The following is a 72,089-nucleotide window of genomic DNA, read 5'->3' on the forward strand; positions in this document are numbered from 1 at the left end:
GCGTAGCATGTCTCCCCCCTTCCTAATTTGTGTGCACGATAGGTGGACTATTGGGGTGTGTTTGATGCTCTTGTTTTAGCGAAGATCGCTGCAAAATATTTATTAACAAACAAGAAAAGAAAAGAAAAAAAAATAAAAAATAAAATTTGCTATTGGTGCCAAACACCGAATATAGCCGAGAGGAAAAACCCAATGGGAGAAAAGTGCCCTGGCTTGTCGATCTTATTGTGGAGTCGATGTGCTTACCCTTGCGCTGGTGGTGGATCCGTGTCCTCGTCTGCTGGAAAGATGGTATCAATTTCCTCAGGATGCAGAGACAACCCCTCACAAAAACCTGCCGCCGCCGCTGGAGAAGGTGGTAGAGGAAGGAGTGCTTCCTCACTAAAGTATGGCATAGGTTCTATGGGAAGGTTAATCAGACAGTTCCGATTTTGGAACTGTGCAATGTAGGTACTCATATTGATCCAATATTGACATGTGGAGGCTTGGGGAAGGAGGGCTTGCAAGATCGGTGGTTGCAAGTCATTTAGGCTTGTATCCCTCCATTGTTGTGCTTGAACCTCCTCAGGTAATCGTCGTTGATTTGGTCCCCTCTCTGGTATTCTCACATTAAGAAGATTATGGCGTTGGGGTGTAACTCCCACAATTTGCTTCATTAAGCCCGTGCCATATCGTCTAAAGTAAGAGCGGCATATCCAACAAATATGTGAAGCTGCTTCTAATACAAGCCGTGCACACTCTTGACAATGTGGAAATGGGTGATGCTGTTGATAGAATAATGTGACAAAGTGATGCCCACAGCAACTTTCACCTAAGGGAGCATAGAAGTACCTAGAATGTGTTTGAAATGGAGGAGCACTATAACCCCCGCGATGATCTGGTCGAGTACTATCAGGGTCAATGCATGGTGGACATGTATCTCGCCAAATATCTATCAGGAGTTATCTGGACGTAGAACAATGAAATTCAGAACACTCATATCCATCATGACAATTCCAATCAAAAAAAACAATATTATCTCAAAGAAAACACATCTTCTAAAGGCATAGGGAACTACATTATTCAAACATTGATTTACCAAAGAGCTTTAATTGTAGTGTTAATGCCTTATCATTAGTTTTTGGTATATCCTTTTTAAGAGGTGGACACTTTAGCAATTGTCTTGGAATTTGAGCAAGATAAGAGGATTTAGGCATTGAAATGCTAGAGTCTATGCTCAAATGAGACATATTTGTACTTGTCGTAGGTACACAAGTTGATGGTTGAATTGTGTAACCAAGTGAAATCGGGACAACAGGTGTTTCAATACTTGTTTTAGGAAGATCAACACAAGTAGATTTGTAGGTGCTATCACAGCCACCTTTTCTTTCTTGAATAGTTTGCGTTGATTTTTTTTGCACCCACTGATATGGACAATCAATTGTGGCTTTTGGAATCTTTCTGAAACACTCTTTTACCCCTATCAAAGCATGGCATTTTGGAAGCCAAATTGCTGTTGCACCCTCATAATAGCCTTGTGCTTTGAGAACATGTTTTGGGACCCATCGAGTAACAATCCGAGGTTTAGGCTTGGAAATGATGTGCTTCTTAAGAGGCTTAGCAACTGGACTAGATGGTACAATTTTGTACGCATCTTTGGGTAGCCACATTGATAATTCCTTTTTGCCTGGCCTTCTTTGAGCAGCAACTAGATTAGTTGGAACATGCCAGCCATGGCCCTCACTTGAGTACTCATCAATTATCCACATCATTTTTTTTGGAGCTTCAAGAGCAGATGTTGATTGTGGGTCGGGTAAGGTAGAAACATTACCCCTTTGACACGATAAAGCTCGTGGTGTAGCAGATCCCAAGATGCAATCAGAATCAATTTGCAACTTGTATTGTCTATTCTTCCAATCTAATGAGCAATTGGTAGCACTTAACCAAGATCTACCGAGAACAACCTCTACTACTGCCTTGGACTTACGTGCCACATAAAAGGACACTGACATCTGGTGATCCTGAATGGTCATCATAATGACACATTTTCCCTCTATAGGGTTATCTTCTCCTGAGAAGCTTCGTAGGTCCACAGGAATTTGCACAAGTGGTGGTTGACCCAAGGCTATCCAGGTGTCAAACGAGAGAACATTATAATCTGCACCAGAGTCAATTAAGGCAGAGACAAAGTAGGTAGTCTCATGAAGATGAAGTCCCACTTGAATATTGAATGGTTCGACATATGGTTCATCAGTAGCCAACTGTATGGCTAACATAGAAGCTTTGCGACGCTCCTTGGCTTTTGCAACTCTAGCTTTAGCCTCCTCTTGAGCCTGACGTTTAAGTAGGTCAAGTGCTTTTTTCCGTGTTTGTGCAGCATGCATCTGTTGAAGCATGGCTTCAGTTAATGGTTCATTGTATTTCTTGAGACGACTTCCATTAATGAAGTTAGGCATTTGCTCACCTTCTAGTGTCTCTAAACGCACTGCACCACTTGGGGTAAGCTCATTAATCACAAACGGTCCTAGGCCACGTTTCTTGAGCTTTCTCTTATGCTTCTTAAGTGTGTATAAGAGCACCAGGTCTCCTTTTTTGAATCGGCCAGTTGTTACATTTCTATCATACCATTGCTTTTGTCTCCTCTTCTCAGCATACATCCCCATTACCGCCAATAAGCGGGTTTCATCAAGCTTTTCCAATTCATCAACGCGTTGTGAAAGCTCATGACCAGTCCAATCCAATTGTTTAGCTACTCGTAGAGTAGGTACAAGAAATTCAATGGGAAGAATTGCATCTAGCCCAAAAGCAAGTTCAAATGGGGTTGTGCCCACAGATGTTTTATAGGTTGTCCTATATGCCCAGAGAACTGAGTGCAACTTCTGCTCCCAATCAGTCCTATGTCCCTCAACAATCTTTGTGAGTGCTGTGCAGAGAATCTTGTTAGTACTCTCGGCTTGTCCATTAGTCTGGGGATGATAGGGTGCAGAACGCTTGTGAATTACCATAAATTCTTGAAGCAAAAATTCTATGACTTCATTTACAAAGTGTACACCTTGATCACTAACGATCTCAATAGGTAAGCCAAACACGTACTCATACAAGAACTTAGCTGTGGTTCTGGCATCATTTTTTACTGTTGCCTTTGCCTCTACCCATTTAGTCAAATAGTCGGTTGCAACTATAATATATTCTGCATGCGTGTTACGAGCTGGAGGTTTAATGGGACCGACAAAATCAATACCCCATTTTGCAAAAGCACGTGTGCTTAACATAGGCCGTAATGGCATATTGTCCTTTGTGATGGGAGGTTTGGTCCTTTGACAATCGTCACAACGTTTCACATATTCTTCGGCATCCATTTGTAAGGTTGGCCACCAAAGCCCAGACCACCTAATCAACTTAGCTGTGGTATTACCAGAAAAGTGTCCACCCCCAACACCTGCATGTGCATGAGTTAAGATTTTCAGATAGTCTGCTTCACATACACACATGCGTAAGTTGCCATCTTTGCCCCTCTTGTAGAGTTGGCCCTCTATTAGCATATAGTTTGCCGCTTCAATTTTAATAGCCTACTTTCGATGTTTAGGAATTGTTTGATCCGTATGACCATGCTGAAGGTAGTCCACAATATACTTACTCCAACTTGGTGTAGTTGAAATTTGGAATAATGTGACATTATGAATTGGCTTCTGAATTTTACATGAAGCACAGTTACGAACAAATGTTTCAGCATCTGCATGCATGGTAGGCCACCATTGCCCATCTTGAGATATACGTCGCACACAAGTGGTAGAGCTGATGCATGGATTCCATCTATACCCGCATGTGCCCATTCCAAGATCTCCTCATATTGGTCGGGGTTAGGTATAAGCCTCAACACTCCATCATTACCCTGACGATATAATCTCCCTGAGATTAGCTTGAATGGTCGCCATAGGTCCACATTAGGACCCGCTAGTTGTATTTTCCCACTTGTCAAAATTTCTAAAATGGATTCAGACCATCTAGGAGCTGTCTCTACAAGGAAAAGTGTTGAATCTAACATATCATCATCCACACCCACAGGAGCTTCGCCAGAGGTGATTCGAGACAAATGATCTGCTCTTAGATGAGTTGTTCCTTTTCGAACTGCAACTTCAAAATCAAACTCAAGAAGGATGATAAACCACCTTACTATCCTTCCAGTTGCACAAGGCTTATTCACCAAATATAGCAATGCTTGATGGTCCACAAAAAATATGAATTTGTTTGCCAAAAGGTAATGGCGAAACTTTTTCACTGCATATATCATGGACAATCCTTCTCTTTCTGTTGTGGTGTAATTCCTCTCAGCATTGTTCAACTGTCGACTAGCATATGAGATTGGGAAATCCTTATTGTGTTCACCCGATTGAGCCAAAATACATCCAATTGCAAAGTTGGAAGCATCAATATGGACATGAAAGATTTGGTTCCAATCTGGTGCCCGTAAAATGGGTGCAGTCACTAATGCTTGCTTCAACTTTTCAAAGGATTCCTCACACTCATCAGTCCAATTAAACTTTACAAGAAGGGCATATAATGGTCTAGCTAGGACAGCATACATGTAGATGAATCTACGGTAATAGCCACAATGTCCCATGAAAGTTTGTACCCCTTTAGGGTTGATAGGCCGAGGTAATGAGACAATGACATCAATTTTATCCATATCTGTTGAAACCCCGTTGCGAGAAACAATATGGCCCAAAATTTTCCCTTGTCTTACCATGAATTTGCACTTGTCAGGATTCAAGCATATACGATAAAGTTGACACTTTTGAAACACAAGTCTCAGGTGTTCTATATGATCATCACGCTCTTGTGAGTGAACACATAAATCATCCATGAAAATCTCAAGAAATTGCCTAAGGTACTCCTTGAATACATGACTCATTAACCGCTGAAAGGTTGCTGGTGCATTTGTTAGACCAAATGGCATAACACGATAGGCAAAGATGCCATCTTCAGTAGCAAAGGCTGTCTTGTGTTGATCCTTTGGATCAATTGACACTTGATTGTACCCGGAGAATCCATCCAAGAAACTATATGCCTTTTTCCCTGCAACTCATTCCAGAACATGATCCGTGATTGGAAGTGGGTAATGATCACGCATAGTAGCTGCATTTACCTTCTTGAGGTTGACACATACTCGAAGTTTTCCATTTTTCTTGGGCACCACTACAATAGGGGAGACCCATTCAGTGTGTTCAATCTCATAGATAAATTCTGCCTCTAAGAGCTTGTCTATTTCTTCCTTTATCTTCCGTGCAAAGTTTTCATTGTAAGTATAAGGACGTTGCTTGGAGGGTTTTGCATCCTCTCGCAATGGAATTGTATGTTGACATATGCTTGGATCAACTCCTTTGAGGTCTTTATAACTCCAAGCAAAAACATCACGATACTCCTTTATTGTTTGTATTAATAACTTCTCCTCATCTAAGGACAAGTCTGTGGCAATCCACACATAGCGAGGCTCTTCTCCTGGCTTAGCAATATCAATCTTTTTTGCATCTTCTGGACCATCGTATGAAATCCCTGGCACGCTTGGTTTTTGACGCATGGGCTGTTGAAGAACAATCTTCCGATCTTGAAGAGTGTACTGTGTGAAATTGGGAGGAACATTTAAACCTTGTTCTTGTCCACTTGAGTCTTCACTCATTGAAGACCATGCGGTTTTGAGCTCTCCTTTGCTATCTTGCATCGGATTTTTTTGTTCAACCGTTGTCTTTGCACTTCCCACACTCTTTTTTGAATCGGTTTTAGACGTGAGTTTTGGTTTTTGTTTCTTCGTCTTTTTACGATTTTTGCTAACCGTTGTTAGCTTTTCCCCTGCTTGGAATCCATCTGATCGTTTGACTTGGTCTTTGATACTATCTTGTGCTTGGACATAGTATAGATATTCATTCTTTCCTGAGAAGTGAGGTGGTGGTCGAGAGTTTTCACTTTTAGACTCCTCCTTTTCTTTCTGCAGTCTCCCACGTTGTTCACGCTCATCTTGTCTACGGGTTCTTTTATGGCTCTTACAACATTTACGTTTAGGTCGGCTTCTAGGGATCTCTACCTGAACCTCCCTTCCTCTCAAGAGTAGGCGTGCCTTTCCTAACTCTTCCTCAGGGATTGTCACCTCATTATTAAAATCAGAGTCCCAGCCATCTTCCTTATCAGCATCATTAGCAGATTCGAGTGTCAAATCCTCTACTGAGACTTCCTCGACATGCATAGCTGTTGTGGATGTATCTCTATAGTACAAATCATCTAAAAGGGCACGTGTTTGTACCATTTGTAGAGGAATAATATCATATCCATCTGAGTCACAAAATTGAATTGGCTTCGGTAAAGCACATGTCGATAATGTTGCAAGGACATGACTCCATTCTAATGGATCAATTAAATGCTCAGGGAAGGGTTGTGGAATGTATGCCTCGTCTGATACACTTCGATTACCCTTAAGTCTCTCAGTGTTGAAATCCCTACATGAGGCTCCACACATCCATAGATCTTCTCGCCCATCTGACAATGTAACTCTTGAGCCCTCAGATGAAGCAGAATCAAACTCATCTATTGGAGACCTTGTTACATCACGATATGAGTGATTTCTTAGGCTGACCCTGGTGATGACAGAATCATGTCGGAGAGGTACAAATAATTGTATCCCCAATCTTGAATCATTTGAAATTGTCGCATGAATGGTCTACCCAATATCACTTCATAGTTTGGATGCTTTCCAAAATCCACTACTGCAAAGGTATGCTCATATTCAATCCCACATGTGGTGACCAATATGTTCTCAAGCAGCCCAAGGGGATGTTCTAAGCTTCCATCTGCTAGCTGCAAGCGCATCCTGGTACTCCTAATAGCTGGTTTGCCCCATTTTTCCCAAATGGACCTTGTCACAATGCCCACTCCTGCGCCACTATCAAGTATTGCAGTTGAAGATACTTTTCGCACTTCTAATGGGAGGGTAGCATTTCCCTGATCGTCTTCACAAAATTTTCCTACTTTGTTGATAGGAACTGGCATTACATGCTTTGTTTCAGAGTGTATAGTACACTCATGGTGACCCTTTTGTAGCAATACCTGCTCTGACAAACATGTGGCAATATCATTCCACAACTCAGGTCGACTTTTTATCAAATCAAGCAAAGGTAAGGTACAAGCCACTGGTGCTGACAAAATAGCCTGCACCATACTCATATCTTTCTCCTTTGTCAACCTTTTATGCATGGAGGGTATCCTCAAGGTTTGAGAACAGTTCTCATATTCTCCCAGATATGATGGTAAGGTTTTCATTGTATGCTTACTTCTAGGAGAAACAATTGTTTGAACTTCCTCCTGAATGCTTGGGTGTCTAAATTTGTTTTCCGTGCCTCTGGTAAAATCCACCTCAGAGAATGGAGGCGAACTAACAGAGGACATGTGCTCATTAATTTTCTCATTTACTGCGGCCCACATGTCATTTGCCATGTCCTCATTAGCATCAATAACTTCATCATTGCATGGGAAGACAAGGCTAGGTGATGGTAGAATGTCATCTTTCAATGGAGTGTCAATTGGTGCAGACCTTTCGCTCTGAGCTTGTGAAATGAGTTCACTTTTCATTTCCCGACTTGACGACACTTCTGGTATAGTTTCTAATGTTGGCTTAAGAGAGGTTGGGCCCCGAGGAATAGGTGGTGGTGGTCCCTCAAGTATTGACTGAGCTTCCCTAATGAGTTGCTGGTGTATAGCTAGATTGATCTTCTCCTCACGAGGGTTTGGGTATTCTTGAAGCTTCTTGGGTAGCTCAGATAAAGCTGCAATGCGACTTCTATGAGCATCAATGATGGCCTCTAGAGTCTCATTCACTTTATCCACAAAAACAGAACCCCCAGAACTATCCTCAGTCGTACTAGCCTCATCTTGTTTAACACTAGGCCCAGGTTGAGGTTGATGTTCCTCATGCACTTCTTGGGATGTAAAAGTTATATCCTTCATGTTTTGTTTTGAGGCTTCTTGAGAACTAGTGGATGCACTTTTAGTTTGCTTGTTTCGGTTCTTCTTCCTCCTAGTGGTCTTTTTTCTATTGGACTGTAGGGTCTTGTCCACTAGATTTGTCTTTGCAACCCTAGTTCGAGGTGTCTCATCAGTTTGTATTTCGGCATTTCGTGTCTGTGATCTAGTCATGACTCTAAGTGGCACGACATCCTCATTCTCAGATGAAGGTGGCGATGGAACTGTGCCTACAAGGTTGAGTGAAACCTTTGGTTGAGAGGTGCCTTCCTCATGTGGTTTCAGCAGACAGTCTTTTGGGAAGTGTTCTACACAACACCCTAGACAATATCTTTCAATCGGTGGAAACTGTTGTACTGTTGTATTTGACCGAGATGCTTGCCTTGAGCGATGTGGACAATCACGAGCCCAATGGGGTTCTCCGCACTCATAACAGGGGCCCATTGGTTTGGCCTCTACTTTCCTTGGCTGCCATTAACCTGAGGGGCCTGGAGTCCTAGGTTGGTAGCCGCCTAGCAACATTAAAGAGTTTTGTTCCCCTGATTGAGCGTCCAGTGCTGGGCTTGGGTATGCGGGACTTTCAAAGATATTTTCTTTGGATGAATATGATACATATTCTTCCTCCACATAGCCTGGGTTTACCAAGTCTCTACACATATTTGAATTGTCGTAGTCGACAACCCTCACAGGAGCAGTCCCTGGAGCAGGAGGTTGAGCACCAAGAACAGGTCGTGCTTGTTCTTGTGTCATCGGTGGCTTACGTTCAAAACTAGTATACTGTTGATACATTTGTGGAGCCACTCCACCCCTCGGCTGCTCACGTTCCTGTCTCATTCTCGCAATGCGAGTACAATCCTGTGTGGTGTGAGTAAAGTTCCAAGCACAGGCTTGGCACCATTTTTTTGTGGGTTGGTTTGTGACTAGAGGAGAAAAGGTATTACAGTCCTCTGTTTTATGGTCACCGCCACATGCTCCACAAAGATGAGGGCCTGTAGGAAGTACACTCCTCATTCTCTGCTGCTGTTGTTGTGGCTGCATGGGTGGACGATAGGTTTGTCCTAATCTCCTTAGCACTAGGTTGGCTATCTGGTCAGGATTTACTAGCGCGCTAGACCCTGATCTTTGGTCATCACCCCACTGATCTCTAGGTTTCACCTCAGGGCCAGAACCATCTTGGAATTTGAAGTTATCGGTGAAATCCATAGCATCATGGCAACACTCATTGAAGCTTGTATGCTTCTTCGCATAGAGATGTGTATGCAGTGTCGAATTTTTGAGGCCTTTTAAGAAGAGAGAAATTAATCGACTTTGGGCGGGCTTCTCATCTTCTGGGCAATGATTAATGTACTGCTTCATTCTATTTACACAGTCTCGAACACTCTCATTTTCGCCTTGCTTGAAAGAGTAGATGTGTGCTACCGTGTCATGTTGAATTCCCATCAAGGAAAAAGCAGCAATGAATCTCTCTTCCAAAACTCGTAAAGAAGTTTTGTCTGAAGCTTCTAATGCCTGAAACCAAGCAAGGGCTTTTCCTTCAAGAGTGAGTCCAAACCCTTCTATTTGAGTATGCTTTATCAGCAACTTGCTCAGCTCGAACTGCTTGCCTAAAAGCTGCTACATGATCGTATGGATCTCCCGACCCTTCATACTTCTTAACCAATTTCTGAAGAGTTGATGGCCTTACTTGTCGTGAATACTCATCATAGGGCCTACGGCCTCTCACTCTCTCAGTGGAAATTGTTCCTCTCTTTGGAAAGATGGTCCACATGTTTCCAAAATTGGTGTGGGTACCCTATTACCAGCCTCACCAAACCCTTCCAAAGATCTTGTCACCCTCATTTCAGGAGGTGCATTTATGGGAGGCTGAGTTAGCTCCCCTCTCCTCCGATTGTCATAATGAAAAAGATGTTGGTGTGGTGTGACCTGTGGTCGCACATTTGGTGTAGGACAATATCTTGGTGCTAGAGTTGGGCTACTAGCTGTGGTCCACTTGGATGTTGAAGGTCCCTCTCTAGTGAACTCTCGTAGGGGGGGAGCAACAGTTTCTCCAAGAAAGGCTGTCTCTCCTGGTTTGGCTGTATTTGTTGATAACACTTCCATAAATAATGGTTGTCCTTTCCACGTGAGTTCCCGAATCTCTTTCCAATCTAAGGTTCGGTATTCATTGGCCCATTTATCAACTATTCTGTTCATGTGTCCTGCAAGCTTCTCAACTACCACCACATGAGCTAGAGGAAGATCTAGCTGTGGCAATTTAGTTGTGGCATAATATCCCTCTAACGAGTCCTTATAGACCTCTTGAAGTGGGTCATCCTGTAAGACCTTTGTCACAGGAATTTGTCGTACAAACTCCCATTGGCATTCAGCCCCCTGATCCAGTTTGCTCTTGCCTTTCCTATCCCTTTCCAAATTTAGATCTACAAGAAGTAAATCATCTATGGTGGATGGCATTGAGGACTGGGCATTGGATGGTCCAGGCATGTCCGGCTCGATGAGCCAGTCATCTCTAGACTCCCTTGCTCTGGAAAGTTCTGATAAGTCTAAGAACTCGGTTTTAGAGAGCTCCCCTAATTTGTCTACCTTTTCTGGATGGTAGGTGACTTCGTAGCGAACACCATCTCCACCCATATACATGTTACCCTGGTCATTGACTAGAGGTGCTCTATCAAGTTCTGAGAAAAAGTCGGCGATCTTAACAAGATACCATTGTTGTGGGTCCCTAAAGATCGCAGCTCCTTGAGCATTTGTGTAGACATATTGGAGTCTCACATTAAGTGTTAACCCCATGGTGTCGGCTTCAAATGGATTAAAGGATCTTGAGGGTGTCCTATTTGGGGCTACGGGATGACTATTTGTCGGCACTAGATTGTCCATGGACAATGAACTAGTTGTTTTGGAGGAAAGGGTATCGGATTGGGATTCAGAAAGGGTTTCAGCAATATCTGCCAAATTGCCTACCGATTGGGTCCCACTTTCTTGCGTAGGTACCCTAGAAGGTGCCCTAGGTCCTATGGCAGAATCTACACGACGTCCCGACCGCAAGTGCATAAGGTCAAAATTTTGTTTTGGTTTTTTTTATGTATTTTTGTTTTGTTTTGTTTTTGTTTGTTTTGGTTTTTGTGTTTTGTTTTTTTTTTTTAGAAATATATATATATATATATATATATATATATATGTATATATATATATATATATATATATTTCACCCTACCTAACCACTAAAGGCAACTAAAAAGAATATGTGTAGTGTACTATCTACCTTTTTTTTTTAATTATTTGTTTTTTAAATGTTTTTTTTAATGATTTTATGATTTTATGATTTTTACTTTTTTTTTTAAAAAAAATAATATATTATGAATCACACTAAAAAATACTAATTATGCACAAAGTTACAAAAATTAAAAAATGAAGAATTATAAATTATGCAAAAAAGTAGACTCCTAAAAAACACTCAATTTTATCTTTCTTTTTTTTTAATTTTCTTTAGTTTTCTTTTGTTTTTTTCTCCTTTTGTTTTGTTTTGTTTTTTTTTCCTTATGTACAAAAAGTTAAAACAATGCAAATCACTCTAATTGTTTTCTTTCTTTTTTTTTAAATTTAATGTTTTTTTTAAAATTTAATATTTTATAGTTTTTTTTTTTATTTATTATTTTAAAAAAATAAAAGCCAAATAATAAATTAAATAATAAATAATAAAAAAATAATAAAAAAAATACTAACCTGCGTTATCTCCTCCAGATTCGTCGCTGCCGCACCCGCACCCGCACCGCTTGCGTTCAATGCGCCCACGCCTTCCCCTGCTTCTCTTCCTTTTCTGCCACGCCAACTACTGTCGCCTTCGCTTGCGTTCAATGCGCCCACGCCTTCCCCTGCTTCTCTTCCTTTTCTGCCACGCCAACTGCTGTCGCCTTCTGGTTCATCAACACCACCTACAGTCTCTTTACACCGCTAGCACGGCCTTTGCCTTCGTCGGCCAGTACTTCGCTTGCAGCCACCTACTCTCCTTCTCACGCTTTCTTGCCGCCGCAGTCACCTTCAACACTTTCTCTGTGTGGCTTCGTCGGCCACTTCGCAACCGCCGCTTCCCTCTTGCTACAGCCACCGCCAGCACAGCTGACTTCACATCCCCTTAGCCACCAACTTATCCTTCGCCACCACCGCCAGCCACTTGAGACCCGTGCCCATCTCTCTCCACGCTTCCTTCTTCGACAGCTGCAGCCGGCCACGTCAGATTCACACCGGTCTTCGCCTCACGTCAGCCAACTGAGATCCTTCCCTCCTCTTAGCTGCCTCCTTCGTGCCCGCCAACAACCGCCTTCTCGCTTCCTTCACCGCCAGCTTGCGCTCTTCGCTAGCCACAGCAGCCGACGGCCACCACCTGCTTGCAGACGAAGCTACCGCCTTCGGCCACCTCCACTGCCGGCCTCCAAAGCCTTAGCGAAACTATATATATATATATTTATATATATATATATATAGTTTTCTTTGCTACGCAGCTACCTCGCTTATGCCAACGCCGCCGGCCGCTTGCACCACTCGTTAAAAAAAACGATTATATATATATATAATTGTTTTTGTTTTTAAAATGCCGTCTGCCTGCACTGCAGGTTTTTTTTTTTTTAAGCCTCCTTGTCCTCTAACGTTTGATGCAGCCCGCAAATATATATATATATATATATAGATAGATTTATAAGCTTTTTCTCTTAAGGCCACCCTCAACGCTTTAAGCTGCCGCCTTTTCCAGCGTTTCTAATGATGGAGTTGTCTCCCAACAAAACAACACAACCATAAAGGAAAAGTCACCGTCAACACTTCCAACCTACCTCTCTTCCTTTCACCCTTCTCTTTCTCTCTCTCCTCTCATCCTTAAGCGGACTTCTTGCTTGGGAGTCTATGGGTCTTGCATAAGCTATGGAAGAGCTTAGCAACGCACCTCTTTTCTTTTTATTTATTTATACTAATTACATGTTAACGAAAAGCATGAACGAATGAAATGACAAAAAACAATGAATGTAAGCATAATGACGGTACTTGAAAAAGCATAAAAGCAATAAAACATAAAAAACAATGCGGGAGAAACCTCAACCGCTCAATGGTTTTTTTTTCTTATCCTAACCTTATCCTCTCACACCGAGATCGCACACCCGAACTTAACCTAATCACTCAATGGTTTTGCAACCAAAAGAGGAAATAGTGGTGGTTTCCACACACTCTCAACCGGATTTGAGTCTTTTCCCCGGCAGCGGCGCCAATGGAGAGACGAAAAACTCTCTCACTTGTAGCAAGAGTAGTATGATCCACACTTAGCTCAATCCAATGGGATTTGCATCCCTTTCGGAGCTAGGGATTCAACCCGTACCGGTGCACAAAAGCTTATCCATTTGATGGAGAGAATGCTAAGAAAACTACTACTATTGACATAGATTCAATACACACTCAAGCTCAATCTTGCTATTGCTCACTCAACTCCACATTCTACTCATCCGTACATCCAAACAAGAAGAAAGCCTAGCTATTGCTTACACATGATCAAAGCATTCTTCATTCTCAATACTCATTTCCCTAGCATGCACACAATCCTTTAAGCTATCAATAAGAAACATGCATACTAGAGAATTGACAAGAGAAGAGAGACAAATATCAACTCATTGCATTGAATTAACAAAAGAATAGAACTTACAACAATGTAGATGGGGAGTGAGAAGAGCTTGCACCTCTATGGAAGAAGAGGGAGAGCTAGTCTCAAGAGAGCTCAAACATGAGTTTGCCCAATGTGTCCATGCTCTCAAATGAGCCACCTTTTATACAAAAATTCTAGAACTCTCAAAAGTTCCCATGTGGGATTATTGTGAAGCCCTCTCCCACATTCATCTACAAAGTGGAACTCTTTACAAGAGCCCTAAGTATCTTTTTTGTTGCATCCTTGTATTGATCTTCATTTGCATGCAACAGTGGTGGCATCTAAGATTTTGTCATGGATGGGTAAACGATTCTCCACCCTCGCACGTTGAGCGTGTGCATGGTAAATCTTAAACCCTAGCCCATGTGTACAGATGTAAGGTACCCCCCCCTCAAGTGTACAGTCACTACCTTCACCAAGAACGATTTAAAAAATACAAAATCCCAAAAACATAACCAAAAACATAAAAAAAACAACTAAAAACATGCACGCACACCCACACACATATTCATACGTTTGCACGTGCACACACCTCACATGTGTACGCATATGACGCATAGCTCTCATGTTCTGGACTCTCTGAGTCCATTGGCAATGTCACCAAGTACTGTTGTACTAGTGTGTTTCTAGGAGGAACCGGTTGGGATGGTAATACTAGAGGTGGGTATGGCATTAGTGGTGGTCTACACATACCTCTCCGTATAGAGTTTTGATAAATGGGCATTGGTTATATGTGTTGGTTGAGAAGTATTTAGTATGGACGGTAGGGCTAGGAGTTACTTTGGCACCGAGAGAATAGGTTGTGGTGCCAAGTTTCCCTAGTACTAACATTGAGTTAAATCATGGTTCCCATGATACTAGCAATGAGCACAATACTATTGTTTTCTAGGCCTCAGCATCAGACACTCCATGCTTCTATAATTTAAGCGGTGGCAGATTGCAGAGCACCAAACCATATCCCTTCATGGGAATAGATGTGAGTATCTTGATTAAGCTATTGGATGGGGTTGGCCTTGACGTTGTCCTTGGGGTTGTCCCTACCACTCCTAACCTAAATGGTTGGCAAATTATTTTGTGCTAACTCGTCCATGCTCATTGCCTTGACTAGGACTCTTGTTGGTGCAGGGCACCCTTGGCGAGACGATGACAATGAGGCCTTGGATAATGTGCCCCCTATCTCTTGGTTTGGGTGGACGACTTCTACATCCTCATCTTGTAGTTGTACTACCAATCTATTGCCTCGCGAGAGCGGTGGTGGTAGCACTCATCGAAGATACAGTGCCTAGACGTATAGAGATGTTGGTCATGAAATCTTTTTCTCTTAAGATTAATCATAAATCGATCTTGAGCGATAAGTCATCTAGTCTCTCACGGGTACATCTCATATGGAGATACTTAGTAATGTAGTCTCGTATCATTTTGCCCTCCTCTTACTTGAGGTTATATATGTGTCCCATGGCCTCACAAATTTGATCGAACCTCTCTAGGTATTGAATAGGATCTCTAGCTCCATCGAATTTGGTCATCATCCTTGAGATGTGGATTGGCTTTCGCCCAACTGTGAGCTTCAAGTTGAAACCCCCTTTCCCATTTCAAATGCCATCCTTCAAGTTGAAACCCCCTTTCCCATTTCAAATGCCATCCTTACCATGTCTTCAGTATACTCATGTGGTGGCAATAGAACGTAAGGAGGTGGTTGTATGAAACCCTCTATTTCAAGGTACGAGATCTCTTGGCCTATGGAGTTGGGTTGTGTGGTTTTTCTACTAGCACTAGTCCTCCATAGGCCTAGCTTTGAGGCTACAAACTCACTACTACGAACAGCTCCAGACACGTTTTGTTAGTACCTTTATCAATCTATTTATGATGAGGTCATCCTAAACATTGACTCTTTACCCTTCACTAGGTTCCATGTTCCTCGTCCAAATGGATAAGTAAGAGAGCTTGGTTCCATGGTAAAGACACTTCTATAACGGGACTCTTGCTTACACTGTGTGCTTGCTCTTGGGTGTATTGTGGAACATTGTCCCTTGTGGTACAAAGAAGAGACCCATTTGCCATAACTCTGGTTGTTGTTGGGCTCTTTGTTGGCCATAGTCGGCTTGGGATATCCCCATCTCAGGATCGACACCAAATGTTTGAAACATTGAGGGTCTGATGTGGTTGACCACTTCATGTGGGAGCAAACCTTGAGGTTCATGGTCCTATTGGCGCTCTTTCACTAGAGTTGCATCCAAAAATAGGACAATTGAATGTCTTCTTCGTGAAATTTAAGGCAATGTTTATAAAGCATGTTTGTAAACATGCTTTGGAGTTGCACCCAATAGGTTCATTAGGTTCATGGTCCTATTGGCGCTCTTTCCCTGGAGTTGCAACCAAAAATAGGATGGTTCAATGTCTTGTTCATGAAATTTAAGGCAATGTTTACAAAGCATGTTTGTGAATCCAGAGTTTGGAGGACTGTGGCGGCTCCTTTTTCCAGGTGTTCCAATGTTCCTCCACTCACGTTTACGTTTCATTGGCTCATTTCGTCCCAAAGCTCCTCGCTTGAGGTGGATCTGAAAGAGTCAAGCCTTCTTAACTGGGGGAGGACTGTTAAGTGCTAATCATTTGCTGGAATTGAAGGTGTGGATATCAGGAGGTTTGGTTTGATGCATTGCAATAACTATATAGTTGTTCCCAAAAATTAATTGTATTGTCTAGATCGGGTTCGCATCAAAGGTCCCCTATGTTTCTGGATCAAGTCTGAGAATGGTTTCAGACAATTTTTTTTATAGTTGATTTTTGTTTTTTTTTTTACTAGGCTCACGTGTCTACGTTCATGCCTCTAGACTCACATCTCCAGGCTCACGTTGTAGGAGGTTCACATATCTAGGCCCACATCTACAGGTTCACGTCTCTAGGCTCACTTGTCAAGTTCATGTTCTCTTGGCTCACGTATATGCAGGTTCACGTATCCATGTTCACGTATGTAGGCTCGTGCCTTTTTTATATGAACTCAGCTCACGAACTTTCCTTATGTGAAAGACCTACTTGGCACACGAAAATCTAGGGACTGGACCTATGACAGGATTGGTATTATGCAATTATTGGGTATGTACTTAATTTTCCAATAATTTTGAAGAACAAGAACTTTCCTTGGAATTTGCAGCTTATACAGATTGCATAACAAGAATATCTTCCAAAGACATGGATAGGTGTGTTTGTATGAGTCTTTATGGTTATAATAATTAGTCCATACTATATTAGGTGACCTACCTCTATGCTCACGTTTGCAAGCGCTCATGTCTATATGCTCACCTGTCCAAAGTCACGTGTGTTGGATTGTAAGCTTACATCACCTACCTAAGAGCTAGTTTGAGCTAGTTATTGATCGTTTTTTGTGATTTTTTGGACTTGATGAGGTGTGGTTAATGTTCTTAATGATATAATGCAACTAATTATTTTTAATGGCTTCTACTCTACTAATTCCACAATGCATGAATAAATTATTAAAAAAATATAAAATACATGAACAAAAATTGACAATTTCACTTTAATTCAACCTAATGGTGCTCATGTTTTCGAAGTGGATTCCACTCCTAATCGTAAGTGCTAAGCTAATTCTTAGATCAAAGCAATTAAATCTAAGCCTCTTGGACTCCAATTTCATACAAATCATCAAAAAACCTGGATTTCACCTTACCAATAGATGATCATTAAATGCACAAACAAACACATCCAATGCTCCAAAACCGTAAGTTTTTTTGGAGTGTGATCTCCTAATCAACACTGACCAATATTAAACAATTCCAATAGCTTGAAATGGATGAAAAAACGAAGCTAATTCCTAAGCTAGTTCCGAACGACGACACCAAATATGTTCAAGTCTTAGCCTTGCTGACGCATGTTATCCTTCAAGCTACAACTTCCCATTGTGGATGCACTAAGTCGTCTATTGCATCCTCACTCTATTGTCACACCGGAATGCTCCTTGCCAAAAGGATGAGGGAGAGTTCTCAATGCCTAGATAGAAACAAGAAGAGATGGTCCTTCATATGGTTCTCTCTCATAAAGACAAGGGAAGAAGAAGAAGATATTGCAAGATAAAAACCTACAATCAAACCTATCTAGCATGCATCCATCAAGCAAGCAAGATTTAAACGCATGTAAGCAAGCAAGAAGAGAGAAGAGAGCTCCCAAGTAAACTATTGCAAGGGAATGATTGTTCATTACTTATTTTCAAAAATGACATATATACAAAAGACTAGTTTTCATAATAAGTCGTTCAAACTAGTTTATGTGCTCCAACGCTCTCTTATAACAAATAAGCGTCCATTTGTGCGCGAGTAAGATGGTAAAGCGCCTTATGGTAGAACGAGCGGATGAAACCACGTTAACAAACTAAGTGGTTAACAAAAGGTTAAGAACTCTAGTAATTTTTAAATAGAGATGTTTTGTTTAACAACGGTCAAAGTATTCTAAGAAACATTGGTTGAAAATCGTAAAGCTAAGAAGTCAATTCATGTAGAGGTGAAACGAAGGAGTTTTTGATTAGCAAGTACGAAGATTTTACCTTGCCCTCTACAACACTTTTCAAAGGTCTCAAAAGAGCAAAGGCCACATATCCAAACAAAACACAATGCAATATAGCAATCAAACCATGCTTTTATGAGTTTTATCATGCACAAATTATGCACTTGAATAGGATGCTATATAATATATTCATTAAGAAGATGGAATCTTGTTAATATTTCAAGGAAAAGAACACAATTGGTGTCAAGTAGTTGTATGATGCATCAAATATAGAATCAATTGTTGGTGGCTAAAGGCTATGCACAAAAGTATGGCATAGATTATGACAGGACTTTTGTTCATTACAACCAAGATGACAAATTTAGAATATTGATCTTCATGGCTATTGGAACATGGGAGGATGCTTTCTTGAATGGCTTTTCGTATATGAAGAAATTCACGTGACACAACCCATTGAATTTACTAATCATGACAAAGAAAACATGGTGAGTCGTCCTCAACAAAGAAGCCTTTATGGCCTTAAGCAAGCTTGTTATCGTGATTGACAGTCCATGAACATAGGCTTCAAGAAAATGGAATCTGATCACTATACGCATGATAGTGAAGATGTCAATGTTAGCTGACTGAGCCACTTTACCCAAGGACCTAAATAGAGCCACTAGAATAAAACTTAAAGAGCCTTCCACACTCCATCACATTAGAATAAGACTAAAAGAGCCTGCCGAACTCCACATCCAATATTGGGGTTGTGGATGATAAGACCTCTCTACTTGTGTAAGAAAAGCTTACAGATCAACAATTGGAAAAGTAGACAACTCATCCTACCCCCCCCCCCCCCCCCCCCCCCCCCCCCACATCTACCTGAAACTTTTCTTTTGGTTCACAAAATACTTGAAACTTGTTTTATTGGCTGCTCCTTGTCATTGGACCGTGTGAGCTCTGAAATAAGCAGGGGCAGGATGTAAGGTGACTCAGAAAATTGGCAGCCACAAGTCGCCTAAGCGGTGGTTTGAAAAACAGATGTGAAAACCCAGGCAGGTCATACAAGCCATAGCTAGCAATGCACAAGCTGGTGGTATGAGCCACGTGGAACTTGTTGCTGGTGAGGTGTTGCTTCAAGACATGCCTTTGGCACACTTGAATTGTTGTTTGGGAAACTACTGTACTCTCCTATTCACACTTTTCGGATGCTTTACTTCACCTTTATCTCTTCTCTGAGCTCCTTAATGACTGAAGCAAACTTTCCCAAGATAGGAGACAGCAACACACATCCTTACTATATGTAGGCTGACCCAACACATCCTAATCCCAACCCTTATATTCATTTAGTGAAACTCGATTTTAATCATCAAAATGAATCTGTTGCTATATACATAAAGAGATCAAGTCAAAGAAGTATCTCAAAATGTGAACCCTTCACAAGTTGAGTACTTTAGACAGATGACTCCTAGAATTTTGATTATCCAGTCCCATCTGCACAAGTTCACTCAAATACAGGAATCCCCAATATGTAAGTGAACAAGATTCTGTATTGAATAGCATATATCCCCCCCCCCCCCCCTCTTCCTTTTTCCTGTGCGAACATCCTCAAAACCTTGAATTTCCTCTTCTAAATCTTTGATCTAGAAAAGCCATGCGACAATTCGCATAATCAAAAACAATGGTGAAATGTTTTAGCATTTCCGCACATACGACACCTGCACAGTATCCCGAAAGGCCCATTTGCTGGCCAGTTTTGCTGGGGACGAGAGCTGTAAGGTCCGTAAACGAGCAACCTGCTATTTCAAAATTCTGAATGTTTCCATAGTCTGCCTGCAAAATGATCCAGCAAATTTATATTTTAGACAAGATATTCCATACAACATTTACATTTCAAATATAATGATAATAGATACAAGCAGCATAACAAGAGCAAATAATAAGCATAACAAAAAAAAAAAATTGGATATCGTATATTAAATATGTGCAAGGGTGCGAACACGAGTGTGCATGCCTGCATGCATGACCGTGCATGTATGTGTGTGTGGTGTATGTAAATAAAATATATCTATTTTATTGGGTCAATTATCTCTATATCTGCTGTGTCTAAATGTGCTACATGCACCTCCAGAGATGAGGAACCAAACCACTACCTGAGAAACATAGAGTGTCCTTCCTCTCCCTAACGTTGCCGGCATGTCAGCTGCCGGCTGGTCGTCAAACCCTTTTACGGCACTACTGGGAAACATCAACCCCGGGCCCGCAGCGCCTGTATCCAGCATCAGCAGCACTTCTTGCCCATTTATTTTTGCAAGCATATGTGGAACCCTGTCGTACAAGTACATCCTCTGTACCAAAAGTGTTCAGTATTTTAGAAAATTACTGTTAAAAGGATACTAAAAATTTGTACAACTGCCCATTTTGGGGGCTTGGACAAGGGAGATTTTCTGTCCACCACGAATGGCCGGCCATGACCTTCCCCTTTCAGGAAGAGGAGGTGGTACATAAAGTCCCTTTTCATAGAGCTGTCCTAGTACTAGTTTAAAAATCACAGCTCAGACCTGCCACTGTATTCCACGAGCTCGGGGTGACGCTTCATAATCCACTGGATCGTACAATGACAAAGTGCGGTCCCTATGCGACATCTCTACAATAGAGCCATAGAAGATATCGAACCCACAAAGCCCTTCAGCATCTTTCAACAATTTGTCTATACCAATCTGCATGGTTGTGATCAAACAACCAATCATTACCATAAAAAACAACTCACAGTAGCATGAGCCAAAATATCACAGCAAAGCTTCATTCACAAGTAGTAATGTAAGGCAACCCGTCAGGGGTTGGTGGGGGTGGGAATAGTAGTAGGAGTGGAGGTGAGTTGGGGTGCGAGTGTTGATCTAGCCACAAGAATAAAACTCACCTGCACAAAAACTGGGTCTTTGATCTTTAGAGGTCCAAGCTGAAAGCTTGATCCTCGGGAAAATCGTGTTGACAGCTGCAACAAACTTGCCAAACTAAGTGCAATCTCTCCCATGATTGTGTATGTACACGCACCAGTCAAGCTAACATATAACAACGCTAAAGAGAGAAACCCTGCTTTGCAAAGCAGACATACATCTTTTGTATAATGTAGTATCACAACAAACTACTTCCCTTACCGTATGGCCACCAGAAATGCTGGTTGCATGCACCTCTCCAAAAGTGGACAAACCAAGTTGTCTTGCCTGTGACCAAAACCAAAAACTCCACGACTCAAAAAAAAACATGCAATAGGACATGAGTTCATTGAATGGTCAACAAAATCATGGAAAACCCAGCATTGACAAAATCTACTATTCTCATGCATGCACAGAAATCCTCTTGCAATGGTTTGTACCATTCTTTGAGTGATGGCCAGTGTGCCTGTTCCTGTATCAACTATGAAATTCCCGGCTTCCCTCCCATTGATGAGGGGTCGAACAACGTAGTGGCCTGTCCTCGACTTGTTCATCTGCAAGCCAGTTATGATCAGAAATAATTAGACAAGCAACATAATTTCACTGATAATCCTTCACCCACAGGAAGGAACTTGGATGGGGAAGACCCGCGAATTCAACATGCGAAAACCCACAAGCTTAACTGGCACCCGAGATTGCCATACGTGAAAGGTGGAGCGGTGGTCTGTGTATAGCCTCTTACAGGAGGCAAAAATTACTTAAAACATCACAAAGTTGTCATGACAATCCAGACACTACTTACCTGCATAAAAGGGGAGCAGGATCTATCGAACTCGGAGCTTGGATATAGTGCATTGTGGCGTGGAAGCAGCAAAGAATCTGGAAAAGAATACACAAATTCGTTTTCCACTGTGTCCAATGCAGCCTTCACAATCCCAAAATTTTCTCTTGTACAAGAAGAGCGGCGAATGGACAGCATAGGCAATCTGAAGCTACGGTTTGGCTGCAACAAGTTCAGAAGTTAGCAAGACATGGGCGAAATCCACTTGCCAAATTGCAATAACCAGCTCCTCAATTATAAGAAAAGGGACCGTCCTGTACCAAAACTTTTTGCCAATTTAGGAAATCCCAGCCCCGACCTTGGTGGCATTGACCGAAAGACATTCCCACAGGCAGCCATGTGTTTCTGTTGACCAAAATATGAGCCACCACCTACAGAGAGCAGTTACCATCCAAGTTGGTAGACACCAGGATCATTTGCAGATTGGGCAACTGGGAAAAGACATTACACCATACCACCAGTACTTTATGTAGCTTTCTCTTAAAACAGGGCTTACTTAGATAAGAAATATTAAAAAAATATCATCGCGGTCTAGCACATACAAACGAATCAAATGTTAAGAGCTCTTAACCTTGTCACAATCCCAAGCCCCTATCCCTTCCTAAAACCATGGCACACTTAGCTGCTAGCTGCTTGGTTTCCAAAGGTTGGCATAGAACTCAACAAAGGAAGTCGGGACACGGAAACAATAGGGTCCACAGTACGAGGACTAACGTCTCTTAGTAAACAAAACAATACTTACGTCCTCAAGCATATGTTGCTCACACTCGTGAGTTTTTCCTCTCAATTAACTAAAAGTTTACAGAAGTTAACATTTGAGCATCTTGTGCCTTCGGAATTTTTGTTCTTTCATGATCTTTTGCTATTTCTACTTGAACTTACAATGTGGCATTCTTTTTGCTATTCCCTAGATTTCAGCCATTCAGCACTTCCAAGGGTTGGTCATTCATGTTTCAAATCCTATTTCATGTGCATGACTCTTAAGGGAGGGGTAGACAGCTCCTCCATAGACAAAAGAGTAAGAGTAAATGTGTGCTGCTCACTGGAAGAAAAACCTTTCGATGTAGATTGTTATGTCCTTGACAGTCCTTCATGTACTTTGTGCGAGGAAGGGCATGGTGTATCACGCCACGCTTGGAGACTACCTTGCACATCGAGAGGGCCCTGATCCCATCAAGCAAAGTTGGAGGACATTCACTTGTGAGTGATATAGAAGAAAGAAAGAAAGATATATTAACATACACACTGTGCACATGACATACTCCCCTTCCTCTAAGAGCTCACTCCTAAGCTCACTAAAAGCCAAGGTAATCTCTCTGAAGAGCAGTCAATGTCTCCCATGTAGCGTCCTCCTCAACACGATCCTTCCACTTGATCTGGTATTCCGTGATGAGCGTATTACGCAATCTTCTTTCACGAAATCCAAGAATCTTTTCAGGTCCGTGTGGAACAAATGTCATGTCTTCGACATCTATGATTTCTTGACGAGTAACTAACTGGTCTCCACCCAGTACTTCCTAAGTCTACTGACATGAAATACAGGATGAATTTTCACATGAGAAGGCAAATCCAATTCATATGCAACAGAACCAATCCGTCGTGTAATACGAAATGATCCACAGTATCTAGGGGATAATTTCAAAGATCGACCTGTCCGTAAAGTCTCGGAATCTTTCAGAACTCGCAAATATACCATCGTGCCTTCAGAGTACTCTCTGGATGAACGATGTCTATTAGAATAAAATCTGTCTCGGTCTTGAGCACTTCTAATAGATTCCTTCGCAACTTGTAACATTTCTTGCATATCTTGCAAAAAATTACGTGCTGCATCATGCTGAAGTCCTGAGAAACCCACTGTAAGAGGTGATCTAGGTTGAAAACCATACATAAGCATGAAAGGACTAAAACATGTACTCGTATGCTTAGTACTATTATATGCAAATTCTAACATAGGAAGATAATCCTCCCATGAACTCTGTCTTTTAGATACATATGCTCGAAGCATATCCTCCAAAATTTGATTCACTCTTTCAGTCTGGCCATCAAATTGAGGAAGATATGAGGAACTCAAATTCAAAGTTGTTTCCAATTTCTCAAAAACAAGTTTCCAAAAATCACTCGTAAACTTAGTCCCTATCACTGACTATGTCCTGCGGTAACCCGTACAGTCTAAACAATTGCTCGATAAACTGCCTTGCTAATTACGTAGCTGTAATAGTCTTCCGGGTCGGTAAAAATCTAGCCATTTTTGTCAAGCGATCTACCACAACCCAAATAGAATTGTGGCCTGAGGAACTCAAATTCAAAGTTGTTTCCAATTTCTCAAAAACAAGTTTCCAAAAATCACTCGTAAACTTAGTCCCTATCACTGACTATGTCCTGCGGTAACCCGTACAGTCTAAACAATTGCTCAATAAACTGCCTTGCTAATTACGTAGCTGTAATAGTCTTCCGGGTCGGTAAAAATCTAGCCATTTTTGTCAAGCGATCTACCACAACCCAAATAGAATTGTGGCCTGAGGAACTCAAATTCAAAGTTGTTTCCAATTTCTCAAAAACAAGTTTCCAAAAATCACTCGTAAACTTAGTCTCTATCACTGACTATGTCCTGCGGTAACCCGTACAGTCTAAACAATTGCTCGATAAACTGCCTTGCTAATTACGTAGCTGTAATAGTCTTCCAGGTCGGTAAAAATCTAGCCACTTTTGTCAAGCGATCTACCACAACCCAAATAGAATTGTGGCCTTGATGTGTTCTTGGCAATCCGGTAATAAAATCCATGAAAATACTTTCCCATTTATTACCTGGGATTTGCAAAGGATGCAACAACCCAGCCTGTCTAAAGTGTTCAGCTTTATTAGCTTGACAAACTTGACACTTGAGAACATTATCTTTTACATACCCTTTCATCTTTAGCCAATAAAAAGTGTGTTTCACTAACGATAGTGTCTTATGTACCCCAGGATGTCTAGCAGAAGGGACGTCGTGACACTCCTTAAGAATCTTGGACCTAACGTCCGGGATCTATGGTACACAAATTTTGTCATTACGGAATAGTAAACCATTCCGAATCATCCACTGGCCTCCTGCAGCCTGAATGGTAGACTGCTCAGTCATCAAGTCTTGGTCAATCAATGAGCTTTCGTCCTGGATCTTCTGCCAAAATGGATCAAAATAACTATCAGTCTTGCAAAGCCCTCTCAATGACTGAAATAAGTCAGTAGAAATCTCGATGAACGACAAAGTATTCACCTCTCTAATTCGACTAAGCGCATCTGCAACACTATTCATGGACCCTTTTCGATAACGAATCTCAAAATCAAAATCTTGCATTAACTCAGCCCAACGAGCTTTCCTTCCTCTCAAATCATCCGCATCACACACATACTTTGATTGACTGATGATCAATCAATACCACAAACTTGGAGCCATATAAATAATGTCTCCAAACCTTGAGAGCGTGAATCACAGCATAAAGCTCCTTCTCAAGGGTTGGCCACCAATGAGATTGAGTGTCGTCTAGCTTTTTACTTTCAAAAGCAACAAGTCTACCATCTTGAAATAGAGCAGCCCCGATGGCATAGTCACTGGCATCAGTTTCAAGAACATAAGGCCGACTAGGATCGGGTAATGCTAAGATAGGTGCTTCCTTGACTTTATCTTTCAAAAGTCTGAATGTCACGTACATCCCGTACTTGGATGTCACGTAGACATTTCTGTACACAGTACAAAAGGTGCAGGACCTGGGATGGTGAACTGGTCCCATGTGAGCCCAGTCCGAGACGAGTCAGCCAGGGATCCATCTCAGTTGTCCGAGGTCAGGTGTGCATTGTCCTGCACAGGAGTCTAAGGTCAAGTGTGCACTGTCCTGCACATGAAACAGTGCCAGTCCGCGCTGTGAGTCTCCCTCTAGAATGATGTCAGTGATTCTGTGTATCTGGTATGGTACCGGATGCCAGATCACTGAGTAGTTAGTTAGGGTTTGCGTTTAGAACAAGGGGCCAGCCCATAGGGCTACCCCGGCTTTGTGTGGGCATGGGGATAGTGTGGAACCACCCCCATGAGGGCCAGGAAGGCCCTGGCTGAACCCACCAGCCATGGAGGGGCTGTAGGACAGCCCTAGGGGCAGGCCAGGGGTAGCCGACTGATTATCCAGCCATGGGAGGGGTGTAGGGCAAGTATGGGGCAGCCCATACAGGCTGCCCAGTCCCGAAACAGCCTAGAAAAGGTGCCCAAACTTGACTTAAAGCAGGCGCCTAATGTCCAGCCAGCCAAGAAGAGATGAGCAGACTTTATGGGATTTTTTTCAGCATTAAATGGGATTTTTCCAGCATTTAATGCTAGATTTACAGTCGTGGGACAGAATATTTCTGGCCATTTGGATTTACAGCTGGCCGACTGCTCATGATTGAGTAGTATAAATAGTGGAGGCCACAATCCCATTCATTCATCTCATTCTCCACCAAGAGCTCAAGCATAAGAGGCTAGACAAAGCCAAGAGGGTGCTAAGCAAAGGGGTGAAGGATTCAGGTCAAGGGCAAGGTATTCCCAGCCAAGAAAAGGTCCAAGATTGCTGTATTTTCTTTCAGATTTCTGATCATTCTAATAAAGCAAATACACCATCCGTGGTGGGGGCCCTACAGAGGGTAATTGGGACCCAATACTGTTTTTCTGCACATCTCCTTTTGTCACCAATTGGCCGACCATTTGGTCCATCTCCAGATTTGTGTCTCGTTCACTTCAGGCCAGGCCGGTGTCTCATGTGAAGAGGCCAGTTTTCTAGCTTGACATGGACGGGAGCCAGACTGGTGCCACCCGTGTGTTAGCAAGAAGGTGTCGTATGGACGGGAGTCAGACTGGTGCTACCCATGTATCACCTGGATTGTGTTCTATCCATGGGAATGTCACGCGTGACGCCATGGAAGAGCAAGTATTCGTGCTGTGTCTTGCCTGTGGGACTTTCACTCCATAGGGAGGCTCGTGCCTGGAACTGTGTCTTACCTATGGGACTGTCACTCCATAGGAAGACCAGGATTTATGTTTTACATCGTGCCATTTTTGTGCCCGACAGATATTTTGTACTTGTTCCATGAACGGGAGATATGTCCATGATACTATTTACACATGCACTCATGTTCTGCATGTTTGAAACTGTTTTCGCATGACTTGTATTTTTGTGTTTGCCTGTTTGTCGTGTTACTTACTGAGCGGGGACGCCTGCCAATGAGTCGTGAAGTTTGCTCTGTCTTCTGACGAGTTTTGGTGCATGTGAACAGGTGGTAAGTGTATTGCACATGTTGGTTTAATGGTTTATTTTCTAACCTTTCATTTTATAAGGTTATATGTTCACACTCACTTAAAAGTGGGCACCCACTTAGGGGCCAAGGTGGGGAGCCTCACTTATCTTGTGTGTGTGTGGGGGTGGGTGCATGGTCACCTACCCACACCACCTTGGAGCTGGCCGCCCACATGCAAACATGGGGAGCCAGCCAACTCAAATTGTTAACTCCCCCTCCAACCTTTACAAAAAGGGAGCCACCACTTCTATCGAAGCATCCCGGCGTTCATCTCCTTGGTTTTTCAGGCTGCGCCAACCTCATCCCCACAGCTGACGGCGGCGCCCTTTGTCCAGCGGGCTGACGGCTGCCTGTGCACTTCATCTATAGCAACTGTGTGACCAACTTCGCAGGGCTGTCTTCTCTGCTCTACAGGCGACCATACAGGCTGCGCCTGTCCACTGCAGGCATCCCCTCTTCTTTCAGCAGCCAGGCGGCTGTGGCTGTGCGCCTCCAGACATGCAGCCAAACAGGCTGCGCTGCCTACCTCAGCAGGCGGCTGTGAGCCTGTTCCCCAGCCAGCAGCGCTCTGCCCTCAGGCGGCTGCACTACAGATAGCTTCGCAGCCTACCACAGCAGCCGACTGTGTGTCCATCACCAGCACGCTGTGTGTGTTCTTCTCCAACAAGCTGTGCTCTGCAGCCAGGCAGTTGTCCACCACCAGCAGGCTGCGCTTCAGCTCCAGCACGTGGCTGTTGACTGTGCGCTTCATCCCCTTTTTTTTTTTTTTTTTTTTTTCCGAGAAAAGATCCTTTCATTAGTTATGTAAAAAACCGCCCGGAGGGCTACAAAAGAGATCTCTCCTGCTCCTACCAGAGAGAAGAGCAGTGAATACATCATGGCAGCCCGGGAGACTCTCCCTAGGTGCTGCAAAATACAAGCATCAGTCTAAAGGACTGAGCGGCTAAATCATACAATGGGGGGGGGGAAAAGCCAAACAGGTGGCCTGTAGTGCCAACGGGGGGATCCCGTGTGTAGGGAATAGAACGGGCCGCAGCGCCAAGTGGTATGAAAGGCCTGGCGCCGTAAGATCGCCTCATCCGAGTCTCCCCGGATGCGGTCGTACTGTCCTCGCAGGGTGTGGATCAACTCCTGCCAAATCCCCCGAACAGTCTCTGCTGGTGGCTCCAATCTCCCCTCAAAGGCCGTAAAGCACCGGGCCCTCCAGGTGAACCAGATGGTGAGGCTGCTGAGGAGCTCCCATCGTAAATCCCTCTCCTGTGTCCAGCTGGCGGACGAGAAATCCGGTGCCGGAACCAGGCGAGGCTGGCCCCTAATAAATCTGATGGCCTGACTGCCCTGCTCCATCTCATAGCCCATAGCAGGCCCTGACGAAGTCGACCAAGCAGCGGCACCCCACGTAAACATACCCTCTGGAGAGAGGGGGGCCAGAATACGCAGCATCCGCAGCCAAATCTGCTGTGCCTGAGGGCAGTCCCACAGGCAATGTCTCTGTGTCTCCATAGGGTGGCCGCATCGGACGCAGGCCGCCGGAAGACCGCTGTAAACAAGCCAAGTGCCAACTGCTGAGCCCCTGTGGGCGACCAGCCACTGAAAAGCCGAGATCCTGCGGGCCTGTCGACTAGCCCAGAGCCGAGCCCAGAAATCCTCCAGGAACTCCTGTGATAGTCCCTGCAATCGCCAATGCCCCGCTGCCGCTGGAGAAACCGTCCTCCTCGCCGACAAGATATGCCGTCCCAGCCTAACAGTATACTGGAAAAATGTGATCTCTGTGGCCTCAAGGGATGCATAAGGATCATGCCACTCGTACTCTCCGGGGTCCCACTGCAGCCGGGCCAAGGGGCGCGCTGCATATGCCCAGATGCGCCAATCCGGGAGCACGTCCGCAGGGTCGGGGTCAATATGCCACTTCCGAGAAGCGGCAGCCACTACCCGAATCCTCTGAAAGGTGCACTCTGCAACCAAAGGCGACTCCACCTCCACTCTCTGAAGTCTGCCCTCATCCTGAATCTCATAATAGAGGCATCTGCCATCCTCAGTGCTAGCTCTGACAGCAATCAGGATCTCCAACTGTGTAAAGGCTCCCATCCATCGTGGGGCCGCTGGCTCGAGAGGTGTGAACCACTCCTCTGAAAGTGCCTCCTGAATATCATCCCTCATAATCAATCCCCCTCTGAAGTGACTCAGCCTCTCCACCTGGGTCTCCTCTGGTAGACTGCAGAAAGCCTGCCAGTCTCCAAAACTACGAGCCGGGCCTGCCGCTAAAGGTCCCCAGGCTAGACGAGGCCGAGAACCCAGCATATGGCCATGCTCTGTACGAACCGCTGGGCTCCAGATGAGCGGCTGCCTGGCCCGCTCCTCAACACAAGAAGGAGGCCGCTGAGAGAGCCCCGGTCTCACCAGCTCCCAAGCTCTCAGGATACTCAGAGCAAATCTGTCCTCCCATCCTCTACTGAGGCCTGTCCTCCTCATCTCTATGAAGATCCATCGAATCTCTGGTGCCCAAGTACCCCCTGCAGGAGGCGCCCGGGCCTGCAGTCGCTGCAAGAGGAGCTCTTTCCAAGGCTCAGCGCCTGGAAGCAACCCCCGAACAATAAGCTTCCCCAATAAGGCTCTACTCTGATCGACTGGATCTATAATGCCCAAACCGCCCTGAGCCAGCGGAAGTGTAATAACTGCCCATGCAACCTTTGCCCGAGCTGGCTGACCGTCCCGCCCAGACCACAGAAAGTTCCTGATCAGCCTCTGTACCTGGCTGATGCAAGAGCTCGAGAAAATCCAGCAAGACGTAATGTACCACATAGTCGCTAACAGCACCTGATTTGCCACCACCACCCTACCAGCCAAGGATAGTCGAGCTGTACTCCAATACAATAGCTTCTTCCGAATGCTCAGAAGAAGCGGGGCAATCTGCTGCTCAGGTGACAAATCGAGGCCGATCTGGCATCCCAAATACCGCACTGCTGTGCCGGGAGGAATCCATCTAAAACCGGGGTCCGGACTCCATGCCGGAGTGGGAGCACTACTGATCCAAAAGGCGACTGTCTTGCGCCAATTGATCAATGCTCCCGAAGCTGCACTAAAAACCTGGAGCGACTGCTCTGCCCGAATAAGATTGGCCTCTTGGCCATGCAAAAATAAGCCCGTGTCGTCTGCAAACTCAGCATCAAGCAAATCCTCCCCCCGGACTGGGAGCTGAAGTCCTCTCAAACCAACCTCCTCTGCCGACAAATACATACTCATAGCCTCCGCAAAGAAGAGAAAAAGGAAAGGAGCGAGAGGACACCCCTGACGGACTGATCTGGTCAGCTCAAAAATCGGCCCCCGACCTCCTGCAATCAGCACCTGGCTGCGAGCTGTGGAATACAAAGCTGCCACCCCTCTGATCCATCCTGGCTCAAAGCCCAGGCGTAGCATAGTGCCCTCTAAGAATCCCCAATCGACTCTATCGTATGCCTTCTCAAAATCGAGAAGCATCACGACCAAGTCCTCACCAAGAAACCTGGCTCGGGCCGTCGCCTCCCAGAAAGTAAAGATGTTGTCAAGGATACTGCGCTCCTTGACAAATCCTGTCTGAGTAGCATGAATCAACTCCCCCAGGAAGGGCTGGATCCTCAAACTCAAGGCCTTTGCCAAGACCTTGTAGACAGTATTGAGGATCGTAATAGGCCTCCAATGCCGAATATCATCTGATACTCCCTCCCCCTTGGGGATAAGATAGATCAAGCCCTCTGAAAAGCTCTGCGGCATCACCCCAGTGTCCAAAACATGCTGAAAGCCCCTGCGGAGGCCTGACCCCAAAAGGTCCCAGTAGCGCATAAAGAAGGCCGGCGTCAGTCCGTCCTCCCCTGGGCAACTATGTCGCGGTAGGACCCTCAAGGCCTCGGCAAGCTCAGTCTCTGACAGAGGCGCACCTAAAACTGTGCGCATATGATCTGTGACCCTCCTCTGCACATGGGCCCACACAGTCTGTCTGCATACATCCCGAGCCTCAGTGGCTGGCTCCGCTGAGAGCAAATCACTATAAAAAGCTGTGGCAATGTCTCTGATCTCCCCGAGCTCAGTAGCTATCGATCCATCCGGTCTACCAAGCTGGCGAACCCCTGCTCGCGCATGACGGGGTCCAGTGATCTCAAAAAACTCCCCAGTCACTCTATCACCAAGCTGCGTCCACTGAGAGGCCTGACGACGATAGTAAAACTCATGTCTCTGCTCCTCTGCCTCTCTAACCTCCTGGCGGGCCTGGCTCAGCTGGGACGCCACCCACTCACATGCTGGCTGCTGCTCCTGAAGGCGCTGTAGCGAAGCAAGGCTACGTCTCAGCCGTTGCTCCCGCTCGCGAATCTCTCCCAGTCGTGTCAAAGCTGCAGCATGCAGAAAAGAGCTAAGATCAATGAGTCCCTGGGCACACTGGCCCGCTGCATCCTGGTCAGAGCACTGACTATCCTGCCAGATCCTCTCAATGTCCTCAGCAAGACTGGGGTCTGCAAGTACCCGCTCTGGGATCCTCAACTGCAAGCTGGGCTCCCGAGTCCCCTCCTCCAATGTCAATATAACTGGCGCATGATCTGAAAATGAGGTGCCAGCAAGAATGCCGACGGAGCCCCCTCGCTCCCCCAACCAATCGCCCACATAAAAGCGATCAATCCGAGATAGATTAGTCCCTCCCTGTCGGCGATCCGACCGAGAGAAACTAAGACTGTCCTGAGACCGGGAGAAAGCCCCATGCTGCCATGCATCAGTGATCCTCAGTGACATGCAAAACCGGTCCCAAGCTGCAAGCTCCGTGCCGTGCACTGTAACATGACTGCCTCCCACCCTATCTGCCGGGTCCTCAAGCATGTTGAAGTCTCCCCCAACACACCAATGTGCAACCTCTGGCAATGCATCTGTAACCTGAGTCCAAAACTCTGCTCTGGCACTAGCATGATTGGGCGCATAGATGTTGAGCACACCCAATAGCTCATCATGCATCCTCAGAATGACATACTGTGCTCTGCCAGGCACAATGATCCCTCGATCCACAATGGCCTGCCGCCATGCATCTGCAATAACCATGCATACTCCTCCCTGTCCACCCAAAGGACCAAACCCTGCAGACCAGAAAGTGTCCCATCTACCAGGCATCACCGAACCATATCTCCGGATCCTGCTCTCACCCAAGTGGTGCTCCTGCATCATCAGAATGTCTATGCTGCCACCAACCAGGCATCTCTGTAGCTCCTGCCTCAAGCAGCCTCGATAACGTATAAAGTGTGCTCCGCCGAGGCCCTGAACATTCCATGAGATGATCCTCATGGATGTCCTACTGAGGTGGATGCTGTCTCAGCCGTGCGGCGAGCCTTCGCAAGCGGCTTGGATGGAGAGTAGTCCCCATCCGAACGGCTGCGAGTCTGCCCACCCGGTGTACTGCAAGAATCCCGGATCAGGCGCCAGTGGCTGTGACCCATGGCGACTGCCTCCTGCTCTGACATAGTAACCTCGTGTACACTCACATATCCTGGGTCGCGTGCCAAGTCTGCAACTATGCGCACGACCAAATGCCGAATCCCGGATGTATCCACACTCCCGGGATCCAAGAAAAAATGAGCCAACTCCCAAAGTCGGCCTATCACATCTGTAACCTCCAGATCGCTCATGTGATGAGAAAACTCAACTGCCTGAGTCTTCAACGTGCTGAGAGCGAGCTCTAGAGTCCACTCCCGGTCACAAGGTCCACAAAGAGGGAATGAGAAGGCCACCGCTGAGTCTAGTGCCTCCTCCCCGCGGGCCGGAGGTATCACTACATGCACTCGGATGGGAGCTGGCTCATGGGGGCCCTCGGCTCCAAAAAGCCGTGTAAAGGTATAATCAAACGCCTCCGAGCGCTGACGAATGCCGAGGCGACTCAGCCGACTGCGGATAGATGAAATCCGTGAGGCCCTAATCGGCATAGGTCTCCTCTGAGATGCTCGAGCGAGGTCAGTGCTCAGCGCCCTCCGGACTGCAGGTGAGCGCCAGGGAACTGCCAGGACCTCCCGGGAAGGCGAGGCGGGCGGAGGGGGAGGAGGGGGAGGCGAGGGGGGAGGAGAGGGAGCCGCTGCCGAGACCGGAGCGGGGGCGGGAGGAGGCGATGGTGGACGCGAGGCGGTGGGAGGGGGTGGGTGTGGGGGAGGTGAAGGAGGGGGAGCTGGCATCTCCTGGTCCTCGGTCACTGCAGGGGTCTCCTCCTGAAGGGGAGCAAATCTGTTCCTCACGGGAACCCAGTGAGGCTGAGCCTGTGGCTGCTGCTGCAGCGGTACCTGGGCGCGCTGCTGAGGCTGTCTCCCTCGACGGCGCCCCTGTCCTGGCTGCCACTCCGAGGTCTCTGTGGCCTGAGCAGGTGTCCCTGAGGCAGCCTGCCGGGCCGAATCTGCGGGCGGGCCGTCCGTGGCCTGCTGCTGTGGTGAGGGCCGAGGTCTCCTGCGAGGGCAGGCCTTGGCCAAATGGCCGACCTGCCTACAAATGAAGCACTGGTTCGGGAGCCCCGAGAACTCCACTCTCTGATCTATCCACCCCCCCCCTATCCTAGGTAGCTGAATGACCTTAGGAAGGGAGGAGATGTCAGATACCAACACTCTGACCGAAGGTAACCCAGCTGCTCTGGCCACCACTGAAGCTGCTGAGGGGCCCGTCTCAAGAACCGAGCCCACCAAAGCTCCGAGCCTGGGGAGGAGCGGAAGATACTCCCGGCGGAGACCAGGGAAACAAACTGTAATATGGAAGAGGCGCTCTCCCTGCTCCGCCGCTGCTGGGTCAAATCCATGCTGCCAAGGCCTGAAGAAAGCCCGAGCACCCCTGATATCCAGAGGACTCATGGCAAGGACCTTGGCAACGCTCTGGGCGGCCTCGAACTCGATCTGATAATGTCCCCGGCCCAAGAGCTGTACATCCAGGATCTTGCCCACATCTGCAAGAAGGCGGGCCTGAAGAAGATCCCTGATCTCCCCTCTGCTGGGGCGAGTGCCGACTATACGGCAGATGGTGGAGTGAGCCTGAAGGCGCTCCACCTCTGCGGTGAGGCTCGCTTCCTCTTCCGGCGAAAGAGAAAGCCTGATGGGGATGACCTCGGGGGCGGGCGAGGGGGCTGCAGAAGAGTCCCTCTGAGGCGAGGCGGGAGGAGTCTCCATCAGAGTCTGAAGCTCAAGCGAAGGCGAGGCGAAAGCGGAAAACCCTGCAAGAAGCGGGCTGCACACCAAGAGGCGGAAGGACGGGTGACGATAAGGAAGAAAAACAAAAAAAACCCCCTAAGGGAAATAGCAGCACGACAGAGGAGGGAAGGGGGGGCGGAAAATGGAGGAGAGGCCCAGAGGGGGGAAGGCGGCGACAATGCGAGAGGGAAAAAGGGGGGGGGGCGCTGCTGAATGGCGGCGAGAATGAAGAAGCGAAGAGGCGGGGGGGGGGGGGGGGGCGGAATGGCGGCAGCGGGGAGGGAGGGGAAAGGCGGCAGCGGGGAGGGGAGAGGCGGCAGCGGGGAGGGGGGCGACCTGGCGAAGAGGGGGGGGTGGAGGCGCAGAAGCGCTGATGGAGGGGGGGGCGGCGCAGCAGCGAGGAAGGGGGGGGGGCGCAGAGGCGAGCAGAGGGGAAAAACGGGGGGCAGAGGAGAGAGGGGGCGCGAGGAGGGGGGGGGATCGAGGTGCGCAGAGCAGGGGGGGGGGGCGGGAGCTTCAGCGAGCGAGCAGGTTGTCTCCGAGCAAAAGCAATCTTTGTTTTTGCCCGCGCTTCATCCCCTTTTGCTGGCGGCTTCTCTTCAAAGTGGCAGCTACTACTCTTCTTCCTTCTCCACAAGAAGGTGGCTGTGACCTGCACAGCGGGTGGTAGTTTCTCCATTACAGGCGGGTGTGCCTCCTTTTCATAGGCGGCATCTCCTTTCCTCAAGAGGTTATACTTTTTCCCAAAACAACTACTCCACTCGACTTGCTGCTGTGTCTCGGTGTCCCTCTCAAGTAGCTGCACACAGACACCATGGGTATTGGTCTTCCATCTGCCATCCACAAGTAAGTGAATTTTCATATTTAAGTAAAGTACTTTGTGATAAATCTGATAAGGGATTCTCTCCACTGCAACACCCGTTCGGTGCCAGGTAGTTCAAGCTCTTGGAGAACCACGGTCCAAAGGTGTTGAGATCGGGAGAGCGAGGCGTTAGTACGGGAGCGCCTGTTTGTGCGTGGTCCTGGAACACCAGTGGGGCGCTCTCCGCCGCAGAGTCCAGTGAAGGCACAGGACTGTAGAGACTCGACCACTCCGGTGGTCACTCTACTTCGAACGTCGACTTCGAGCCTTTTGTTTGGTACTGTATTCATTTGTACATGGACATCATCTGGTTCTTGGAACCCATGGAGCATTGTATTTGTTAAATACTCCCAATAATATATTATATATTGAGGGGGGGGGTCGGCCCGTTCCGGCCCCAGTGCTGGTGTCCATCTATCTCATTTCATTTCATTTCAATTTCAAGTTGTTATTAAGTTGTCCATTTCAAATTGTGATATTAAGTTGTGCTATTACGCGTGTGGGTGTCCAACGGAGTCTATTCCCACTTGACGGGATCGGTTTCATTGGTATCAGAGCACGGTTGTTTCCCCCTTCCTAGTGGGGAAATGAACCTGTGTATTGGACCCCCCGCTTTTAGCACACTTGACACAATGGACAGCCAAGGCAACCCTTTGGAAGTGCCTAATTCGAGGGGTCCATCTAGTGCCTCTCGTGGTTCTGATACTCTGCAAGGAAGGCACAAGCCCCTTGAAAGGGTTAATGATAGTGAATCAAAGGGACAACTGTCTCGAGGAAAGATAGTCATGCTAGAAGAAGAGCCTGATGCAATGAGGGCTGAAATGGAACATATGAGAAAGCTTTTGCAGGCACGAGCAAGAGTTGAAATTTTTGCATGAAGATCCCCATGTGCAAAGTGCCATTGAAGCTAGGAAAGCTGATGCAATGGTAGATGTAACTTTTGAGTCCATGGCACGGGAAGTGGGCAAGAAGCCAAGGGAGTTGGCACTTGCCTACCTCCTCCGCAAAGGTGACATCAAAGAGGGGGACGACGGAGAGCTGAAATTCAGAAATCCACCTCGCTTGAAGCATGGAGATCCCGCATCTCAAAGGTTGAGGTCTTTTATGCAAAAGGAAGAGGTGACAGTCACCTCTCGACATGCATCTTCTCCACAAGGCACAAAGCCTGACAGGTATATGTATGCCAGTGCTCATGGAGGCCATGAAAGTCACATACATTCAAGACATGTATCCCATGGTAGGGGTGACAGGTCTGCAACTAGAAGAGCTTTGCCCACTGAATTGTCTCATGGAGAGACATTGCCTTATGCAGGAAAGTCACATGCATCTGATTCTCAGGTTCGTGGAGCACATGCCACCGTGCTTCATGAAACTTCTATGATGGCCCATGGAGCCCATGCAGATAGGGCTGCCCCGTTGGATAAGGGGAAAAGCAAAAGAGAAGACCATGAGCCTCATGCCAGAAAGCTCAAGGAATTTAAAGCAGGTGACAAATCTGTCAAGTTTGATGTTTTTCATGGAGAGCATGATGCTTCTAAAGTGTTAGCATTTGTGGCACAGTTTGACATTGCCTTTAGCGATGAGGACTTCACTAAGAAGTCAAAAGTACGCCATGCTAGCATGTTTTTGAAAGGAACCGCTGCTCATTGGTGGATCACTGAAAAGATCACCAAGGACCCCATTTGCACCTGGAAGGAATTTAAGGACAGATTCTATGCTCAGTTTTTGCCACCAAATGCGGAGCAAACTCTCACCCAAAAGTGGGACAGACTTGAGCAAAGAGATAATGAAAGTGTGCAACAGTATGTCAACAAGTTTTGGAAAGTGTTGCTGGAAGTAACTCCCTTTATGCAAATCACTGAGGATGAAAGAAAGAGGAAGTTTCGCTCCGGACTGCAACCAGCATATCGTTCGGGCATTGAATTACACCCGAAACATACTTTGCAACAGCTCACAGCTTCTGCTCTTGCTACGGAGCAATTGGTGCTCAAAATTAAGCAGGATCAAGGCAGTTCAAAGGGGAAAGACAAGGCTGTCCCAAATCTGCAAAAAGGTGGACAGCCACCTAAAAATAACTTCCGGGAGACCCACAAGGGTGGTAAAGCTGAAAATACCACATCTAAATGTTGGGTTTTATGCTGTGTATGCACCCAGAGGAGTGCTAGTGATCATCAATAGATTACTGGGACACTTTTTACTTCAGTTAGTGGAGGTTTTTTCCCCCAGTTTAGCTTAGTTACACTTATAAACAGTTTATAAGTGTTTTGGTCCACCCGGCACATTTTATGGCCGGACATGTGAACACATCTTTTAGGTCACTTTATTATGTGGCTAACCTCCAAACCCTAACCCTAACAGCTGAAAGCCTTCATTTGGTATCAGAGCTTCCAGGTTGGCCTGCCCTTGCCCTGCCCGTACAATTCAACACCACTATCCGTACTGCCCGTACAGCTTCATTAGCTTCGCCTGCAACAGTCCGTACACTGTAGCTGCTCGTACAACTTCGCCGACAGCTACTGTCCTGCTCCGTACACTTGTGCAGTACCCGTTCTGTTCCATATCTACGCAGACCACACCTGCGCAGACAGCAGTATTGTCCTGCGCAGACAGCCGTACAGCTGTCAGTACACGCGACTTGCATCATTCACTGCTGCGTACCTGTTCAGTACCAGTCAACTGTACCTGCTGTGCATTCGACTGCAGCTTCCGTTGCTTCTGTACCAGTCGACTGTACCTGCTGTGCATTCGACTGCAGCTTTCGTACTGCTTCCGTACTGTACCTGCACGCCCTGCTTCAATACCTACTTCCGTACAGTACCACGACTGTACCTGCTGTACAGTACAGTAGTGGTAAGCATTACAAGTTTTGAATTTTGGGCATTTTTATTTTCTCTGTGAAAATCTTTTGGCAGATACAGGCAGACTTTCTTGCAAAGAAAACTCTACAGGTTTCTTGCAAGGTTTTGGGTGCAGTAACTTTGGGCAATTTTTGGGCATTTTGGCACTGTGTAAGCCATTTTTGCTGCTCTACTCAGTCAGTGGTGCATTGTGTTGCACATTCAGAGGATTGAGAGTGCAGGCATATTTGGGTTAACTGTATTCAGTGGAGTACAGTTGCTTTCAGGGTTCTTGCTATTGGGTTTTTTGATACACAGGTACAACATTGTGCATTGGCATAATGGCAAATCAACAGCAGAGTGATGTATTCACGTATTTGTCTAAGGAAGACAAATTGGACAGCACGAACTACTCCTTGTGGAGTTTTATGCTGAAAAATGTGCTTGTGGCAAAAGGTCTTTGGGATTTTGTTAGTGGTGATGAACCACGTCCAGGTCCATTGGCTCCAGAGACTCCTCCCCAAGGGGGTGCTCGTGGACGAGGACAACAGGTACAGGCTCCAGGTCAGCCATTGCCTGTTCAAAGAACAAATGCTCAGAAGACATGGGATGCCAGAGATGCACAAGCCTTGTCACTCATTGCATTGTCAGTACAGAGGTCTATTATACCTCATATTCGTTCAGCTGGCTCTTCACAGAATGCATGGGTGACTTTGGAGCAGATGTATGCTGCTCGTAATGAGGCTCGAATCTCGTTTTTGAAAAGAGAGCTGGAAAATCAGAAAATGCATGAAGGAGATGATATGTCTAGCCACTTAAACAAGCTGCAGGATTTGAGAGAGCAACTCATCAATGTGGATGAGATTATTCCTGAGACACAGCTTGTGTCCATCATCTTGCACTCTTTGCCAAGATCTTACTTGGCTTTTCATACCTCTTTGAACCTCAGCATGAGGAATGCTGTTGAACCCCTCAAGTATCAGGAACTTGTTGCTCTCTTGCTACAAGAAGAGCAAATGAAGAATATGAATATGAACACAAGTGCTGAACAAGCATTTACTACAGGTCAAAAGGGGAAAGGCAAATCTCAGCCAAAGAGTTCAAATCAGAATTCAGGTGATGGTGGTTCATCTCAGGATACCAAGAAAAGTGATGGACAGCCCAAGAAGAAGGGCAAATGTCATTACTGTAAGAAGCCAGGTCACTACATCACAGAGTGTAGAAAGAGGATTGCCAAAGAGAAGGCAAAGGAATCTGGGATGTCTGTAAATGATGCCTCTAAAGCTCCTCCAGAGACTGCTTCTTTTGTTGAGGACAGGGATTACTGTTTCTATACATGCAGCTATGATGCCTCTTGGTCTTCACAGGCACTTAGTATGACAGAGCATGCATGTACTTGGTATTTTTATAGTGGTGCTTCAAAGCATATCACATCTCGCAGGGATTTGTTTTGTCATGTAGGCCCTGCCCCTGTTGGCAAAACTGTTCAGTGTGCCAACAATGCTTCATATCCAGTTCGTGGCATTGGGGAGATTCAGCTCACAGCCATTGATGGCTCTATTCTTCGCCTTACAGATGCCTTATATGTACCAGGAATAAAGAAGAATTTGTTGTCCATTTCTTCTTTAGCACATTGTGGTATGCAAGTCCACTTTGATGATGATAAATGCATGGTCAGAGACAAAGCTAATGCTTTGACCTTGATGCTTACTGGTACATTATGTCATGGACTTTATCAGTTGGATGCATTTCAGCCAGTGGATCAGTCTGCTTATAATGCATTCACTCTTACTCCAGCTATGGTTGATGCGGAGTTATGGCATGCTCGCATGGGGCATGTAAATTTTGGTAGTCTTATGCTTATGCAGCGACATAACATGTTTACAGACCTACCTCTCATGGAGAAGCCTCCAAATCACATTTGTGAAGGATGTATTTTGGGAAAAATGCATCGGTTTTCCTTCCCACGTGATCAGGCTCTACGAGCAACTACAAAGTTGCAGCTTATACACAGTGATCTTTGTGGTCCCATGCAGACGAAGTCATTAGGAGGTTGCTTCTATTTTGCTACATTTATTGATGACTTCTCTCGTATATGCTGGGTCGATCCTTTGACACAGAAATCACAGGTATATGATGCATTTTTGGCCTTTGTAGCACTTGCTAAAACAGAGTCAGGATGCAAGGTTAAGACTCTCCGTTCTGACCGAGGAGGGGAATATATGTCACACATGTTGAATTCCTTTCTTGAGAGTAGAGGTATAAAACATTAGTTTACCACTCCTTATACTCCACAGCAGAATGGGGTTGCAGAAAGGAAGAATCGGTCACTCATGGAGATGGCCAGATGTATGCTAAAAGCAAAGAGGCTACCACATATCTTTTGGGTGGAAGCTGTCATGTGTGCTTGTCATATTTTGAATCGATGTCCTACAAAGGCATTGGTTTCCATTACTCCTTTTGAGGCTTGGCATGGCAGCAAGCCTTCGGTATCACATTTTCGTATTTTTGGGTGTCTTGCATATGCACACATACCCAAAGAGTTGAGGAGGAAGTTGGATGATAAAGCCACAAAATGCATTTTTGTTGGGTATAGCCGTGAGAGCAAGGGCTACCGGTTATATGACCCTGTAACTTGGTTGAACACAATGCTAATCAATACACTTAAATACACTAAGATTTGAAGGACACTTGCTCAAATACAAGAAGTAAATTGCTGAATTTGACAAGAGGCACACAATGAGCCGGAACGGCCGACCCCTCCCTTGAGTAAATTGTATTACTATTGGAGAAATTCAATACATAGTTTCACGGGCATCCATTGCCAAATCCTCCATGCCAATGCATATGAAATTCAGCATTTAGAAAACAATGGTATGTCGATGTAGATCACCAAGGAGCTGCCTTGATGCCCGGCCCGACTTCAGTGCCCATATTCTCTACCATTGGCTCTATGTTCTACCAAGCAAGGTAGCAACATCTTCAAGAGCACATAGGACAAGAGAAATACTACACAGGGCGGCTAAACAAGGAGTCCTGCCCTTCTACTGAGTAAGTAATGACAATACATTGTCCAATTACCTTACCAGTCTTCATAGAAGTTGTTGCAAGCGGAAGCCTTCACGTTGGAAGCTTTAGAAGTGTTGATATCTTCGATTTGCCGCAATCCTTCGCGACAAAAGTCTTCAAGAGGATGAAGGGAACCTTGGGAAAGCTTCCCCTATGGTTCAACTTGAGAAAGGAAGGCTGAAATTAGGGTTTTCAGCAAAAAGACCAGAAATTACAGCAAAAATGAGAGCTGTTTTGCTGAATTTCAGTCATTGGGAGTGAGTAGGAGAGTGATTAGCACTTGGAAACACCCTTGGAAGCTTGGAAAACACCCTAGCAAGTTGGGTATGGCTATGGAGAGCTTGGAAATGGAGAGAAATGGTGGAAAACAGAGTTTTCAGCCTCCAAAAATCCTCATGAAGAGAAAACACGAATTTCTCTTAATAAGTAAGTGAATTGGGGTCCAATCAGGTGAAGGGACATGGGGAGATGCCCATTTATGAGTAAAAAGGGAGGATCAGGTCCTGGACATTGAGTCTTGTCCGCCTCGGGACTTCAGTGAGTGTGAACTTGGAAGCGGTCATAATTTATAAGTGACTTTTGGCCGCCCAAACTTTAATGAAGTGGGAACGCACTCACTTATAAATATTAGCTAAGTCCTAAGGGCTATTTGAGCCTAGATTGGGTAATACTTACCACCTGTTCACATGCCACACAACCATGTCAGCAGACAGTTTCACACGCACGGTTCACGGGCGGGCGTCCCCTAGCCCGGAACTACACATAGGTCATGCAGGCATGAAAACAGCATGCAATTTCATTTGCAGGCAAGCACATAAAGATGCTATGCAATGCAGCATTGGCATGAGCAATTTCCGTTCATGAAACCATATAAGACCAGGCGTTTCCAGGCAAGTATATGCGATACCAGACCCAGTGGAAAGCCAATCCTCCAGGCGTTTCCGGGCATGTACACAAAGGCACAAGTCCCAGCGGAAAGCCAAGTCCTCCAGATATTCCGGGCATGATAACATCAAGTCCCAGCGGAATATCATATCCAACTATACAGCATGACGTGTGTCAATCACCTGCATAGGCATATTCCATAAGCCATGGACACCAATCCAATATGTACATAGTGTGAAAGCAAGAGTGAACCATTTGGGTGGCCAAATGGTGACAGACCCCCCCGCTTCTAAACAGTTGTCCGCAACTGAAATGCATCCAAATATGTCTCAAGCACATGCGGGCAATCCTTGAAGAACTCTTCATCTACCCATTTAGCATCAATGGGAAGATAGTTCTTAAACTTCACAAGGTAACGCCTCACAACTTTGCCTGCAGCAAGCTTGCGTTCCTTGTGATACACAATCTGCTCTGGCTGCAAGATCTCCTCAAGCTCATCCACTTCTGGTGGATCCTCAATGACCATTTCACTGGGCTTCGGCCCTACATACTTGCGAAGGAGACTCACATGAAAAGCATTGTGTATGTGCCAATGACTAGGTAATGCCAATCTGAAAGCCACTTCATTGATCTTCTCGATCACTTGAAAAGGTCCATAGTACCTAGTTGCAAGCTTAGGATATGCACCCTGTTTGCCAGGCCTCTTTGCAAGTCTTGCTTTCTCAAATTTCAGCAATACCCAATCATTCTCTTTAACATCCAATTGCCTTCTATGCTTGTCGGCAGCCTTTTTATGCTTGTCTTGTGACCTTGCAATGGCTGTCCGCACCTGAGCAAAAGCAATATCCAAGTCTCTTACATACTCATCAGCTGCAAATATCTCATCCTTTGTGCGAAGGATGGGTGGCAAAACCACCTTACCATAAACAATCTCAAACGGGGCCTTTCCCGTAGATGCATGCACCGTGTTGTTGTATGCAAATTCCACAAGCGGTAAGTACTTCTCCCAAGAAGACTTCTGATCCGCCACATAACATTTCAAGAGATCCAACACGGCTGAATTTGCAGCCTCACTTTGCCCATCCGTTTGAGGGTGATAAGCTGATGAGAAGTCCAATTTGGTACCCATATTATCAAATAAGGCCCGCCAAAAGAGACTTGTAGTCCTGGGATCTCTATCCCCCACAATGGACTTCGGCATTCCATGATGTTTGAACACTTGTGCAAGATATATTTTAACCATATGCTCAGCTTTGATGGTCTTTTTGACCGGCAAGAAATGAGCTTGCTTGCTAAACCTGTCCACAATTGTCCAAATTGCATCATTACCCTATTGGGTACGTGGCAAGTCCATAATGAAATCCATTGTAATACTTTCCCATGGCTGCGTGGGAATAGGCAATGGGTGAAGCAAACCTAGTGCCTTTTGCCTATCAAATTTGACCTTTTGACAGGTGATACATGCATGTACATGTGCCTCTATGTCCTTCCGCATACCTGGCCAAAAGAAATACCGCTCAATCATGTGCGTAGTAGGCATTATGCCTCTATGACCAGCATATGGAGGAGCATGGCACTCATCCAAAACCTTTTGCCTCATGTCAGACACCACACATAGGCAATTATCTTTCATGAGATAACCCTCTTTGATCACATATGAGGCATGTGCATGACCAGCCATCAAATCAGCCCAAATAGTGGCAAAATCAGCATCCGTATGATACAAATCACGCATGGTAGACAAGTCCCCATGAGAGGCAACCGAGATAGCTGCTACATACGGCTTTCGTGACAATGCATCGGCCACTACATTCTTCTTTCCCGGGGTGTGCAAGATCTGAAAATGAAACATAGAGAGGAAATTGGCCATCCTCATATGCTTCTCTGACAATTTAGTTTGAGTAAGAAAATATCTCAAACTCTGGTGATCTGTCTTCACAGTGAAATCAGCCCCAAGAAGGTAATGTTTCCATATAGTAAGTGCATGAATTACAGCCAAGAGCTCTTTCTCATAAATGCCAAGAGATAGCTCTGCATCATGCAATCTACGACTCTCATAAGCCACGGCATGTCCCTCTTGATTAAGGACAGCCCCTATGCAATTTCCAGATGCATCACATTCCACACAAAAAGGCTTTTGCAAATCCGGAACGATCAACACTGAACCATGAGTAGTTGCATCTTTCAATTTGAGGAATGCATCTCTCTCTACATTAGTCCATTTGAACACGGCCTTCTTCTTTGTCAAATCATGCAAAGGAGAAGCAATCCATGCAAAGTGCCGAATGAACCTGCGGTAGTAAGAGCATAATCCAAGAAAACTGCGGATCTCATGCACTGAACTCAATTCGGGCCAATTCCGAATTGCATCAATCTTTGCAGGATCCATCCGCACTCCATCTTTGGACACAATATGCCCAAGATAATGTATCTCTGATAAGAAGAACTCACTCTTCTTTGCATTTATGAAGAGTTTATGCTTATGGAGCTCTTCAAAAACAATAGCCAAATGAGCTTTATGCTCTTCTTCAGTCTCTTCGAGAAGACTAGTATGTCATCAAAGAAGACACCTGTAAATTTCCTGTACCCACGGAATATGCGATCCATCATTCTATTGAATGTAGCCGGGGCATTTGTAAGACCAAAAGGCATAACAAGATACTCATAAAGCCCAAATGCTGTCCTGAAAGCAGTTTTGTGTACATCCCGAGGCACTACACGCACTTGATGATATCCACTCTTGAGATCAATTCGGCTAAAGCATGCCGATCCATCCAACTTGTCAAGGATGTTGTCTATGCGTGGAATCGGAGACCGATTCTTGATGGTAAGCTTATTCAAAGCTCTATAATCCACACACATACGAAAGGATCCATCCTTCTTTTGAACCAAGAGGACGGGTGAACAATATGGGGAAGAGCTTGGCCGAACCAAACCCTTCTCAAGAAGCTCATTTACTTGCTTCATGATCTCCTCTTTTTGGGATGCACTTACACGATAGGCTGGCCTATTAGGTGGTGAGCTACCCGGCACAAGATCAATGCGATGATCTTCCGGTCGTACAGGTGGTAACTCATCAGCAAAACAATCATTGTGCTCTTGCAAAAATTTCAGCCTATCATTACTAAGAGTGTTTACATGTACATTATTTTTCTCAACATGATCTCGTACAAAAATCAAGTACGCAAAAACACTCTTTTTCATTACTTTCTTAATTTGTACATGAGATACAAGGGGAATGGTATCACCCTCTTCACCAGCATCAATTACATGTTCTCGGCCTTTATGTATGAAGGTGATCCTGTTAGTCTTGTAAGCCTTGCACGGATCAATACGTGTATGCCAAGGCTTTCCAAGCAATACATCACAGCCATTCAAAGGCGCCACAAGAAAATCCTCATGATCCACATAGCCTTGAATGTGTATGCGCAACTTGCCAAAAATAGGCATGACCTGCACTTCTCTACCAACAAAGGCAGCCCCTGCTTCAATTTGAGGACCCATGTCCTCCACTTCAATACCCAAAGCAGCTGCCATCTGAGTGGATATGAAATTCTCCGATGCACAATCATCAAACATGAACAAAGCGGGTTGATCTTTGAGCTGTCCCCAAGCTTTACATACAACCCTATCTTTGCTATCATGTGAAGTGTTGCCCTGCACATCCGGAACCATATGCACATTAGGCTTCGGTACATTAGCATTTTCAGCTTTGTTCTTCTTATTTGGGCATGCTCTTGCCATGTGCTCAGTGCTGCCACAAGTAAAGCATTTGCCTTCACGCATATATTGCTCCTTCTTCTCAGCACTAAGACCAAAGTTTGCCGGCTTATAAGGGCGCTTGTTAGCAAACTTATTTTCAGCTTTTGGACCTGATTTGGCTTGGTTTTGGTCCCTTTTAGGTGGCTGTCCATCATTTTGCAGGTTTTGGACAGCCCTCTCTTTGCCTTGAAATGAGGGTTTAGCCTTATTGGATCGACTCAATTTGAGTTCCAATTGCTCGGTGGTGGTGGCGGCTGCGATTAATTGGTGTAAGGTATGACAAGGATACATTTGTAATCCCACTTTGTACACGGGTTGCAATCCCGATTGAAACCTTCTCTTCCTTTCCGCCTCGGTGACATGCATAAATGGAGACACCTCCAAAAGCACTTTCCAAAACTTTTGTACATATGCATTTACCGATTCCCCCTCATTTTGCTTTACCCAATCCCACTTCATTGTTATCTCATTCAATGCATTGGGAGGCAAGAATTGAGCATAAAACCTCTCCTTGAACTCTTTCCATGATCTAACAGGACTCGGTGAGAGCTTCTCCGTGAGCCACCAATGGGCAGCAGTGCCTTTCATGAACATGCTTACATGCCGGATCATGGATTTCTGAGTGAAATCCTCATCACTGAAAGCAATATCAAACTGGGCAATAAAAGCAAGTGCCTTTGATGCATCATTTTTGGACCAAAAGGTGATGCATAAGGCATAGATACATGTGCCCTGTAAGCATGAGGCATGGCTGGCCCCTCAACATGCATTGATACATTTTCAGCCATAGCTTCTCCCTCACGAGCACACTCGAAGGCATGAGTGGCATGAGAGATACGCGGAATACCTGTACCAACAGAAAACTGCAGCCCATGTTGCATGTGTTGTGCATGTACATTTTCAGCCGGCAATGGCATTTGACATACATTTTGACCACTGCCATAAACATTGTATCCTTCACGGGCTACATGAGATATTCCTGCATGGCGTGAAGTCACTCATTGTTCCTCTCCCATAGGATGGAGATTCATCCTCTTAGACATAACTTCTTGTTCGGGCACTTGTGGGGATTCCAAGACATGTGGGATGCTTGCCTTTTCTGCATAGGCATCCTCGGTACGAGCCAAGTATGCACGTGCTGCATCCCTCGGTTGCATGTGCAACTCTTGAGCAATCATTGCCATTGCATGATCCATATAAGATTCAGCTTTCTTGGCCTTCAAACGATCATGTACCAATGGATCCTCGCGGCGATAGAGATTGAATTCTTCTTGTTGTGCATGGAGAAGAGCCTGCATACGAGTAAGTTCAGCTCTCAAGACTATGGACTCTTCTTCTTGCATCTTCTCTTTGCCACGAGACGGCTGTCCCACATATTCATGTTCCCTATTATGCACCACATGAGTTTCCTCATCCTGTAAAGCATTGGAGGCATGCATTTCATTGTCCCTGCCACTTGTATTAGCATCTCCAACATTCATTGTAAGGCTGTCCATAATGTTCTAAGTGTAGAGATAGCTAGTGTTCACGGTGATCGTCTCTCACGATAGAAGTGAAAGAAAACCGTATGCTCTCATACCAATGTAACTTGGTTGAACACAATGCTAATCAATACACTTAAATACACTAAGATTTGAAGGACACTTGCTCAAATACAAGAAGTAAATTGCTGAATTTGACAAGAGGCACACAATGAGCCGGAACGGCCGACCCCTCCCTTGAGTAAATTGTATTACTATTGGAGAAATTCAATACATAGTTTCACGGGCATCCATTGCCAAATCCTCCATGCCAATGCATATGAAATTCAACATTTAGAAAACAATGGTATGTCGATGTAGATCACCAAGGAGCTGCCTTGATGCCCGGCCCGACTTCAGTGCCCATATTCTCTACCATTGGCTCTATGTTCTACCAAGCAAGGTAGCAACATCTTCAAGAGCACATAGGACAAGAGAAATACTACACAGGGCGGCTAAACAAGGAGTCCTGCCCTTCTACTGAGTAAGTAATGACAATACATTGTCCAATTACCTTACCAGTCTTCATAGAAGTTGTTGCAAGCGGAAGCCTTCGCGTTGGAAGCTTTAGAAGTGTTGATATCTTCGATTTGCCGCAATCCTTCGCGACAAAAGTCTTCAAGAGGATGAAGGGAACCTTGGGAAAGCTTCCCCTATGGTTCAACTTGAGAAAGGAAGGCTGAAATTAGGGTTTTCAGCAAAAAGACCAGAAATTACAGCAAAAATGAGAGCTGTTTTGCTGAATTTCAGTCATTGGGAGTGAGTAGGAGAGTGATTAGCACTTGGAAACACCCTTGGAAGCTTGGAAAACACCCTAGCAAGTTGGGTATGGCTATGGAGAGCTTGGAAATGGAGAGAAATGGTGGAAAAACAGAGTTTTCAGCCTCCAAAAATCCTCATGAAGAGAAAACACGAATTTCTCTTAATAAGTAAGTGAATTGGGGTCCAATCAGGTGAAGGGACATGGGGAGATGCCCATTTATGAGTAAAAAGGGAGGATCAGGTCCTGGACATTGAGTCTTGTCCGCCTCGGGACTTCAGTGAGTGTGAACTTGGAAGCGGTCATAATTTATAAGTGACTTTTGGCCGCCCAAACTTTAATGAAGTGGGAACGCACTCACTTATAAATATTAGCTAAGTCCTAAGGGCTATTTGAGCCTAGATTGGGTAATACTTACCACCTGTTCACATGCCACACAACCATGTCAGCAGACAGTTTCACACGCACGGTTCACGGGCGGGCGTCCCCTAGCCCGGAACTACACATAGGTCATGCAGGCATGAAAACAGCATGCAATTTCATTTGCAGGCAAGCACATAAAGATGCTATGCAATGCAGCATTGGCATGAGCAATTTCCGTTCATGAAACCATATAAGACCAGGCGTTTCCAGGCAAGTATATGCGATACCAGACCCAGTGGAAAGCCAATCCTCCGGGCGTTTCCGGGCATGTACACAAAGGCACAAGTCCCAGCGGAAAGCCAAGTCCTCCAGATATTCCGGGCATGATAACATCAAGTCCCAGCGGAATATCATATCCAACTATACAGCATGACGTGTGTCAATCACCTGCATAGGCATATTCCATAAGCCATGGACACCAATCCAATATGTACATAGTGTGAAAGCAAGAGTGAACCATTTGGGTGGCCAAATGGTGACAGACCCACTATCCAAGAAGATATTCACTAGTCGGGATGTGATTTTTGATGAAAAATCAGAAATATCCATGGCTGGTTATGATGCAAATCAGGCTGAAAATGATGTGTTTGAAGGTCTACTACCTATGGAGTTTCATTCCACAGTTGGTGATCCAACTCATGAGGGTACAGGACAGCCAGCAAATCATGAAGGTGGTGCAGAAATTCAGCAGCAAATTGAGCCAGAAGCTGAACCAAATATGGGGCAGCAGGCACCACAGGTCAGACACATACCTAGATGGTATTTGAGGACATTACAGGACAGCCATCTAGAGGGTCCTCTTGCTGGTCATACTCGTAGGGAGACACGGACCAATGAGCATGCACACATCATGGATTTGAATATGGTTATGGCAGCCAGTTTACAGGATGATGATGAGCCTGATTCATTTGTGGATGCACGAGACAATGTGCATTGGAACAAAGCCATGCAGGATGAGCTTGATTCTATTAAAAGGAATCAAACATGGGATTTGGTTGATCTGCCCAAAGGCAAGAAAGCCATTGGTACTAAATGGGTCTATAAGTTGAAAAGACATGCAGATGGATCCATTGACAGGTACAAAGCCCGTCTAGTTGCAAAGGGCTATGCACAGAAGAAGGGCATTGATTATGAGGAGACATTTGCTCCTACATCCCGTATGTCAACACTTAGGTGTGTCATTGCATTGGCTGCACATCGTGGTTGGGTTGTTCACCAGTTGGACATAAAGACTGCTTTCCTACATGGGGACCTCGAGGAGGAAGTTTATGTATATCAGCCCCGAGGTTTTGCAGAACATGGTCATGAAGGGAAAGTATGCAAGCTGAAAAAGGCCTTGTATGGTTTGAAACAAGCTCCACTTGTGGTAGCAAAGAGCACATGTTTAGACAGTGCCCTGACCGCAAACCAAAGCATGAGAACAAGCAAACCAAGGCTAATGTACATACAATTCCCGATGTTCAGGGAAACACTGAACATGATGCAAAAGAGCGAATGGTATGCAAGGCTTGGGGTCAAATCAAGGATCAGCCCGCCCTATTCATGTTTGATGACTGTGCAACCGATAACTTCATCTCTATGCAAACGGCAGCTGCATTGGGTATTGAGGTTGAGAACATGGGACCTCAAATTGAAGCCGAAGCTGCATTTGTTGGTAAAGAGGTGCAGGTTACCCCATTGATAGGAAAGTTGCGCATACATATCAAGGGCTACCTTGATAATGAACATTTCCTAGTTGCACCACTAAATGGATGTGATATATTGTTGGGCAAGCCATGGCATCATAGGCTTGAGCCCCGCAAAGAGTACAAGACCAATATGATTTCTTTTATGCATAAAGGCCGCATGCATTTTATTAATGCTGGCAAAAAAGGGGATTCCATCCCACTTGTATCACACATCCAAATTAATAAAACAATGAAAAAGAGTCTTTCTGCGTACTTGGTTTTTGTTCGTGATAGCTTTGTGCCAAATCATCAAAATGTGGATGCTATGACTAATGATAGGCTGAATTTTCTTCATGCATTCAACGACTGTTTTGCTGATTCATTGCCAGGTGAATTACCTCCCCAAAGGCTCGAAGATCATCACATAGATCTTGTGCCAGGTAATTCTCCCCCTAACAAACCCGCATACCAAGTAAGTGCTACACAACAAGAAGAGATCATGAAGCAGGTAAATTAGCTTTTAGAGAAAGGTTTGGTTCAGCCCAGTTTCTCACCTTATTGCTCTCATGTGCTTCTTGTTCAAAAGAAAGACGGATCATTCCGCATGTGTGTGGACTATAGAGCTTTAAACAAGCTTACCATCAAGAACAGATTCCCAATTCCGTGAATTGATGATATTTTGGATAAGCTTGATGGCTCGGCTTGTTTTAGCCGACTTGATTTGAAGAGTGGTTATCACCAAATACGAGTGGTGCCACAAGATGTCCATAAAACTGCATTCAGGACAGCCTTTGGATTATATGAATTTTTGGTAATGCCTTTTGGTCTCACCAATGCTCCTGCTACATTTAATCGTATGATGGATAGGATATTCCGACTCCATCGCAAATTCACAGGAGTATTCTTTGATGATATCTTGGTTTTCTCTAAGAATGAGCAGGAACACAGAACTCATTTGGTCACAGTGTTCGAAGAGTTGCGGAAGCATAAACTTTTCATTAATGCCAAGAAAAGTGAGTTCTTCCTTTCAGAGATTCATTATTTGGGACACATTGTTGTTGGAAATAAGTGCACACTAGGTGTACTATTTCTCTAGTCTACATTTTGTCTAGTCTTAGTTTTTGTCTTGAGTCTTGAGTGTGTGTCATGTGGCACCTCCACATTTATCCCATAAGCACTCTTGCTCATGGTCTTGTACTTGGCCCTATTTATTCAGGGGTCACATCATGGAAATATATCTCTCAGTGTTTGCTTCATCTCTCTTGCAGTCTTCTTCCATGTTCTAGCTTAGTATGATACCATGCTAGATTTCTAACATGGTATCAGAGCATGTAGATCCCCTCTCCTCTCCTCTCAGTCTGCTGCAGCCCTAGCTTCGTCATCTCCATCTTCTCCTTTCAGTTTACCTCCCCGCTATCCTTCTCCGGCATCTCCCTTCAGCCTCTGGCCGCACCTCTACATCTGCCCCGTCTCTTCACTCTTGCTGCTGCGGAGGATCATCATGGTGCTACCGCTCCTGCTCAGTTCGGTCTGGACCTGTGCGCCACCTCTTCAACAGGCTGCACCCTCTTCTACACTCTGCCCGCCTACCTCTTCAGATGCTGCACACTTCTGCCCCGCCATTGCTGCTGCGCGCACTTCTCCAGCTGCTAATACGGGCCTGTTCATGGCGAGGTGCTGCTCCTGCTCATACGCAATCTCTGCCCCGCCATTCTGCCCGCGCTGCTTCTGTCTGCCCAGCCAATACTGCGCGCACCTCTCCAGCTTGCTGAAAATCTGCACGCTATCTTCTACAGCTGCTGCTCCTGGCCCCCGCCCTCTTCTACGCCATTATCTGCTCTCTCTGCCCACGAGCTCTGCCCCAAAATTCTGCACCTCTGCTCTCTCCGGTCTCTCTGGGTATCGTGGTTTTGTACTTCATCTCTTTCTATTTGCAGAATTCTCTGTTTGCAGCAGTCTCTCTCTCGGGTTACCCCTGAAAGGGTGGAAGACCTGAGGTAAAACCAAAATGGATTATCTTTCTATGCTGCAATATTCTTCAAAATTAATTTTCAGAACTACTCTCTATCTTGTACGGGATTAGACACTGCCAAGTATGGTAAGACCTTCCCATCTCTCACATATCTGTCTATGCTTTCATGCTATCTACCACCAATGATCACCAATGATGTAGATCATGGGGTAATGTCATGTCTATTTGGACTTATCTTTGTACCTACCCAAGAGGCATCCCTGCATTACTCACTCTAGCAGGAGGATTGCCCTTGAGGAGGGATTATTAGTCAAGGTCCATCTCTCTGTCTATCTACAATCAGTCAGTCTCTCTGTCTATGTGTCTATCTTGTGTGATCTTACAGTCATGTCTCTGACACTCTGTCTATCAGTCTATATGCCTCTCTTTTGTGGATTAGCTACCCACATTCTCTTGGCATTTCTGTCTATGTCCCCATTTATCTTCTATTTGTCAGACTCTCTTATGTCTATCTGACAGTCTCTCTCTTTGTGGGACCACTCTACTGGCTGATTGTCTCTCTCTTTGTATGTCTATGATCCACTTTTGTACCTACCCTTGTGGACCCATATGAGGATATCACTTGAGGAGGGTGTCTCAGGATCTGTCTGTCATGTCTTCTGTCTTGTCTCTCAGTCTATAGGTCTTTATGTCATTCTTCTAGTCTTGTCTTTTGTCTTCCTCCTAGTGTCCACTTAAGGAGGGTGTTGGAAATAAGTGCACACTAGGTGTACTATTTCTCTAGTCTACATTTTGTCTAGTCTTAGTTTTTGTCTTGAGTCTTGAGTGTGTGCCATGTGGCACCTCCACATTTATCCCATAAGCACTCTTGCTCATGGTCTTGTACTTGGCCCTATTTATTCAGGGGTCACATCATGGAAATATATCTCTCAGTGTTTGCTTCATCTCTCTTGCAGTCTTCTTCCATGTTCTAGCTTAGTATGATACCATGCTAGATTTCTAACAATTGTATCCAAGGATGGAGTTACAATGGATCCTGCAAAGATAGAGACCATTCCGAAATGGCCAGAATTGCGAAACGTACATCAAGTACGTAGTTTTCTGGGATTATGTTCGTATTATAGGCGTTTCATAAGGCATTTTGCTATGATGGCCACCCCTCTACATGATCTCACAAAGAAGAAAACCACTTTCAAATGGACTTCAAAAGAACAGGATGCTTTCTTGCAGCTCAAGCATGCTATCATATGTGGTCCAGTTTTGATTGTTCCTGACTTGCACAAGTCATTCGTAGTTGAATGTGATGCTTGTGGTGATTGTATAGGAGCTGTCCTAAATCAAGAAGGGCATGCAGTTGCATACGAGAGCCGTCTCGTTTGCATGATGCTGAGCTTCATATGGATATCTATGAGAAAGAGCTCTAGGCTGTAATTCATGCCTTAAAGATATGGAAACATTATCTTCTTGGGGCTGAATTTGTAGTCAAGACAGATCATCAAAGCTTGAGATATTTTCTATCTCAAACAAAGCTTTCAGAGATGCAGATGAGAATGGCAAACTTTCTTTCCATGTTTCATTTTCAGATTGTGCATACTCCAGGAAAGAAAAATGTGGTGGCCGATGCATTATCCAGGACGCCTTTTGTAGCTGCAGTCTCAGTGGCCTCTCATGGGGACTTATCTGCTATGCGAGATTTGTATCACTGGTCATAGGGGCATGAATTCGACTCTGGAGAAATTAGAACGGCAATACTATTGGCCAAAGATGAGGCGTGATGTGTTTTCATATTTTTTCAATGCTGTAACATTTGTCAAAAGGTGAAAGCTCCTCGTGGAAAGAAGATAGGGTTGTTACAGCCCTTGCCAATTCCTGAGGGTCCTTTCCAAGACATTTCCATGGGTGCTTATTCCTTGCAGAGCCAATGTGACTGCCGAGGATGTTGCCCAGTTGTTCATTCGGCATTGGTACCCAATTGGCGGGGTTCCTAGAACCATAGTGTCAGACCGAGATGCCAAGTTTACCTGTCATTTTTGGAGGGCATTGTTTAATAATTTTGGTACTAAGTTGAATTTTTCCAGTGCATTCCACCCACAGACAGATGGCCACACAGAGATATACAACCAATTGGCCTTTGATGTGCTGAAGTGTTATGTCCACGATCAGCATAGGCTATGAATTAGTACAGCAAAGGCTTCCGCGCATGCGACACCGATGTATCAAATGGATGTTAAATCTGCATTCCTGAATGGTGACTTGCAAGAGGAGATCTATGTTGAGCAACCTCCAAGCGGGAAGGCCTTGTATGGTTTGAGCTTACTCCATTTCTTTTTGGGATTGGAGATTTGGCAAACCCAGAGGGGGTTCTTTGTTTCTCAGCAGCGGTATGTTCATGAGTTGTTGGAGGCCTTTGGGATGGAGAACTGCAAGCCTATTTCATCTCCAATGGACCCGAATACCAAACTTACTGTACATGATCCTTGTGAGCATGTTGATGCCTCTTTGTATCAGAAACTTGTAGGTTCATTGATTTGGTTGCTAAACACTAGATTGGACTTGAGTTTTCCAATGGGGCTATTGAGCTCATTTATGCAGACACCTTTGAAGACTCATTGGGAAGTAGGATTGCGAATCTTGCAGTACCTACAAGGTACGAAGGATCTTGGACTCTTTTATGACACTGGAAGGATCGAAGGACCAAATCAAACTTCGAGGTTGGAGTGACTCTAATTGGGGAGGAGATCCAGACACGAGGAGATCTACTTCAGGATACCGCTTTACCCTTGGCTCAAGAGCGATTTCTTGGAGCAGTAAGAAGCAGCCAACTCTTGCCTTCTCTTCCACAGAGGCAAAATATCGGGCTACTTGTGGTGCTGCTTGCGAGGTGGTATGGCTTAGGAGGTTACTTGGCGACATTGTGTTTACAGAGAAGGAACCCACGGTCATCCAGTGCGACAACCAGAGTTGTATAGCTATTGCTCGAAACCCGGTCTTCCATGCCCGGACCAAGCATATAGAGATACAATATCACTTTGTTCGAAAGAAGATTTTGGATGGTGACATCTTGCTAGTTTTTTGTTCGACAGAGGACAATGCGGCAGACCTCTTCACGAAGCCTCTACCTCAACAGATGCTCCGTCAGCACTCCAACCCACATCTAGGAACCGAGAGGGGGTGTTAGCAGTCATCTCATGTCTGTACCTATTGCGGGCCTTGCCCCCCCACTCATTTGTACCGGATCTACTCTTGTGTATAGTTGAGTTTGACACCATCACTCCTCTCTCGCTATTCTACAGTTTTCTGCTCTCTGATTTCTCTCTCTTTTCTGCTGCACATTCCGACAACCTGGGGATCCTGTGTGGAGAGCAACAACCAAAAACTCAATGATTCTTTCATTCTTACTAAATATTGTTGGACTTAAAAAATCTTATTAGATATGCTACCTATTGAACACCATGCTACCCTTTTGTGCTCTCAAAGATCTAAACCTTCAGAAGTCCTCTCCCCAAGCTGCAACCCAGGGCTAGTCTGTTGTTTCTGGCCCTTCTAAAACTCTTGGGTAGACTCTGTTGCTTTTCTAGATTGGTATCTCACACAGCACACCACACCAAAGAGACTAGATTTGTCAAAAGGCAAGAGAAGGGAGTTCTATTTATGAGCTTTAAAATGGAGAATCTACTAGCGTTATTTGTGTTAAGCATTCACACATGCATGCCAGCCTACTACTACTGGCTTTGGGACCCTTGCCTCACACTCCCAAGGAATCTTTTGTCCTTTCAAGAATTAGTAGTCATGACATCTTTAATTTGTCTTCTATGCCAGCCCCAGCATGACACATGCATCTGAGAGTTAAAGATGAAACATGTAACATCCTCTTCTGCTTATCTCAGAGCAGTGGATAGAACGGTGTCCCGTATGCTCTGCCTGAATTAACATCAATTGCCAACGAAAGCTGTAGACTAACAAGAATGCCACTTACCTCTTTCTTCTTCAAACGAACCACAAAAACCAACTCAGTTGCAGTCGAGGCCTCTACTTTGTGCTTGATTTCCAGAAACTTTTGAGCTTCCTTGGTTACCCAATAGCCCATACGGATCCACGCCGTAAGCAAGCATGTCTGTGAAAACGTCCACCAAAAAAAAAAAAGGCAACTCTTGATACTTCACATCAGTTAGACTACACTATTAGTAATGGGACCTTTAGAGGAAACAAGTACCTCTGCCTCATCCATTCCCAACCTCAACACTCGACCTGCAACATCCGCATACCATGTACTTTTGCCATCATGACCCCATTCCTGTGTTATTTCTGCATTAGAAAACCTCTCGTAGAACCGTCCATCCATGCACCACTTCATGTACCAATCGCTCGGTATTCCCCATGTTGTGGTTTTGCCTGCCCACAATCACATTCTGTTGCATGGTCTAATCAAGAGCCTAGATACTAAGAAAACAGACAACCATATCATGAAACCCACCTGAAAGACTCATGTGCTCTTCCGGGCAATACTCGTACAGGCCCATAGCTGTGAAAATGCGTTGAAGATCCTCATGCACGGCTGCACTGTAAATTGATTCTGCTTCAGTAATCGGCACACAATGCCCACATATTTACTTGGGCTATTTCGATCAAACGAAAGATGATTTCGGTGGGTTGAAGCCAATGACCGAACAGAGCCAATGAAAAAAACACCTTGCATTTACTTTCAGCTGAAAGTAAATGCAAAAAAACACCTTGCATTTACTTTCAGCTGTGACATGCCGATGCATGCAGTCTCAGTGCCATGAGTTTGCTAGCCTCATGACATCAATTGTTTTTATTCATTGAAAATTGAACACACGTACAAACACACTCTTGTACAGAACTACATTTAGGGCCATTTCTATTATTCTTTATGTGTATACACATATATACTAATTTATTTATTTCATAGTTTTTTTCACTCTCATATGGAAAATATTCCATACTTCCGTACCCATATGCGAATGGTCACATATGAAATAACTTTTCATACTCCAGAAAATGTTTTGTATCTTCTCTAGACAGAGATTAGTTGTCAATGTGTGAAAGTCATGACGGATGAAACATGGTTAATTTGTGAAAACTATGATAGACCATCTATCATGGCTTTCACATACTTTAAGTCTCTCATAGTTCACTTCTTTGAAAATGGCATGTCTACCCTTTAATTTAAGAATCAAGTATGAAATCCCACGTATGGAATTTCTCCAAGGTTTGAACCATACTTATTTCATAGTTCCAAACTCATACACGTATGTCGTATGGTTGCCGTATGAAAAAACTATGCCTACAAGTGACAGGTTTTGGCATTTGTCCACTCCACACTCCCTAGTCCCTACTTATGTAACATGTTACATGATACATCATAGATCATACATGTATGATGTAAACAAGTTACATTAATATAAAGTCCGGAGTTTGGATTCTGGCTCTACATCATTTATGTTTTTTCTAATCCCAAAATCTTTGCAGTTTCAAGTTTCTTTGGTTTTTTGTGTCATATGTAGCATGTTTTTCCTTAAATTTAGGGTGCCTTATGGATACCATAAGTATGGAATTTCTTGGGAGTGTGAACCGTACTTTTTTTGTACTTCCATACCCGTATGCATTTGCTGTATGGTTGCCGTATGGAAAAACTATGATTTATTTGAATTCATATTTTTTTTATACATGCAAAAAATAATAATGGCTGTTCGTGATGTCACATTCACCTCGGTGATTGCTGAGAATTCCCCCTTGTCTCCTCTTGCAATTCGGCGTTTCCTGCCACTTCAAACGAACAAACACACGTGCGCACAAACACACACACATTTTAAACCCAACTAACAAAATACGTAGAAACCGGATTTCTTTGTGAATAGAAATTTGCAAAACCCTCATCTCTTTAAAGCATTGAAATTAATCAGTAATTTCTATGGTTAGAAAAGAAGGTAACCCTAATTTAGAAAACCTGCAGCAAGCGAGGCTAGTGATCTTTGTGCGCCCATTTGATAGTAAGGTGGCCATCTTCTTCCAGTTGGGGAACGCAGGCTTGTTCTGCAGATGGCCGAAGTGCAGGTCGACGAGGTCCTCCTGCTGAAAGCAACACCCGCCAAAACAGCTCTTCTCATGGACGCAGATATTGCCATCTCCATCTCCAGACGCTCACTAAGAGCAGCTATGGCTCTGCATGGGTCATCTAAGCCCTAGCTGGTAGGAATAGTGTGCACCACTTTCCCAACTCTCTGGCCGCTTGCAGACTCGGGCGGCAGATAAAAAGTTCAACGTGTGCCTCACGCAATATGGCAGTGTAGCCACAGGCTGAAATTACACCAAAATATCTTGCCTATGACCTTGGAGACATGGTCACGGGAATAAGGCCCGTTAGACATACCCCACCGCCCATGTATGGGCGAAGGAGATTGCATGCCCATGAATTATGGGCGGTGGATACCCTCACCACATCAGCAGGGGTATGGCGATGTGTAATGAGTCCAAATGACACATTATGAATCAGGAGGGATCTAAGGCTAAAAAGAGGCATCGCAATCTTGCCTTATCTAGATCGTCGGATTCCTGTTGGGCAAGTGAACTAGGGGTGAACTCAAGGTATACCATGGGGATTTTTGGGACTTATAAGATTTTGGAGGGATTGAGCTCAATGCAAAAGCGGATTCGAACTTGGAAACAGCTGCTCAAGCTTTCAACATCTAACCACTATGCTATACTTTCCAACATGTTGTGGAGAGTATTTTTAAATTTAAATCTTGATATTTTGGTCCCTAGTTCACTCTTACCGAAAAATGTTTCCCTAGCACCAAAATACAGTGATTAGTATTGATTAATCTCATTGATTAGCAAAATAATCCTCTGTTTTGTGTGTAGAAAACAGAGTATGCGGGGAGTCCAGATCTAGGGCCTAAGAGTTGAGCTCAACCCCTTTCAAGGCCATCAATAGCAATTAGTCTAGTAGAGGATTAAGCCAAGAAACACAAGATTTGACCAAACATTGAATGCTTAATCTTTGTTTTACCAAAGTCACCTGTAGATTTGAAGGAGAGCTTGGATCTCACTGTAGACTTGATGACATCAAAAACAGTCTTCACCAGCTTGTAGACCACCCTTGAAAACCCCTAGGGCCAAGAGGAATCAAAGCAATGTCTTCTGGTGCAGACAAGATCTCAAATTTGCTTTAGAAAAAAGGCGCCTAAAAAAACGCAGAAATCTGCAGCTCTGCGCGGGCAGTTTGATGATTTGTCTTGATGGGCTGGAGCATAGGGCTTGTGGCTATGTGTGGCTAAAGGCTTGAAGCCTATTGTTAAGCCTGGAGGGAGATCAAGCCCCTCCACCAGCTGGGGGTACAGAAGCTCTTTGAAAAAAGAGGTTAAAAAAACTTGATTATCTACTAATCCTGATTAGTTAGGTGATTAGTAAGATAATGGACTCATAAATTTGATGGATTCTAAGCTAGGCTCTGATACCATGTTAAATTTATAGCAATATGATGAGCTATGGTGGATCAAATGCTAGAATCAACATCATTAAAAAAGAGATTAGACGATAATTAAGACGTGATTAGTGAGCAATTAACTGATAGCTTAATATAGGCATGGATAATCAAAAACCAACAAATTCTCATTAGGCCAATGCCTCAATTTATAGAGTTTACATCCAAGCATCTAATCCCAATGATCTCTCCTTGATTCACTCCACCTCTTTTGCTTGATTCTCTCCACCTCTTCCCATAATATCTCCACATCTCCTAAATCTTCTCATGCTACCCTTTATTCTCTTCCAGTAGATACTTCTCACGTTTTCACAGCTTCTCTCTCATTTATAGATTCTCTTTTATAGCCTCTTGCTAAGGGCTTGTTCCTGCACACACCCTATTCACTTGTATTTCAAAAGAATATATGTAAAAGTCATCGAATGTTTATGTAATATATATACACATGTAAATATCTCTCCCTCTCAAAAAAAAAAGATGAAATCTAACACAAGAGATTGATGTCACCATGTTACGACCCTTACACGTGGCAAGACATGAGACACGTACACACTGATACGCGGGATTTACATGCTAGTAATGCGTGGGACACGCGGGCGTTATGTGGGAAAACCAATGGCGGCGTACTATTACACGTCATCACTTATAATAATAAGTGTGAACGGGTAACGTTCGTGGGTGACGGTTGTAGGCCACAAAGACCCAATGATGTGGAGCATGGGGGTACCAATGGGGGCACAAGGGGCACATGAGTATTGTGTGTGGCCGGTAAGGTACATATATATGCCCGGGGTCACTGGATAATGGTTGGGTGGTTAAACATGGTATACCAAGCTAGGTTTTGTTTAGCTATTTTTTAGTTCTTCTTCTTCTCTCTCATGTTTTTTACATGAGACTAGAGAGCTAGAGCTCCTTGCATGGAAGCCTAACATTTGGTACCAAAGCTTAGGGTTTTATTCTTGGCTATGGGGGCATGTTTGAGCTTGCAAGGCCGTGGAGATTTGCTCATCGCCACAAACATTAGTCCGTCGTTTTTTCGTTCGATGCTCTTCCATCCATCGACACTAGGTTTTCGTCCATTATCGTGCTATTGCCGTTCCGTTCATAGCAAACGTCATTCCATCATTGATGTCAACTATCGCCTGTAGGTGGTGGCTAAGCCACAAGCACCAAGGTGTGGTGCTTGTGCTTCTTACATAGCCATGCCACCTCTCTCTCTCTCTCTCTCTCTCTCTCTCTCTCTCTCTCTCTCTCTCTCTCTCTCTCTCTCTCTCTCTCTCTCTCTCTCTCTCTCCTGTTACGCAGCCGTGTCTTCATCGCCATCTGGTCACCGTCAAGTCTCAACAAAAAAAAAAGCCACATCTTTGACCTAAAGCTTATTAAAAAAACAAAAGACTAAGGTTCTTTACTCCAAGGTTCTAGGAGGCAATTCATGCATGGTGCATCTCGAATAAAAATCTCTCCTTCTGTGGTCTATTGCTTATTGCACCTGGCACGATCCACGAAGCTATAGCTCTGCATGGCTTCAACAACCTTACGAGACTAGGGGGATCACTTATCCCTTCTCTTTTTATTTTCTGCATTTGGTGCTACTTGCATATTATTGGTGACAAATGGAATCCGATCACTCTGCCGCCCCACAATCACCGAAGTCTGTCCCTCTTTTTATTTTTTGCATTTGGTGCTGCTTGCATATTATTGGTGACAAATGGAATCCGATCACTCTGCCCCACAATCACCGAAGTCTGTCCCTCTTCGCCAACAAACGCATGATTTGCAGAAGCAAATGAACTCATTTATGAATGATATCCACACTATGTTAACACCTACAGTATCTCAGCTGACTTTGGATATCCATCACTTGGGTAGGCATGAGGGTACACCAGAAAAGGGATTAAAACCAAAACTTACATTAAAAGATTTGAAACCACCAAAGTACACTGACACTTTACCTTCTTCCACGGCTCGTGCAAAAGACCACTAGCTTTCTAACTGGGAACAATGTTTTACTTTATGTGATATCCCAGATGAGCACATTAGAATCCAGCATGCTACATACAATTTACAGGATGTGGCTCATCGTTGGTGGAGGAAATTTCAAAAGGACAAGGCAATCCCGAATGCTTGGGAGGAATTTAAGGATATGTTTATTCAAAAATTTGTGCCACTAGATGAGCAAAGTAGACGCCCTGATACTTGTGTTTTTATCTCTCAAAATAATCCTACAGTTCAGGAGTATGCTGACAAGTACCAAGAGGTGCTTACGAAAATTCCATATATTTTACCAGATTTCTTACAGGTTCATAATATCACCTTAGGGTTAAATGATAAACTTCGACCATTACTGCACCGTTAGGAGTGTCAAACTCTCTCCAAAGCTATAGAAATGGCTTTAGTTTATGAAAAAGGGTCAAAATCAGGCTCTGGCTCAAGTTTCCAAGTCTCATTTTATGCAACCTACTTATGAAGCTTTGAGCTACATTGGTGGGCAAAAGGGAAATGTATCTATGTCTAGTGTACATTCCTCTACAAAGACTCTTGTAGGAGTTAAGAGAAAGGTGTCAATGAAGAATGATCCCCGATCCTCTCTCACCCCATAATAGTTTGAGAAAGCAAAGAGTGAAGACTTATGCTATGCATGTATGGGCAAGCATTAAAGGCATGATTGTCCATTGAAAAAGTAGTGCATAGCTGCAAATATGACCATGGAGCCTATAGATTCAGATCACGGGATGATCTCGAGGAAGATTTACCTCAAAAGACACCCAGTGCAACTGAATTTCTGCAGTTAAATTTAGTTAGAGCTCGAGACTATATCCGTCGAGCTACAGATTAAGCGGTTAAGTATACTGATCCCAAGTAGATAGCTCGTTCTTTTAAACATGGGGAGAAAGTGTTTCTACTTGTTCCTCAGAGAACTGAGATGCTTCGGGTGGGTAAATATACTAAGTTATCACCTAGATATTGTGGGGCCATGGATGATTTTGAAACAAGTCGGAGATGTGGCTTATAAGTTAGACTAACCACCACAAGACTGTCATGTCCACCCAATATTTCATGTGAGTCGATTGAAGCATTATCTTTACAATGGTGTGATAATTTAGTTGATGGTACGATTGCTTTGCAGGAACCTGATCAAGAAGATCATGGACTAGAACAGATCCTGGAACGAAGAGAAAGATGATTGCAAAATCATATTCTTCGGGAGTTCTTTATAAAATGGAAAGGACATCCTTTGATAGATGCAACTTGGGAAATGGAGTTTCAGTTTCTTAAAACGTTATCCTCAGTTTGTTATCAAGGATGATGATTCCTAAAAGGGGGAAAGAATGTTACGACCCTTATACGTGGCACACTGATACGTGGGATTTACATGCTAGTAATGCGTGGGACACGCGGGCATTGCGTGGGAAAACCAATGGCAGCATACTATTGCACATCATCACTTATAATAATAAGTGTGAATGGTAAACACTCGTGAGTGACGGTTATAGGCCAAAGACCCATTGATGTGTAGCATGGGGTAACCAATGGGAAGGACAAAGGGGGTGCATGAGTATGGTGTGTGGCCGATAAGGTACACACTGGATGCCTAGGGTTGTTGGTATATATAATGGTTGGGTGGTTAAACATGGTATGCCAAGTTAGGTTTTTTAAAGCTTTTCTTCTTCTTCTATCTCACATTTTTCGCATGAGGCTAGATTCAGAGAGCTAGAGCTCCTTGCATGAAAGCCTGTCACACCACTGTAAGCTTTGGGTGGTTTTTGAGATTGATCAAACAATGCCATAATGGATTATGTTTGGAATTTTATTTTATAGATATATCCTTAACTTTTGAGTGGGTTTTGAATGTATATGTATGCTTGTGTTTACTTAATCCCAAGGTTTGGAACATATACTTTTAGGTTGGAGCAAAATACATGGCATGCATATATATACTAGGCAAATTTATTAAAAGACCATATTAGGGAGTTTGGGAAAATCCCATTACTTTGGGAATTTTATTCTCAATCTACTTTTTGGTGTACCTTGAGTATGAAAATTCTAAATTTTTCGGACAATGTGGATTTAGAACCTAGTCTTTAAGAGCTTTCCAATGATATGTCACATGAGGGGGTTTTGACAAAATCTTAAAAGGATTTACCATGCCCCCATTTTTTGATCTTACAAAATGGGAATTGGATTTTCCCAAACTCCCTAATATGATCTAAAAATCATATTATCTTTTTAATTCACCATATCAAAGGAAGACTTTATAGGTTTTAATTGACATAAATATAAATATATTAAGGGGGGCCCTTAAACACGGCATGGACTATGATAAATTTAGAGTTGTGTGAGGATCCTTACAAAAACATGATCATGGAGATGACTAGGAACTTGAGAAAAGGCATAGAGAAGTATTATAAATATATCAACTTTATTGATAATTTTTATATTTTTAACTTTTTTCCCATGCAATATAATAACAAAAAGTTTGTGATGGCCAAAGTGCCACTTTTAAAAGGAGCGACATTGTTTTTTTCTTAGTTCACAATATATCTTGCTTAATAGATTTCAAAGTCCTTCTTAATCTATAGATTAAAAGATTTTGGTGAAACTTAAGAAGAAGGTCAAATTGAACATTTGCATACCTAATCAACACATTAAACAAATTGAATATTTGCATAACTAATTAACATATTGCCTCCTTATCATGCTATCATATGCATTTTTTTGAGATGTATGACAACTATCTTAAATATTTCTACATCTTACAAACTATCTTAAATCTACATCTTCTCTTGTTGTTAAAATGTGTTATAACATAAATACAGTGCCACAAGCTTGATATTTCTTTTCATTCATGAGAACTTAAAATTAAACACACAAGAGACACATTTTTATTGTGTATAATATTAGTTTTTCATTGTCTTCCATTAGTTTTGAAAGGTAAATGAGAAAGTATCTATAGTATTAAAGTAAAAAATATTATTTATTAAAAGTCATATTGGAAGAATATACCTAAGTCTTCTTGTTTAAGGGTCAAAAGCTAAATCTAGCGATAGAAATGTTTGAGGTTGTGAGCTTTAGAAAAGAAAAAAAGAAAATATGAAAATTACCCCCAAAATGCCTCTTACTCTCTTCATGTGCTCTATACTAACAAATTTCAACTTCAACTAGTTTGATGTTATTCTCTTAACAAGCATGTTGGTTCGACTTTCATAAGAAACAGTGTCCACTTAGTATGCCAGTTCATCAAGCTTACTTGGTGGTCCCACCACAATTAGTTGGCTAATCATACCTACCCATCATGCTTAGTAGATTTTAGATTTACCAAAAACATCATCATTTTTACCCACATGTTTAAAATCACGATCCAATTGAAGCAATTTTAAAAAAATTCAAACTACGTGCTTATATTTAGATTATTTGATCACTAAATGAAGATTGATGCTTAAAATAAAAAGGGCATGCCATAGTTCACGGGTGCCTCGACTTACATATGGAAAGTTGATCGGTGGATGTAGAGAGAATTGAGGCTTAATCATCTCTTTATGTCTTTGGTCCATAGAAGTCTTATAATAATAAGCTAAACCTACATAGAATTTAAGTGGAAACTCTATTGTTTTTCAGTAATTGAGCAGTGGGATTTTTGTTGTAGTTTCCATGGCTTCAATGATATAAACTTCATTTTCATTGCATATAGTGTATCTCCTTGTTCCATTTTTTAACTTGAGCTTTATTGTTTGTTTCCCCTTTACTTATGCAAATGTACTTGAGTGTTATTGTTTTGTCCCTTTTACTTATGCAAGTTAGTTCTTTGTGTCACTAGAATTTGGTAAACCCATTACCACTAAAATATCACATGGCTTTAAAGCCCACATGTAGCTATCTTGCTTGAGGCATTAGTGAGGCACCCTTATTTAGAAGCTCTACATTCCTCATGGACGAAGGGACTCATGTTAGAAATCATTATAGCTCAAACAAGAGATTTAAACATGAGGTTTAAGCATGTTGGTTAATGAAGTAAAGTGATTAGAGTTAAGCACACATGATTAAGCAAGAGCTCAGCATAATGACCATATGACGAGTGGGAAGAGACTTATGCTATTGCATTAGATGATAGCCTATAAATAGGCTTGAGCATAAATATAATTAAGAAGTGGTTAGTTAATAATCACACTCCATTAACTCCATGATAAAAGTAGCATCAAAATGAGCACCAATTGCCTGGGATTGAGTGCAACCTAAGATCCTCCACCATCCCACAAGTTTCTATGGCTGTCTTGGAGGTGTGAACATGCCCAAAACTATGTGCTTGATATAGCCATAGGCCTTAGAACCTAATTGCCCAATGTCTCTAAGGTCACATACAATATATTTTGGTGAATAATTTCAACACCCCCTCACAATAAAATATCCATGGGTTAGAAGATGGCAATGCTAGTCCTAGTTTACTGGTTAAAATGTTGGTTATGATGACCAACCTAGTGCCTATATCTTACTTCAATTAGTTTACAATGCTAGTTATGATGCTAAACTCTAGTTATGCTTACAACAAACTTAGGATAAAGGGGTGACCAACAAGTAGGGCTAGGTTCTACTTGGTCTAGAAAGCCTAATAGTCTTCTATAAAATTAGCTTGAGTTGAGGCCTCTACTTCATTCTTCACATCTTCTTCTCCTTGGAATCTGCTCCACATACAAGACAAGCCTTTTGTGCTTTGTTTTGATAGAATCAATCCTTCTCTTCATGATTTGATTTGGTTTTCCACAAAAGTTACAAGATTTCTTTGGAAACTCCTTCTTCTATTGTGAACCTTTGAAGGGTGCCTTTGACTTCTTGAAACCTCCCTTGTTTATTGAAGAAGGATCCTTCAGTAATAACTTGCCTCTACTTGACCTTGTTGCCCTCATCAAGTAAGGATGCTTCCACATCCATTAGCTTCGGAGCTGGCAAATTAGGTAGTAACAATGTTACTAAACTTCTCCTAGGGTAGACTCTTCAAGAGTACTACTATGATAACGTCCTCCTCAATAGTCTTCTTGATACCTACAAGTTGAGTTAGAATACTTTTCATATAATTAAGGTGAGTTAGAAGAGAATCACCTAGATTTATTTTTATTTCAAAGAACTTTATGAGAAGATTAATATTTGAGTTCTTTGAGTGAGACCCAAATAATGTATCTAGAGTGTTCCAAGCTTCATAGGAGGCATTCTTTCTGTCTATATGGTGGATATATGTATCATAGGAGGTATTCTTTCCATCTATATGATGGATATATGTATAATTGACTGAGATTGAGTCCCAAATAATATCTAGAGTGTTCCAAGCTTCATAGGAGTTATCATTTCCATTTATATGATGGATATATGTATGACTAAGATCCAAGGCAATGATTACAAGTGCTTCTCATATTGAATTATTCAAATAATGCCCTTCGCCTCCTTGGTGGTAGAAATTTTCTCCTTGCCATTTGTAACTCCCCCATAACCCCTTTCTCATTAGGGTAATTTTGATCTTTGTCTACCATGAAAGTTGTAACCCTCAAATTTAGGTTGGCCTTGAATCTGGGTAGGTCTTACCTCTTAGATAATAAGTACAAAGGTAGTGTTTAAACCCTCACAATAATATAAAAAAGGTGCTAAAAAATTCCTTCCCCATATAAATGCATATGAGTTGCACAAGAAACTCTGAAAATCCAAAATTATTTGCATGAGAGGAATAGTGAGGTTTGGTTTTGGCTTTGGAATTCCCGATTTTCTTTCTTGACTTAATGTATTTGTTATTGGATGACTCACATGATGAAGGCATGCTAAATCATTAATCCATCGATGATCACTGATTAATGAGAAAACTCACTATTTTGCAAGCAGAGAATTGAGGTACTTTGGAACATCAAATTGAGGGCCTTCCAACAAACCAAGGGAAAAAACCCTTAAGATATAGTTTGGGTTGTGTCTCCAACCTAATAATCCCATGATTAGACTCATTTATTCTTCTCAATATTACCAGAACATGTCTCTATGAGCTTCTGCATAGGGTTGAAGCGGTGTCTATACACCATCATTCACAAAATTGAGGCCGGTAATGGATTCACAGATGCCGAAAACCCAAGGAATTAGGCCAATTTGATCTAGATGAAGCACCATTGTGTTTTTCCCAAAAAACACACCTCTTTGATAGCAAGCACTGACAAAACAGCACACAATGATTGCAACCATTGTAGCTACTTATGTGTGCACCTCTAAGTCAGGAAGAACCCTCAACAATTAGTTTTGCTATTGGTTGTGTCAATGGAGAGAAATCCACACTCCATGGACAAGGGGTAAAAAGGGAGAAGACCCAAAGGCCATAAAATGATGTTTGTTTTTTAGTGATGTTTTTAGTGATTAATCACTAATGTTGATTAGTGAATATGATTGAGTGATTAGGCAATAATAAAGCACTGAAGAACCAAGCTTTGATACCATGTTAGAAGTCATGGTACCTTAAACAAGAGATTTAAACATTAGGTTTGTGCATGATGGTTGATGAAGTAAAGTGATTAGAGTTAAGCATTGTTACCAACTTATAATATGCATGGGTGACCATTTTCGCCACTTACATCACTGGCGTGTTTGGTAGGATGCTGACACTGTGGTGTATGTATGCAAATTGAGGTCAGTAGTTGTGACAGTTTGGGTGCAGTATAGTACCGCTACAAAGAATATGACAATTTGTGCAGGTTAAACAAGAGTGTTGTTCTTGGTGAGTTTGTATTGTAGATAAGATGTCAAATGATGGAATTAACTAGATTGTTGCAGAGAAGCTTGACAAGAATAACTTCCATGGTTGGAGGTTTAGATTAACAAAATTTCTGATGGGAAAAGGTTACTGGGAGATGAACATGAGGAGGCACCAGAGATACCTGAGATTAATCCAACTGCTACAAATGTAAGCTACAAATGTAAAAGAATACAAGGATTGGAATCAAGGAGCAAGGAAAGTCATGTATTGGCTTTCTATTAGCATACAGGACACCATGATTGGGCATTTACAAGATGCCAAGTCACCCAAGGAGGCATGGGACACCTTCGTGAAGTTGTATAAAACTAACACTAAGGCACGAAAGATTCAATTGAATAACGAGCTTTATATTGTGGAGAAGAAAAACATGTATATGAATGATTATGCCTTGAAGATCAAGGGCATTGTGAAATCCCTTGCATCTATTGGTGTTTTTGTTAATGAAGATGATGATAAGGTGGAAGTATATCTACGTGGTCTCGGGCCACAATACAAGGCATTCAAGACGTCTATTCAGACTCGGGAGAACATTCTCAACTTTATATATTTGGTGTCAATGCTGATCATTGAAGAAAAGAGTTTGGGTGAAGATCAGTCTTCACTAAACAAAGGCAGTTTGGAGCAGCATGCCTTCTACACAAGTGCAGGTACATGATGGGGTAGAGGCTGAGGCCATGGCCATGGCCAAGGTGGTGGCCGAATAGGTAATCAAAATTATGGTTAGCAATAACAATCCCATGAATCACAACAACAACACACAGGTGGAAGAGGCTAGTTCACAGCAGGTAGGGGGAGTCAAAGAGGTCATGGAAATTGGCAAAGGTAGCAAAATGATACATGAGGCTGTTTTTATCATGGCAAATCTGGGTATGTGTAGGCAGATTGCTATAAGAAGCAAAATGACATGAGAAGTGGAAAACTACACAGTAAAATAATTATGCGTCCTCTAGCTGAAGTAATGAGGACAATGATGAAAGGTTGTTTATTATGCAACACGTGCTTAATGTTGTTTCAGAAAATGATGTATGGTATGTGGATTCAGGTGCTTCGAACCACATGACCAGTCATGGTGAGTGGTTCAAGGATATGAAAAATCCTGAAAAGCCAAGTTTTGTTTAAAAACAGGGGATGATACTATTCATCCAATTGCCCATGTTGGAAATGTGCCATTGTCTATGAAGAATGGTAAGATCAAGTATCTTGCAGATGTACTTCACATTCCAAATATTACAGAGAATCTAGTTTCTGTTGGCCAGATGATTGAGCAGGGTTTGCAGGTTTTAACCCTAATGGTTGTTATGTTGAAAACTTTAAAGACAAGTGTAGGTTAGTTGCAAAAGGTAATAGAGTGGGCAGAATGTTTACACTAGATGTAAATATGCGTGAAGTGAAAGCTGCAATTTTTGTACAGGGTTCAAGAGTTGTTGCAGATACAGACAATTGGTATAAGAGAATTGGGCATGTAAATGTGCAAAGAATGAAGTTTATGCAGACTAAACAAATTGTGACAGGGCTGCTTGAGTTTAAGGATGATGGTATGCAAAAAGTATGTGAAACATGTCAATTTGGAAAGCAGACAAAGCAAGCAATTGGCATAAGAGAATTGGGCATGTAAATGTGCAAAGAATGAAGTTTATGCAGACTAAACAAATTGTGACAGGGTTGCTTGAGTTTAAGGATGATGGTATGCAGAAAGTATGTGAAACATGTCAATTTGGAAAGCAAACAAAGCAAGTATTTCCACATGATAAAAATGTGAGCAGGAATGCACTAGCTGTGCATTTAGATGTATGGGGTCCTGTAAAAACTACGTCTATGGGTGGCCTGCAGGTACTATGTAACATTCATTGATGACCACACGAGAAAAATGTGAGCAGGAATGCACTAGATGTGCATTTAGATGTATGGGGTCTTGTAAAAACTACGTCTATGGGTGGCCTGCAGGTACTATGTAACATTCATTGATGACCACACGAGAAAAGTGTGGGTGTATTTCATGAAGGAGAAAAGTGAAGTTTTGTTAATCCCATTCTGGATTAACAACTATGCTCCTTCAATTAAGGACATTAATAAGTGTCATGTAAAGGCACTATAAAAGTTGTACATTTTGAGATACTGGCCACCCAAGGCCTTAGCTAATGGGCACCCAAGTGTGAATAAGGTCCAGTTGTAAAAGGAAATTCTCATAAAATGAAATGACACAATCCCCCTTTGTGCTATGAGAGCTCTTGTCTTTATCGAGAGAGAGAGAGAGAGAGAGAGAGAGAGAGAGAGAGAGAGAGAGAGAGAGAGAGAGAGAGAGAGAGAGAGAGAAAGATAAATTAATGTTTGTGAAAGGCCAAAGTGGCCTATGAGACCAAAATAGAGTACACTGCTGATGGTGTCTCATCAAAAGTAAGACAAAAAGGACTTTAAAAAAGTCGTAAAACAACTATGAAAGGAAAATACTCCTATTGAGGCACAACAAAAGTGTATAATATCTACAACTAGCATAAGACTGGTGTAATCTTCTCATCTCAGTATCTCTCTCATGGGATGCTATAAGATAGAGAAACTAAAGTGGCGGGATAGTTATCTCCTGTGCGCGGGTGATGATGGCTCTAATCCATCGGTGATGAAGCGGCCGTGGACGAGGTCCTGGTAAGTGTGGGCATCTCGCTCGACAAAGTGCTATGGCTCTATCAAGGGTGACTCCTTCTAAAGGATGTTTGGCTCGCCGAGGGGGTAGTGGAGCTCCTGGTCATATCTGTCGGGGTGGTCTTGGCCCTAAAAAAATTTGTCATGGCTTACTGGTGGCGAGGTGGATCCTGGTGTGCTATCCTGGCTCGTAGGAGAGCCTCTCGATGGCGTCTGAGCTTCAAAAAGAAAATCCCCAAACACCTCTGATCCTCAAACTCCATCACACGTCGTAATGGTCCAAAACCCTCACGGAAGAGACATTAGTATCTCCCTCGTATCTCATAGTATACAATACATCGGCATATGTAGTGCTCCTTTGACTCCACTTCCTGGTGACATACCTGACAAATGCAGTCTTCTGGCTTCATCCCCTCGTATCTGCGAGTCTCTACCCTCAGCTGATGTGACATGGCACTGCGAATGCCATGTGAGAGATGGGTGTCCATGAATGTAGACCGTGTCACAAAGCCATCTGGGGAAAGATGTAGAAAACAGTCTCGATAGTGGGCCATCTTCGTGCCTAGTGGTAGGCGGGGGGCCTAGACCATGTCCTTTTTGCATCTAGCCTCACGATGTCCATCCTGATCACCCTATTCTGCTCAGAAGTGACTAAGGTCCAAGAAGGGGCAGTCCAGGCTGTAATCAAATGGAGGGAGTGCATTAATCGTCATGCCATGTAATCTCAGCCAGGTACACATCTGGGTGTACCAACATCGTGTATCGTCGCCGTTACTGCTAACTACCTGGAAGAGATAAGTGCTAGGTGTGGGTATCTCTGTCTGGGGAGCTCCCATATCCTCTGCAAAAATGTCACTGACTGGAATAGGGCTTCGGTAACCACTGGTGTGGCTCCTATCTCTGCTCTGACAATCTCATGAGGTACCGATGGTTTGCTCTGAATCATGTGTGCGATCATAGTCACCAGTGGTTTCTTTATAGTACCTACCATCCATCATAGAAATCTCTCTCTAG

General features: G+C 43.9%; 1 protein-coding gene across 2 annotated transcripts; it reads right to left on the minus strand.

Annotated features, from left to right (window-relative positions):
* Positions 1-19,505: 19,505 nt before the first annotated feature.
* LOC147634276 (uncharacterized) lies at positions 19,506-58,443 on the minus strand. 2 transcript variants are annotated; one of them, XM_086805405.1, is made up of 13 exons: positions 58,130-58,443; positions 57,891-57,942; positions 56,636-56,721; positions 56,375-56,553; positions 56,138-56,275; positions 22,198-22,308; positions 21,899-22,099; positions 21,537-21,650; positions 21,319-21,384; positions 21,081-21,155; positions 20,722-20,880; positions 20,314-20,508; positions 19,506-19,993 (listed from the first exon to the last, which is right to left on the minus strand). In XM_086805405.1, exons 1-13 carry the CDS (start codon positions 58,311-58,313, stop codon positions 19,769-19,771), a joined length of 1,785 nt encoding a protein of 594 aa, XP_086661531.1. In that variant the 5' UTR covers positions 58,314-58,443; the 3' UTR covers positions 19,506-19,768. The 2 variants fall into 2 exon arrangements, with proteins under 2 accessions (XP_086661531.1, XP_086661530.1); XM_086805404.1 differs by having other exon boundaries at positions 57,891-57,948.
* Positions 58,444-72,089: the final 13,646 nt, after the last annotated feature.

The sequence above is a fragment of the Cibotium barometz genome, chromosome 11 (assembly GCF_041138505.1).
Source record: "Cibotium barometz isolate CiBa-2024 chromosome 11, ASM4113850v1, whole genome shotgun sequence".
Classification (NCBI taxonomy): Eukaryota; Viridiplantae; Streptophyta; class Polypodiopsida; order Cyatheales; family Cibotiaceae; genus Cibotium; species Cibotium barometz.

What these genes read in the sequence shown, in the direction of transcription:
- LOC147634276 (XM_086805404.1), bottom strand. Translation starts at nt 58,313, where the DNA reads ATGGAGATGGCAATATCTGCGTCCATGAGAAGAGCTGTTTTGGCGGGT. An exon ending in TAAATTGGCAAAAAGTTTTG is followed by an intron (nt 22,100 to 22,197) that starts GTACAGGACGGT and finishes AACTTGTTGCAG; the next exon opens with CCAAACCGTAGCTTCAGATT. An exon ending in GCATTTCTGGTGGCCATACG is followed by an intron (nt 21,156 to 21,318) that starts GTAAGGGAAGTA and finishes AGTTTGTTGCAG; the next exon opens with CTGTCAACACGATTTTCCCG.